This window comes from Tasmannia lanceolata, unplaced genomic scaffold (assembly GCF_043159265.1).
Source record: "Tasmannia lanceolata isolate RefF3 unplaced genomic scaffold, GAP_Taslan_0.1 ptg000037l, whole genome shotgun sequence".
In the NCBI taxonomy this organism is placed as follows: Eukaryota; Viridiplantae; Streptophyta; class Magnoliopsida; order Canellales; family Winteraceae; genus Tasmannia; species Tasmannia lanceolata.
This window is the reverse complement of record NW_027518714.1, coordinates 19,634,229-19,697,750: the sequence shown is the minus strand read 5'-3', so window position 1 is coordinate 19,697,750 and position 63,522 is coordinate 19,634,229. Positions and strand designations below refer to the sequence as shown.

At 42.5% G+C, this 63,522-nt stretch overlaps 1 protein-coding gene and 1 long non-coding RNA gene across 3 annotated transcripts; both read left to right on the top strand.

Annotated features, from left to right (window-relative positions):
- The first annotated feature begins 23,475 nt into the window (after positions 1-23,475).
- Positions 23,476-30,363, top strand: LOC143862695 (uncharacterized). Its single transcript, XR_013240435.1, has 2 exons — positions 23,476-23,978; positions 27,127-30,363. It is a non-coding gene; the product is annotated as an uncharacterized LOC143862695 (long non-coding RNA).
- A 1,807-nt stretch (positions 30,364-32,170) lies between these two features.
- Positions 32,171-42,167, top strand: LOC143862424 (uncharacterized). Of its 2 annotated transcripts, XM_077373468.1 has the most exons (3): positions 32,171-32,673; positions 40,360-41,398; positions 41,516-42,167. In XM_077373468.1, exons 2-3 carry the CDS (start codon positions 40,483-40,485, stop codon positions 41,836-41,838), a joined length of 1,239 nt encoding a protein of 412 aa, XP_077229583.1. In that variant the 5' UTR covers positions 32,171-32,673; positions 40,360-40,482; the 3' UTR covers positions 41,839-42,167. The 2 variants fall into 2 exon arrangements, with proteins under 2 accessions (XP_077229583.1, XP_077229582.1); XM_077373467.1 differs by having other exon boundaries at positions 40,360-42,167.
- The last annotated feature ends 21,355 nt before the right edge of the window (positions 42,168-63,522 follow it).

Here is a 63,522-nt window from a genome sequence, read left to right as displayed (position 1 = left end):
AATAAATATCTTATAAATATAGATATAATGGATGGCCTGTTTCGCATCGGAGCAGCCACATCATGAATAAAGACAAAATCTGCTGAAAAGTGAGCCAGTGTGGCTGCTCTCACGTGCGGCCATCTGTGAAATGCCTTCTGCGATGGACGCTAGCAAATCCCAAATATAAAATTCCTATGGATTTGATGTATTAGCCCACCTTTTCTTCCGTGGGCCAGCCCCTTCCGGTGTACCCATGTACCCTACAAGAGGGTGGTTCGAGGAAGAAAAAGGGGCGAATATATCATTTCCCATTTCTTAATAACTTATAAAAATGCTATTAAATATTGAGGAATGCTAAGCTGAATAGTGTCGGCCTCAAGGTGCTCCATTGGACCCACCTCATTCCATTTTCTAATGGCACTAAAAAATTGAAGTACTAATAAATTCAATGAGATGAAGTGGAACCAATTGTTGCGCAATTTTGCAGCTGACTTTTGAAAGAAAGCCCTTTAGTTTAGCAGTTCTTTCAAATATTTTAGCTCTATTCATGCTCATAGAAATTTAATTATAAATGCACAATTTTTACATGAATAATGATGGCTCAGTTTATTTAAAAGTACATAACTAGTAAATACCTGATAAATGTAGATTTCTTAATAGCTTATACATTTTAAATATAAAAAGCAGAATGGTGACATGCAGCCAATGGGGCACCATTTTAGCCCATTTTTGCAAGGGTGCCCTTGAGTTTAGCATAACTCCCTATTAAATACTTTAGTCTATTCTAACTCATAAAAACTTAAAGCACAATTTTGCATAAATAATGACTGCATGTCATTTTCTTACACAGACATCTACATATAACATAACCCAATTCACATCGTTTGACTATATATATTATTATGGATTTGCTAGGGACAGTCCCATAAAAGCATTTTGCAGAGGGCTGTTGCACATGAGAGAAGCCACCTCAGATGAACCAAATGAATAAGACAAAATCTGCTGAAAAGTGAGCCCATGTGGCTGCTCTCACATGCAACAGCCCTCCACATAATGCCTTCCTTAGATGGTCCCTAGCAAATCCCATATTATATAAATCTATAGTGGGTCCTGCATCGAGAGTTGTGTGTCTAATCTTGACCGTTGATCTAGTGGATCATCGTGCGATGGATACAAAAATCAACAACCTCGCCTTTCCGTAGGGAACCCTAAATGAGGCCTTAGTAGATCAAGGGTCTACGTGTTGATCTTCTCTTCTTTCAACATGGCTGTTCTTGATGCCCCTTCCCACTCCCACCGTTCCATCCCAACGGTCAATAATAACGGTTTATTCAGTTACACTACGATCATCCAATCAAGGTAATCCAAACAATAATGAATCCGGATTGTGTCCGCCTACCCAAATTAGCGGACCTGATCACATCCACTTGGCACATGGGGCCTACTAAAATGCCTAAGAGCCCCATCTTCTTAGCATATTTCCTTTTACAAAAAATAGAACGAAGGGTGCCCTTGCAAAAATCAGCTTCATGGGCTCCCCTATTGGCTGATTTTTGCAAAGTGTGGTGCCGGAAAAAGTGGATGGTGCATAAAAAATTGGAAACCGAGTTGACCTTTCAGAGCGCCCTTGAAGCTGATTTTTTGCAAGAGCGCTCTTCATTCTATCATTCCTCCCTTGTACATATATTTTCTTATTTTTTCATCACGTAGGACAAATTGATTTAGGGGGCATACAGATACTCCAACCTTTGTTTTCGGGCTGTAACATCTCAAATTGAAACGTGAAGGGTAATATAGTAAATTTATATGAAGCCCGACAAGCCGACAACCCGAGCTCTTTTTTTTTGGAATCTACGTAGCGGACAAATGACTTACACGTGGAAGGTACTTTTATGCGGGGCCCTCTATTTGGAACCTCTGCCGAGCATTAGATTCCAACTTTTGTAAATTGATTGGTACGGCTGGTGCCTGTGACAGGACGGCAGTTTCTTTTTTCCACTGTAACTGATCTTCTTCAATTCTTGTCCTCGCACACTTCCCTCACCAATTTTCAATGTTTTTAAGCCTGAAAATAAAGTGACACCTTGAACTCCTAAAATTCAGGAGATATACCCCAAAAATCCTTTACATAGGATAATTATAACCCTCAAATCTATAGAGGTTTCCATAATATTCAGTTCCTCTATAGATCGGAGGGTTGGGATCTTCCTATAGAAATCATGTTTTGTGTACAACCTATATACGTTATGGTTAGGACTGTCAATCGGGCCGAGCTTGGACGGGCTTGAGGTGCTCAAGCTCAGCCCATGTCTATACAACGGGCTTCGGGCCGAGTTCAGGGCTGACTAAATTAGAAAACTTCCTTGTCCAGACTCAGCCCAAAACCCACAACGGGCTTCAGGTCGAGTTCAGACTTGCCCATCACCTCTTATTTTCTGCACGAGAAAAGACTAAAGCAAGCACAGAAAAGCCAATTTCATAAAAAACATTAAACTTGTTGGCTTTGGCATGTGAGAAAAGCCACACCGATTATTTTTTGCCAGATTTTGTCTTATTCATTTAATAAATCTGAGGTCGAACTATAACCTATAGGATATGATGATCCAACCCGTTCATATAGAGTGGGCTGAAGAGGGGCCCAATTTGTATACTTCAACAGTTTGGATCATCATATTAAGTGGGCTAAAGAGGGGCAAAATAAAGAAAGAAAAAAACATATTTAATGTCGAACTATAGCCTATAGAATATTAATGTTTAAATAACCTATTTAATTAATATCTACTGATTTTTAAGGGCATAAAGAATCCTAAAAAATTATATAGTAAATATATTATCGGGCCTGGGCCTATAACGGGTTGGACGACCCTTGATCAAGCTCAATCAAAATTAGAGTTTGGGCTTCAACTTTTGACCAAGCTTGGTTTGGCTTGTTCTCATTTTAATTATGGGCGGGCCTCGAGCGGGCCGAACGGGCGGGCTTCGAGCTTGCCCATCCCGATTGACAGTCCTAGTTGTGGTCCATCACATGGTGTTAGAGTACGCAGCGGCCACAAGATTGATGACAAAAACAGAAAGTAGAAATGAAATAAAGCCACAGACAAGAACATAGAGATTTTACGTGGTTCGGCAATATGCCTACTCTACGGGGCAGCAACGGAGACTTTTTCTTCATTAATCAGAGAGAAAATTACAGAGTACTATGGACCCCGATCCCGAAGAAGATGGCAAGGACACGAGATCCACGTCGATCCTCTGAGGTCTCCACACGTGAAGAAGAGCTCTATCAAGGAACTCTCGAAAGAGAGCCTCGCACAGCATGAGTGGCGATGTAAAATGAGATACATCTTGATTCAGGGACTAGCCCGAAATCGAGATGTACCTAAAATAACTCAAAGTCGCCATCCATTGAAATAGGCCCTGGATCGCATACTACACTCGGTTGCAACGGATAACCAGAGATACAAAAGTCCGTGCCTGATGACGAATGGGGATGGTGTTAGGAGCCCCCAATTCGTTCGAGTGTAAAAACCCGGTCTCTTATGCCATTTATTTATTAACTTTAAAGAATTTTGGGCGAAAATCATATGAAATGGGAACAAATATCCCCAAGAAGATGTTTACCTAAGCATGCATGTCTCGGAGATAGGCAAAAGAATAATAAACATCCAGGTCCTAAGAAGAGTTGATATTTGTGTCATCTGTCATTAGAATGAACATTAGAATCCAACGTCTCTTAGAGCAGCATAGAAGACTAATGCTTATCCAATATAAGATAACCCGGCTACCTATATCCATACATCATGTCTAACATCCATGCCTAAAGAGAGTTAGTGGCAGTTTCATAAATGAAAACAAAACCCTTGTACAATAACCAGATTTTTCTTCCAGATTTAAGTCAGTAAAATAACAAAACGCGAATTACGAAACCCTATCTCGATATAGAAATCCCAAACCAATAACAAACTTTTTCTGCTAGGAATCTCGGCTGAAAGAAAACAAATACCTAGCAGGGAAACAAGACAGAAAGATTCAATACTTACTAAATAAGGTCAGAAGAGAACCTTAATCGCCCCTGATACGAGAGAGATTAAAATAAAGAGAGAAAAGAGGCCTCTGCAACATTGAAATTGGGATACAGTTACAAAACCCTAAACGACCAGTGAGAAGACCAGAGAGAAACAAATTGAGGTGTGGTATTACCAATGAACCCCTATGTATTCCAAAAGTATGGTAATAACCTCCTTTTACCTTAATTCTATAAAGCAATGATCTTAACCATCCGAAGGGGAGGACTTTCCATAACAATAGATGGACGGTTATGACAAAAATTGGGTACAAATTCACAATTAATAAGTCTTTTTAAGCAAATGATTGGGATGGTTGAGATTATTTAAAAACATATGAATGGAAAGTTTTCTTTAACTATTAAATATCTTATAAATATAAAGGGATTTGCCAGTGTCCATCACCTAAGGCATTTCACGGATGGCCTATTTTCACGTGAGAGCAACCACATCATGAGTGAAGACAAAATTTGCTGAAAAGTGAGCCAGTGTCTCACACGTGCAGCCATCTGTGAAATGCCTTCTGCGATGGATGCTAGCAAATCCCAAATATAAAATTCCTATGGACCCTCTGGTGTACCGTTGTACCCTACAAGAGGGTGGTTCGATATATTAATTAGAAGCTATTAGAAAGCTTTTTTTGAAGTGCCCTAAGCAAAAACCTTTTATCATTACCATATATGATGCACCGCATCTTTTAGCAACATGGAGTCAAAAATCAAGGTGAAGAGAAGTGTTAAGCAACATGATTTTTATGAGATTTGTTTCTTAATGTTTATCCTTTATCTTTAGCAAGATTTAGTTGTGAGGTATTTTTTGGACTATACGGGCTTGCTCCATATATTCGCCCTATTTTTATTAGAAGCTGTTAGAATTCGTTCAGAACCCATTTTGGATGTGAGTATTGGATATCAATTTTTTTTGAATTTATGGTTTACTTGGTTTTGAAGTATGTTGATTTTATTTATCATTGATGTAAAATGATTGTTCTTTCTGTCTTGCTCATTCCTTTAATCAGACCAAGATGTCGACAAAGAGTGCAATATTCAAGGGCAACATCAATGATTCTGTTTATAGGTTTGTGTTTGTCAGATCTCATGTTGAGTTTTGTTCTAATAAAATTTCGTTTGTTGGTGATATATGAACTAAGAGCTTCGGCACCTTTTGTTTTACATTTTGGCAGGCGTTCTTCTACAGGCTCATTGCACAACCGGTACCTACTTCAAATTAATTTGTTCTTGATTTTAGCTATCAGATTTTCCATCTTATGTTCTTTAGTTTCTTCTATATTCATCGCATATAGCTAAACAATCTTTTTATTATGAATTATTATTTTCAAGAAAGATGCCATATTATTACCTATGATATCATTGAATGGATTGGGTTACTAAGAATATGTTTGTTCTAATGTGAGGATTTTTGCTTGGACTTTTCTTTTTGGTCTTAATTCTTAAATGGGTTGTTACTGATTTCTTATATTGTGGTACTGAAATCTTGGGTTACTATTATGTTTCCTTTGTCTAATAAATACACGGTCTCTTTTTGTATGATTTTTGTTAGTTAAACTACATACACACTACTTTAAGAAAAGTTGAAACTAAATCTAAATACAGGGTAAAGACCCGAATTAACAAATTTCTATTAAGCAGTTTTTTTTTTTTTAAAATTTTCATGATTACCTTTATAAATCATATTGGCCGCTGATTTTCTTGATTTTTCACATTTTTATATTTTTTTTTACATATTTTTTCACAAAGCGCCCGTGCATCGCACGGGACTGCAACTAGGGAATAATGATGGCTCAGTTTATTTAAAAGTACGTAACTAATAAATACCTGATAAATGTAGAATTCTTAATAGCTTATACATTTTAAATATAAAATGCAGAATGGTGACGTGCAGCCAATGGAGCACCATTTTAGCCCATTTTGGCAAGGGTGCCCTTGAGTTAGGAATAACTCCCACAACTTTCTCTACAGCTATTAAATACTTTAGTCTATTTTTAACTCATAAAAACTTAAATCACATTTTTGCATAAATAATGACTGCATGTCATTTTCTTACACAGACATCTACATATAACATAACCCAATCAGGCCTGTCACATCGTTTGACTATATATATTTATTATGGATTTGCTAGGGACGGTCCCATAAAAGCATTTTGCGGAGGGCTCTTGCACATGAGAGTAGCCACCTCAGATGAACCAAATGAATAAGACAAAATCTGCTGAAAAGTGAGCCCATGTGGCTGCTCTCACATGCAACAGCCCTCCACATAATGCCTTTCTTCGATGGTCCCTAGCAAATCCCATATTATATAAATCTATAGTGGGTCCTGCATCTAGAGTTGCGTGTCTAATCTTGACCGTTGATCTAGTGGATCATCATGCGATGGTTACAAAAATCAACAATCTAGCCTTTCCGTAAGGAACCCCAAATGAGGCCTTAGTAGATCAAGGGTCTACGTGTTGATCTTCTCTTCTTTCAACGTGGCTGTTCTTGATGCCCCTTCCCACTCCCACCGTTCCATCCCAACGGTCAATTATAACGGTTTTTTCAGTTACACTGCGATCATCCAATCAAGGTAATCCAAACAGTAATGAATCCGGATTCTGTCCGCCTACCCAAATTAGCGGACTTGATCACATCCACTTGGCACATGGGGGCCTACTAAAATGCCTAACAGCCCCATCTTCTTAGCATATTTCCTTTATAAAGAAACAATTGAACGAATGGCACCCTTGCAAAAATCAGCTTCAAGGGCTCCCCTATTGGTTGATTTTTGCAAAGTGTGGTGCCGAAAAAGTGGATGGCGCATAAAAAATTGGAAACCATGTTGACTTTGCATAGCGGCCTTAAAGCTATTTTTTGCAAGGCGCTCTTCATTCTATCATCCCTCTCTTGTACATATATTTTCTTATTTTTTCCATCACGCAGGACAAATTGATTTGGGGGGCATACAAATACTCCAACCTTTGTTTTCGGGCTGTAACATCTTAGTAAATTTATAAGAAGCCCGACAAGCCGAGAACCCGAGCTCTTTTTTTTTTTTGGAATCTTAGTAGCGGACAAATAACTTACACGTGGCAATTTGAGGGTACTTTTATGCGGGGCCCTCTATTTGGAACCTCTGGCGAGCATTAGATCCCAACTTTTGTAAATTGATTGGTACGGCTAGTGCCTGACAGGACGGCACTTGCATTTGTCCACGTACTTGTTCTTCTTCAATTCTTGTCCTCGCACACTTCCCCAACCAATTTTCAACGTTGTTAAGTCTGAAAATAAGGTAACACCTTGGACTCCTAAAATTCAGGAGATATAGCCCAAAAATCATTTACAGGATAATGATATTTTGTACAACCTATATACGCTATGGTCCATCACACGGTGTTAGAGTACGCAGCGGCCACAGGTCCATCACACGGTGTTAGAGTACGCAGCGGCCACAAGATTGATAACAAAAACAGAAAGTAGAAATGAAATAAAGCCACAGACAAGAACACAGAGATTTTACGTGGTTCGGCAATTTGCCTACTCCACGGGGCAGCAACAGAGACTTTTTCTTTACTAATCAGAGAGAAAATTACATAGTACTGCGGACCCGCGATCTCGACGGCGGGGGACGGGTCCCCTCTCATCCTTCTATCTCCACATGAGAAGAAGAGCTCTACCAAGGACTTCTCGAAATGATGCCCTCATATAATGAGTTATGGCAGTATATGCGATACCTCTTTATTCGAAGTCAAAGCTCGGAACCAAAACATATCTAAATATAAGAAAGAGTCGTCATCCAGGGATTATGGCCCTGGAACCTATAAAATATACTCTGTTGCAACGGATAACCAGAGAAGAAATGGTCTGTGCCTGGTTATAAGTGAGGAAGATGTTAGACACCCCACTCGCCCGAGCGCACTCGGTCTCTTATGCCACTTTTATTATTTTCAAAGAATTTTGAGCGAAAATCATGTGATATGGGAATAAATATCAAAAGATAATAAAATAATAAGCAGATAAACAGTAAAAAGCTACAGTTAAGCTAATAATCAAGAAATAATAAGCAAATAAGCAATAAAGAGCTACAACTAAGCAGATAGCCAAGATATAATGAACAAGTAAACAGTAAAGAGCTACAGCTAATCAGATAATCAAAAGAGAAACTAAATAAGTAACGCTACATCTAAGCATGTGATTAGCGCATATGATCAAAACAATGAAGTAAATAGTACTACAGCTAAGTATGTGATCAATGCAATATGGAAGCATATAACACTATAATAAAACATGAGTAAGCATGTAATTAAGGAAAAAATTATGCTAAACATGTCAGCACAAGAGTAAAGAATCAAAGAATCAATAAAAATGGTTTTGCGGAAGAAAATGAGCTTATAGGCTCGGGAGGGCAATTGTCCTTACCTACAGCCCGTGTCCAATGAAATCAACTCTCAGAAGAGTGTTGACTTCAAAGTGTAGTCAACAACAGCCTTTTCTTCCTTATTATTGGTTGAAAACTATTTTTTCATAGGTTTCCGAAAAAACGTCTTATTAAGTTTGAAAACAAGCTGAAAAAGGTTTTGTTTAAATAATTTTTTGAAAGGTTTGCAAAGTTTTATTTGAAAGGTTTGACTGGACTTGGGATGTGGGTCCCAAGCTGCCTACGTACCCCATGAAAGAGGATCAAGCCAACGTAGTTCGTAAACAGTTTTTTCAAAATACATTTTTTATGTTTTTTTAAACTTTTTTGATGTTCTTTTGACTTTTCTGATGTTTTTCTGTGTTTTTAAGTTTCTCAATGTTTTTGTATTTTGAATGTTTTTACCCTTTTAGCTAAAGAGAACCTATAAGACCACACCCCGTGATCCACAGCCTGGCGGAGTGTCAACACTAAAGGACAGAATCCCTAACCAAGTGAACTAGTGTCCCACTATGAATAAAATGATCTCAGGAAAGGTAAACTCTAACTAGACTAAGCTAGTCTCTATGAAAGAAGGCTATGCTATAGGAAAAACTCCTAACTAGAGGGTATATTCCTAATCTATAGAGCTGACCTCTAAACTAATGACTCCGCAAAAGAGGTGATGGGACATAAATACGTCGCTACTCCCAAATCTCGCCACGTGTCATCCATACACCAATGGAGCCTAACCATCATGAAGAAAGGTGCTGGTAAATGGCAAGACCATACGATTACGACACGTGTCACCTTCTCGCCGTCCAAGCCTCATCATCACAAATTATGGAAGGGATTATTCAGCGAAACCACGCGCGCCGTCAAAACAGGAGAACGGCCCAATCCTGGAAAGGAAGGTTTTCTCTCCAAAATGATGAAAAGGTCCGCACGCCACCCCTTAAAAGGGGGAGAAGGGAAGAAGAAGACAGACTTATGATCTCCCTCAAGACAACCAGAAAAGAAAACAATAGGCAAGGCAACAACAGAGGAGGTTGGAAGCTTAATCCCACTCTCCCTGTTAGTCCCCTCCGACCCATCCACCCATACCCCAAGAAAAGAACCCGTGCCTTGGCCTTGGTAAACCTGACCAAACCCTCGCTTCTTCTCGCTGTTCTTTATATTGATTGGTCACGAATCTGACTTGGGTGTCGAAGTTGTCGTCCGGGACCCACCCCGGACCCCCCAGACCCCTTTGTTTGTGATTGCAGACTCGCGGAGGCTCTCTACCCACCGCGCGATCGCAGATCCGGATTCCAATGCCATCATATTGGCGCCATCCGTGGGACTCGTCGAGTGTTGAACGCCTTACAACGATGAGAAACCACACCCAACAACAAGAAACATGGGTAATGACCAGGAGCCAGGCCCAACATGCACAAACCCAAGCCTCAAGTTCCCGGGGGCCAAACTCGCCGCTCTCGGGCCGACACCAGCCCGCCTCCAGCACACCGCAAATGGTCCCCACCGTGGAAATGTTTAACGAACTCCGCCAAGAGCTACTCCAACGTTTGCCCCCGCCGGAACCTCCGGCCCTGGGGAGGCCCCCGACAGCACATGACCAGACGGAAGCCTATGACGAAGGTGACGAGGAACAGCCGGGAGAGTGTCATCCCCGGCGAAGGCGAGTACCGGCCCGCCGGAGGCCCTCCCCTTCTGCAAATAGCCCTTTGCCTCTCACAGCTAGGGGGCATCGACGAAACGACGGAAAGCAAGCTACACTAAGCCGCGCTCCCCCTGTCTGGACGGCTCGCTTCCAGGAACCACCCCCAGCTCGGATAGAGGAGGTAGTGACCTCAGTGCAACCCCCCGGACTGGACCTGCTAGCTGACCTGCAAAGGCAAATCCGACGGGAGATCCTCGCCGAGTGGGAGAGGGAAACGGCATCCGCGTTCACCTCGGAGGTCTTAAAAATTCCGGTGGAAGCAGGCGTAGACCTCTCCCGTTTCGGTTTGTACGATGGGAGCATAGACCCTCTTGAGTTCCTCCAAACTTTCAAAAGGGTAATGACGCTCCGGGGCTCGTCGGACGGATTTATGTGCAGAGCCTTTGCCTCCCTGTTAAGAAAGACCGCTAATGACTGGTACATGAGACTGGAGCCCGACTCCATCGCATCCTTCCACGAATTCGGAAGGAAGTTTAGTGCAAGATTCGCCAACAACTGCCTCCACCACGATCCGGCGGATGCCCTCTTAGCCCTCCGTCAAGAAAGAAACGAGACCCTAAGAGACTTCATGTTGAAATTCAACGCCGAGCTAGCCCAACTTTCCAACATCGACATCCAAATAGCGGTCACAACATTGAAGCATGCCACCACCGACCCGAATCTCAAACTGCACCTTACCCTTAAGCGACCACGGGACCTGCAGGAACTTGAATCCAAGGCTGACAAATTCGTACGAGCGGAAGAAGCCTGTGCACGAGAGCGGAGTCGACCCGGCCCCGAGGAAAGAAAAAGCGACGATGGCCGAAGGGTCATGAGGCCACGGGCCGAGGAAAGACAAGCAAGACGGAACCCCGTCCCCGTTTTCAAAAGGCTGGGAAGCGCCCCCCTGAAGGTTCCTCTCTCCCATGTCCTGCTCGCTATCAGAGATCAGGGTCTCTTGACCCCCCCCAAGAGAATGACCACGGACCCAAAGAAGCCGTCCGCAAGAAAGTTCTGTGATTTCCATGGGGATCACGACCACGAAACCGACCATTGTTTCCACCTCAGGCTCCAGTTAGAAAAAATGGCCGAGGAGGGGCACCTAAATCAATACCTCAGGAGCCCTGTCGAAAACCCGCACGAAGCCCATCACCCCGCCGACGAATCCAGAAGCAGGCGCCGGTCCAGTAGCCGACGCCGATCCAGTAGCCGACGCCGATCCCCCAGTAGGTATCGCTCCCGGAGCAGACACCGATCCTGCAGTAGGCATGACGTGCACTGCCACCAGCGCCCCAAGAAAGAAGAGCCCCCTGAACGGCCGCAGGCCCATGAACAACCACCTACCATTATCGGAAAAATCAACATCATCGCGGGTGGACCTGCGGTGGGAGGACCAACAACAGTTGGTCGACGAGCGTACGCGGAGCGGGTGTTCTCCCTGGAAATGCCTTCCAAAAAGGCCCGGACGGATCCTCCCCAAGAGGATCAGGTCATCACTTTCTCCTCCGAATACCTCAACGGACTACAAGTTCCACATGACGACGCACTGGTTGTCAGGCTAATTGTCGCCAACTTCGACATAGGAAAATTTTTGGTTGACACAGGGAGCTCCGTCAATGTGCTGCACCTCGGAACCTTTGAAGAGATGAAACTGGGCGAGGGGAGACTAGGACCCGCGGAGTACTCCATCTACGGGTTCTCCGGGGCGTCGGTACGGATCAATGGCAAAATCGACTTACCCGTAACCTTTGGAACGTACCCCATCCAAAAGACCATCTTGACCACCTTCATGGTCGTAGACATACCTTCAACCTACAGTGCCATCATAGGGCACCCTGCTCTGAGAGACTTGGGAGCGGTAGTCTCCACCCCCCACCTCAAGATGAAGTTCCCCACTCAAACCGGGATAGGAGAAGTTCGGGGGCAACAGATGATAGCATGCCAATGCTACTCGGCAAGCTTGAGAGGAAGCAACGCCCCGGCCAAAAACTTCACGATCGGGAGTGAAGACCCCCGAGAGCGGGCCCGCACGATCAGAGGGGAGCCCGCTGAGGAGCTAGACTCCATCCCAATAGCCGAAAATCAACCAGAGAAGCAAGTCCGGATTAGTTCCTTGCTGAAAGGCACCTTACGAGACCAAATGATCAGTTTCCTCAGAGCCAACAAAGACGTGTTCGCGTGGTCCGCTCAGAACGTGCTCGGTATACCCCCAGAAATGGCCATTCACAGGTTAAACGTGAATCCGACCCTCAAACCCGTCCGACAAAAAAAAGGAACTTCGCAGTAGAGCGCCAAACTCACATAAAAGCCGAAGTGGAGAAACTGCTACAAGCCGGATTTATCAGAGAAATCCAGTACCCCGAGTGGCTGTCCAATGTGGTCATGCTCAAGAAGACCAGTGGGGGCTGGCGGGCATGTATAGACTTTACAGACCTAAACCGAGCCTGCCCAAAAGACCCTTACCCCCTCCCGCGTATAGATCAGCTCATCGATGCCACATCCGGGCACGGACACCTCACCTTCCTAGATGCCTTCTCCAGTGACAATCAGGTAAAAATGCACGAACCAGACATCCCGAAAACTGTGTTCATCACCGATCAGGGCGTCTACTGCTATACCGTCATGCCCTTCGGGTTGAAAAACGCGGGGGCCACATACCAGCAGCTCGTAAACAAGCTATTCCGGGAGCAGATCGGAAGAAACGTGGAGGTGTATGTTGATGACATGCTGGTAAAAAGCTTGGAAGCCTCCAAACACATCTCCGACCTTCAAGAAACCTTTGACACCTTGCGGCAAGCCCGGATGAAGCTGAATCCTGCAAAATACGCCTTTGGGGTGACTTCCGGGAAGTTCTTAGGGTTCATGGTTAGTCAGAGAGGCATCGAGGCCAACCCCGAAAAAATCCAGGCCATCCTGGACATGGGCTCTGGACATGGAGCCCTCGGCAACAGCGGTAGAGGTGCAGCGGCTCGCGGGACGAATCACCGCCCTCGGCCGTTTCATGCCCAAGTCGGCGGAGAAATGTCAGCCCTTCTTTAAACAGCTAAAAAACATACGAGAATTCGAATGGACCCCGACCTGTCAAGAAGCTTTCGACGCCTTGAAACACTACCTCCAAACACCGCCCGTACTAGCCAAACATGAGCCTGGGGAGGAATTATTTTTGTATCTAGCCATCAGCCGTACGACGGTAAGTGCGGTATTGGCCAAACAGAGCGATAAGAAGGAACACATGGTGTACTACGTAAGCAAGACCCTCCACGGTACAGAAGTCCAGTACTTGAACATAGAGAAATTTGCCCTCGCAGTTGTCAGCGCTGCCCGGAAACTCCGCCCCCTACTTCCAGGCCCATCCCATAATACTTTTGACTGACCAACCCCTCAGGAGGATTCTCCAAAAACCGGAGACCTCAGGTAGGATGGTAAGCTGGGCCATCGAGTTAGGAGAGTTCGACATACAGGTCCGACCGAGGCCGGCCATTAAATCTCAGGCCCTTGCCGACTTTATAGTGGAATCCACAGCCCTTGCCACGGAACCGGCAATAATGGAGAAGACTAGGGGCCCCACCGGGCAAACGGCTTACGAAGACAGGGGCCCGACTCGACGGAACAGAGCGGCGAGATTCACTGGACCCTGCACGTGGATGGCTCAGCAAGTAAAACGGGGCGCGGGGCAGGAGTGGTCTTCCACGGCCCCGACGGATTCACAGCAGAGTACGCCCTCCGGCTAAATTTCACAGCTTCCAACAACGAGGCTGAATACGAGGCCTTATTGGCAGGGCTAAGCCTAGCCGCGGAGCTCGGCACAGGAAAGTTAAAGGTCTATAGTGATTCCCAGCTGGTCATCGAGCAAGTAAAAGGGGCATACGAGGCCAGGGGGCTCAGAATGAAGAGATACCTCCTGAAACTCCAAGGGTGGTCCCGAGTATGGCAACTAATGAGGAGGAAAAAATTAGGTTCCTAACAAGTTTTAATCTTTTGAAAAACTCAAATCCAATTTTGAAGATTAAGAGATCAAAGATGAAAATTAAACACGCAAGTTAAATCCTAAGCGCAAATAAAAGAAAGGCAAGAGATAAGAGAGATTTCACCCGAGATTTAAAGTGGTTCGGTCCTCTAACGCGAGGCCTACTCCACTCCACCAACCAAACCGTTGATGGCTTCACTAATTGATCTTCTTAACTTCGGCGAAGATCGGTGCCGATTACAATTCCAATTGCTTTAACCTTGGTGGCAATCCTCACCATGGAGAGTGGGCTCCGCTTCTCCGAACACTCGCCCGTATACAATGGTCTTGATGAAAGAAAGAAAGAATAAAAAAATCCCTCACAAGGGTTTACAAACTTTGTAGAAGATGTACAATTTGAGCCTAATGATCGAAATCCTAATCTTAGAGGATGAGAGGCATAAACAAGCTTGAATCACTCTTAGGATGTTCAAATAGAGTTTTTAAGTGTTAGGATTGATAATTGGGAAGTTGGGAATGCCCATATATATAGAAAAACCAAAATATGACCGTTTGGTGGCATAGTGGTAATTCTGGCAAAAACACCAACGACTCTTTTTTCTTCCCGTTATAGTGTTCTCGGAGTTCCGAGAAATTCCTCGGAGTTTCGAGAATTTCTCTTGGAGTTCCGGGAATACAAACAGAAGTTGGAAAAAAGCTACTGGACCAAATCTCGGAGCTCCGAGAAACCTATTTTCAGCAGATTTTCAATTCTGTTTCTTTATTCATTGGGGCTTCCAACTCTACATCAAGTTGGGATTGTTATGAGGGTTCCAACGTGTTGGAACACCACAAAGACAATCTCTTAAACATTTAGGGTGTGTGAGATTAACTTAATTTATGCCTCTTAAAATCTAATACTAGGATTGGATCGTATACATTTTAATATGACTTCGATCTTCAATAGATTCTTCAAGTCTTCATTCGTCTTGGATCTCCAATGTCTTTGGCCTTCATAAGCGGTCCAATGAGAGCTTCTTGGCCTCAATCCAAGCAATCTTGTCTTAGCACAATTAAGATCTACAACTTAAACAAGCAAACACATTAGTGATTTTAAATCACTTGTGTATTGGAATCATCAAAATAAGATGGGAATGCCAAGGTGGGAACCATTGGGCTTACACCTCCAAAAGGTAAAAGAGAAGCTGAAGAAAATGGGGGAAGTTGAGATTCTCCAGGTACCACGAACATGAACAATCGAGCGGATGCTCTGTCAAAAATGGCCTCTAAAGAAACCCATGACTTCGGTACCGTGCTCATCGAGATACTACTCCACCCCAGCATCGATGAGGTACAAGTCTTGGAAATTCCACTAGGACCGAACTGGATGGACCCCATCATGGGGTATCTAAAAGATGGGATATTGCCCGAAGATAAGCTGGAAGCCCGACGCCTAACCGCAAAGGCCGCCCACTACGTGCTCCACGGACCCAGGCTGTACAAACGGTCGTACACATGGCCATACCTCCGATGCCTGGTACCCTCCGAATCGGAATACACACTACGGGAGGTACACGAGGGAATCTGAGGAGACCACGCAAGCGGCAGGATCCTAGCCCAGAAGATCGTAAGGCACAGCTACTTTTGGCCTACAATCCTTAGAGACGCCCAGGAATTTGTCAAAAAATGCAGCCCGTGCCAGAGGTTCGCTACCACCCCCCGTCAACCGGCCACTCCATACACCGCGGTGGCAGGGCCCCTGCCTTTCGCCATGCGGGGCATGGACCTGCTCGGGCCGTTCCCAAAGGCCCCAGGGGCGCACACGATGTTGTACGTCGCCATCGATTACTTCATCAAGTGGGTCGAAGTTAAAGCCGTGACAAGGCCAAATTCAAAAGCAACAGAGAAGTTTTTTTTATCATGACGTGGTCTGCCGTTTCGGCATTCCGAGAATACTTGTAACAGACAACGGACCCCAGTTCGCAAGTGCTGAATTCAATTGGTTCTGTGATAATCTGAGCATCGAACACCGTTTTGCCTCCGTAGCACACCCGCAGGCCAACGGACAAGTGGAGGTAACTAAGAGGATCTTGCTCCAAAGCCTCAAGAAGCAGTTGGGAGAAGCCGGAAAGTGCTGGGTAGAAGCACTCCCTAGCGTCCTCTGGGCCTACCGGACAACGCCCCTGACCGCAACCAGGGAGTCCCCTTTTAGTTTGACTTTCGGGGTCGTAGCGGTCATTCCGTTGGAAATCTCCGTAGCACACCCGCAGGCCAACGGACAAGTGAAGGTAACTAACAGGATCTTGCTCCAAAGCCTCAAGAAGCAGTTGGGAGAAGCCGGAAAGTGCTGGGTAGAAGCACTCCCTAGCATCCTCTGGGCCTACCGGACAACGCCCCTGACCGCAACCAGGGAGTCCCCTTTTAGTTTGACTTTCGGGGTCGAAGCGGTCATTCCGTTGGAAATTGGCCTCTCCAGCTTCCTCACGGAGAACTACGATGAACAAGGAAATTCTGAGCTCCTCCGGAACGCTCTCGATCTCGTGCTCGAAAAAAGAGAGCAAGCCCTCCTCCGAACCACCTCCTACCAACAAAGGGTGGCACGATACTACAACGCTTGAGTAAAAAAATGCACGGTAAAGCCCGGAGACCTAGTACTACGGCAGGCGGAGGTATCTGACCTCCAAAACACTGGGAAACTCGCACCAAAGTGGGAAGGACCCTACAGGGTCGTTCGAGCGCTCCGCCCCGGGGCTTACCAGCTTGAGCACCTCGACGGGCCCCCAGTCCCTCGAAGTTGGAGCATGGATAACCTCTGAGAGTTTTACCAGTAAAGAGGAAGGGTAAGGTCCGTGTTTTCTTTCTAGTTATGACGGATGTTCTGTTTGTTTTCTTTTTGTTATTTCCAGAGCAAAGCCATGTTTTCCCCTTTACAAATTAATGGAATAGCGTTCCTACCTGAGCCATGCGCATCTCCACTTTCCGGCCTATGATGAATAAAGGGCCGGAAGAAGACAGGGAGTGGGACAGAGGTAGCATCTAGGCTGATCCCCCTGAAAATACCCTAAAACGCTCCCCATGAAAAAAAAGACCTCCCCTTTTTAAAGGGCAGGCGGGACCCATTAACTCCGAGCTGATCACTCGAGGGGAAGATGGCCCTTCCACGAACAAGACGCCTTAAGGCGACGTCCTACAGAGGCGCACTAGAAGTATTCTCGCTGACCAAATTAGAATTTAATAACCCGCTGTGAAGAAACATACCAAAAAGCTCAAATGGCCCACGACGCATTGTATATATCAAAAAAAAAAAAAAGGTTCAAATAGCTATTACAGACCCAGCACATCAATAGAACCATAAAAAGAAGCAAAAAATTCCAAGGCGTCCGAGCCTCACCGACCCCCCGCAGAGGTCTCAGTAACAATAGAAGCATCTGGGGCAACCGCTGGATCCTCGACCGGTCTCGTGGTATCCACTGTTCCGGCAAAAGATCCTCCAGAATGGCTTCCTCGGCCTCGTGCACCAACTTCTCAAAAGGGAAGGACGGATCAACCTCGCGAACGCGCCGCCGGCATTCAACGAAAGCATCTATCTCAATATCCATGCTGAACGAGGTTGCGGCCTTCAAAAACTCCTCAGAATCTCGCCATTCCTCCCGCGCTTTCACCAGCTCCTCAGCGTACGTTTGTCGGGTCACCACCAAGTTATTTTCCGCACGGTTCCTCCCGTCCTTGGACAGCTGGAGTTCCCCCTGGAGTTGAGAAACAGTGTCGTCAAGCGCCGCCTTTTCGGCTTGGGCCTTCTCCAGGTCCTCGCTCAGCTTGCGGACTCGGTCCTCGAAAGCACCGATCTCGGACTCGTCCTCAACCATGTATTACAGCATCTTCCTGGAGTAACTTTGAACCTACAAAAGCCCCCGCCACAAGCGAACCATTAGAGTATTGCCGCATGCAGTCTCAAAGGCAACAAAAAAGGGAAAACATAAGCGGAAAAGCCAGCCACTCAGTACTTACGCAGGACATAGAATGAAGGTACCGAGCCCCCAGGGCTCTGCGGGGGAAGTTTTCTAACTCAGCCTCATCGCTAGGAAGGGCGGTCATCAACCCAAGCTCCACCCCGACCCGGGGATTCCCAAGGACGCCATCCTCAACGCTGATCTTCCAGTCAGGCTTAAACAGTTCTCCTTGCGCCCGGTAGCACTGCGGGGAAAACTTCATTTGATCCAGAAGCAGCTTGGTCATAACCGACCCTTCCAGCCGGCTCGACATGTCCTCCGCAAAGGCGGCAGGAGAACGGGCCCCACGACCGGCTTTCCCCTGTTTAGCGCAAGAAGGGGCAACCCTCTTGGCGGGAGACTCCAACTCCCGGGGAGGAGACCTAGCTGTATCCTTCACTCCGACCGATCGACCAGAAGAGCTAGACGGCGCGGACGTGGGAAGCCTAGTTTGCGACCAGTCTTTCCTGGCAGCGGCCATAAAGCCGGAGGGAATCTTCTGACGACTAGCCGGACCCTTCGCCGCCGTCGCCAGAACCCCCTTTCCCCTACCAGCATCACCAGAAGAAGACATACTTGCTGCCAAAAACAGAAGAGCAACAACAACTCAGAACGAAGAAAACGACAGCTGAAACAAAAAAAAGGGAGGGGAGGGGGGGACAAACCCAGGAAAAAAAGGCTCACCACGATGACTGGCGGAAATCTCCCCCACCTCCTGGCCCGTGCAGTGGGCCCTCCTCTCCGTAGCACCCAGTATACCGAACCTCCTCAAACCCCTCTCCCATCTAAACTCAGAAACATCAATAGCCTCCCTGGAGGCGAGCTTCTCCAAGTCAAACTTACTACAGCCGGACTCGTCGGGGAGGGATTTCCTTCGCCACTCAACGGAGCGCCTCCAAGAACGGGGAAAGCCCCAACCAGCATCCGACGGAGGAATAATAAACACATACTCCTCTTTCCACTTCTTAATGGAAGAGGGCAAGATCGCCGCGATCTTCACCTGAGGACGCTGGGTCAGGTGCAACCAGCTATCCTCCCCCTTCACCAATGGGCTAAGGGCAACGCAACTCTGGAGCAGAGGGAGGGTAGGCTGAATCTTGTGAAGACCCGCCTTGGCCACAAAAGCCAAGAAAGTACGCCAACTATTGGGCGCCAGTTGGGAGGGGCCCACCCGGTAAAACTCGAGGGCCCCTACTATGATACCCAAGAGCGGAAACCTAATCCCTGCCCGAAAAGCCTCCACGTAGAAAGCTACCTCTTCCTCCGTAACGCCCTCACACACCCCATCCCTAAAAGAAGGAACCTTAATCCCGTAATCCTCGGGAATGTGAAACTCCCTCCTAATCCTCTCCGCCGCCCCTTCTTCCAAAGAACTCTTACAAGACGCCACCCGACCAGGGCGGATAACGACACCGGACTGAATGTTCCTAATCTCCGCCCACGAGCAGAAGAAACTCGAATGGGAGATTCAAAGGGAGCGGCCCCAAACGACGATCCAGAAGCCCAGGAGCTATCTTCCAACTCCCTGGGCAGCTGTTCATCTCGAGAACCGCCGCCCCCGCCTTTTACCAACCGCCTCCTTTTCCTTGGCGGAGCCCTCTCCACTACTTCTACTGACTCGGAAGATGGACTCTGAGAACCGGTTGCGACAGGCATCGTAAAATAATCAAATGTCAAACGAAATAAAAAGCACAGAACTCACTGAGGTAGATAAACGAAGAAGGGCAAAAACCAGAGAAAAGTTTGTGAAGAGCAGCACCCAGAGAAATCGCCGCAGAAGGAAGCCCACTTCACCCGAGAAAGACGAAGAAATAAGGCAAGAATGAAATCCCTAAAAAGGCCTTAAAAAGAGCTAAGGTTTCGACATGCGTCGATTAATCTCCCTCCCTGTCTAATCGGATGGGACGCGCACACGTGGCGCCGATTGGGAAATTCGAGGAAATCGTCAAAAATCGAAGCGCCATTTCCCCCCGACTGAAAAGACGTTGCTACCCCTACCACTAAATAACTTCCCCCAGCAAGCCATCCCTATAACATCCCCACCTAATGAAAGGAAGGGCTCGAATTCCAAACAACCCGCGCGTGCCCAGTTTCATATCCTCGCCACCTAATCAAAGGAAAGGCTCGGACTTCAAATCGCCCGCGCTGGCCCAGTTTCAACTCCTCCCCAGCTAATGAAAGGAAGGGTCCGGAGGTGGGAAACCAAACAAAGAGATCCGACATCAAAGCCACTAGAGGAAAAATACGAGCCTGGACCCAGAGGCACGACACGAGAGCTCGACATACGAACCCATCAAGCGGAGGAAACTAAATGCGCTAGGTAAAGGCTCGGAACCCCACGCAGGTTCGGGCAAAGCCGTCATAATTCCTCAGAACAAGGAAAATATATACCAAACACAATTGAAAGGGCCCGATCCTATGAAAGCACGGCCTCGTCACCACCACTCCCCCTCAAATAAAACTAACCACCACACAGATGGGAAAAGTAGCATAAGAAACACGGCACAAACTCATAAAGAAATCATCTATTCACATCCTTTTGGCCCACAGGCCTACAAAAAAAGGGGGGGGGATAAGAAACCAAACATAGGGCACGCAGGACCCAAAACCCCCGACAAGAAGGGGGGAGAAAGGAAAAAAGAAACAGGAAAACAAAGGAAGCCAGAAACTAATCGCTCGAACGAACAGAAGAAGACTCCTCTCCCGAACGGGGGGAAAGCCCGAGGGAGGGCCCGAGTCCCTCCTAGCCCTTTTCCGGCTGGCCGTAAGGTCCTCCTCTGAGTCGGAGGACAGGTTGGGGTCACTTGAGGATTTCTAGGAAAGAGGGGCTTTGCCCCTAACCCGCGAAGGGGAACCAGACATGTTACCGAAAAAAGGGAAAAAATGCGGAGAAATACCTATCTCAAAAAGAAAGCAGTGACGAAATGACAGGATGGTCTTCCTTTTATAAGCTCGAGGGAGAAACCCTTGTGTCTCAAAATAAGACGACCCACCTGACACGTGTCTCCTCCCTATCGGGTGACCGACCGGAAGCCACATAATGACGCTACCATTTCCCAGGAGATAACCGCCGGATAAAACAGCACGTCCCCTCGTACTCCGGGGCCCCCATAAATGCCCTCACCATGGCATCGTTTGACCAGAATTACTCCCTTGGTCCATTCAAGGAGTAAGGGGATATTATGATGGGACATAAATATGGCGCTACTCCCAAATCTCGCCACGTGTCATCCATGCACCAATGAATCCTAACCATCATGAAGAAAGATGCTGATAAACGGCAAGACCATATGATTACGACACGTGTCACCTTCTCGCCGTCCAAGCCTCATCATCACAAATTATGGAAGGGATTATCCAGCGAAACCACGCGCGTCGTCAAAACAGGAGAACGGCCCAATCCTGCAAAGGAAGGTTTTCTCTTCATAATGATGAAAAGGTCTGCACGCCACCCCTTAAAAGGGGAAGAAGGGAAGAAGAAGACAGACTTATGATCTCCCTCAAGACAACCGGAAAAGAAAGAAAGAGGCAAGGCAACAACAGAGGAGGTTGGGAGCTTAATCCCACTCTCCCTGTTAGTCCCCTTCGACCCATCCACCCATACCCCAAGAAAAGAACCCGTGCCTTGGCCTTGGTAAACCTGACCAAACCCTCACTTCTTCTCGCTGTTCTTTATATTGATTGGTCACGAATCTGACTTGGGTGTCGAAGTGGTCGTCCGGGACCCACCCCGGACCCCCCTGACCCCTTTGTTTGTGATTGCAGACCCGCAGAGGCTCTTTACCCACCGTGCGATCACAGACCCGGATTTCGACGCCATCAAGAGGTGCTAATAAGACAAAGCATGTTTCCTAGAAGGAAGGAAAAGAACTAAGGCAAATGAGACATAGCCTGTCTCCAATAGAAGGGAAAACAATTAAGGCTAATGAGACAAAGCTTGTCTCCTGAAGATGAAACAACTATCACTAATGAGACAAAGCATGTCTCCTATGGAGGGCTCTAAGTAACCTTATCATTGCCCCTCGCAATGATAAATAAAGGATAAACAGCTAGAAGATCAAATTGGTCTTTAACTTAGTATGGGGTGTTCTAATGAAGGGACTTGAGAAGTCTCCTAAAGGGGATACTTTGTCTAATGAGACAAAGCTTGTCTCTTAAGAGTGACTTGTTAATGAGACAAGGCATGTCTCCTAAAAGGGAAGAACTACTTAATGAGACAAAGCATGTCTCTTAAAAGGGGAGACTCCGGATAGCTCCATCATAGCCTTTGAAAGGATGGAGGGGATAGATATCTAAAATTATTTCTAGAAACTAAGAAAGTCTCCTAAAGAAAAGGTGAAGAGGGAAATTCTACTAGGACTGAACAAGTCCCCTTAAGGATGACTTTCTACTGAGACTTGAATAGTCTCCTAATAGATGGGCTCTAGATAACTCTTCCATTGCCCCTGCAATGATAGAATGATAGATAACTAAAATATTTCTACGGACTAAGTGGTCTCCTAAATGAATAGGAAAAGGGGGGAAATGCTACTAGGATTGAGCAAGTCCCCTAAAGGATGGTAAAGCCAAGGTTTTCATACTTAATTTTTTACATCAATGAAAACCATTCACATTCCCCAAAACATATTTGAAAACCTTGGACAAAAGCCCAAAGACCATGGCCCAAAGTCCCCTAGATTTTAACTTTAAAATGGAATTTCAAACAGGGCCGATCGACCGGGGTTCCCCGGGCGACCGCGGTAAGGTGGCTGGAAATCCAGTACCTACATATAAAATGTTAAGTATGAAAACCTTTGACAGTGTAAGTACATAAAACAAGAGGACTCCAAATACATTCTAAAAGCATAAACCTTGAGTCTTCTTGGAATGTCTTTGCTCCTTTGCACTCTCTTGGACATCTCTGGCTTGTGAGTGAACTCTTCAACTTTCTTTGGGCTCTTGTGTCATCCTCCATTCCTTGAGCATGTTGAATGGTCAATGAGGAGTCACCAATGCTTGTTCAACTCCAAGCTTCTACTGGCACTTGGCTAAGCAACTTGTGGGATCTTCAATTTGAGCTCTTTAACTTGAACATCTTCCAAGGATGATGTCTCCACTATATGTGCAAGCTCTTTGGTCCATTGTTCATTGATCCGCAAGCCATGTGTTGTGTTGAGTTGTGTAATGGTGATATGACATATGAAATTTCTGTATAAGCCACAACACTTCAAAGCAACACATTGTAGACACCCCATTTTGTTTTGTTTTAATCAACAAATAAATTAGTGTGTTAAATCCATGTGAGAACCCCCTCTATCATTGATTTATATGTTTTAGGTCATTAATATCTTGATCTGACTTTACGGATCATCAATCGGGACAAAATAAGCTAGGGTCACTTCATAGCCCGGACCCTGATTCCATTCCGAGACCCGATTTCCGTAAATCGTTAGATCAATGGCAGATCTTGACCTGGGTCTAACCATCCAAAACCACCTAACCTCTCCTCTCATCCTAACCATCCAAACCTCACCTAACCTCACCTAACCTCTCCTCTCATCCTAACCATCCAAACCTCACCTAACCTCACCTAACCTCACCTAACCTTACCTAACCCCACCTAACCTTACCTAACCTCATCCTCTCATCCTAACCATCCAAAACCACCTAACCTCACCTAACCTCCTATCCCATTCTCCTATAAATACCCTCTCATCCCACCATCCAAGAGAAGAAGAAAAAAGAACCCCTCTCTTAGAAAATTCATCCCTCTCCCTCATCTCTTCAAGGGTTCGGCCATCCTTGCCGGATCGGGTGATTTTATACGTTGGGTGATATATATCAAAAGCAGTCATTATCAAGCAAGGAATCATCTTCAAGGAATTAACATCAAAGAAAAATCAAACACAAAGTGGGTTTCCAAAGAGGTAGGCATTTATTTCAATTCTATGTAGGGTCTGTTTTCATGCATATCTTTTACTTTAAAAGAAAAACCATGTTAGGAAGCATGTAGGGTCCGTTTTCCCCCTGGTTAGCCTCTGGTTAGACCCTGGTTGCACCCAGGTTCGCTGCTGGTTGCACCCAGGTTCGATGCTGGTTGCACCCTGGTTCCCTACTGATTCGCACCCTGGTTCTCCTGCTGGTTGCACCCTGGTTCCCTACTGGTTGCACCCTGGTTCCCTGCTGGTTGCACCCTGGTTCCCTACTGGTTCGCACCCTGGTTCGATATTGGTTCGCACCCTGGTTCCCTGCTGGTTCGCACTCTGGTTAGACCCTGGTTGCACCCAGGTTCGCTGCTGGTTGCACCCAGGTTCCCTCCTGGTTGCACCCTGGTTCCCCTGCTGGTTCGCACCCTGGTTCCCTGCTGGTTCGCACCCAGGTTCGCTGCTGGTTGCACCCAGGTTCCCTGCTGGTTGCACCCTGGTTCCCCTGCTGGTTCGCACCCTGATTCCCTGCTGGTTCGCACCCTGGTGCACCCTGGTCCGCACCCTGGTTTGTACCCTGCTTCCTCCTAGTTAGACCATGGCTAGTCTCGGGTTTGCTCCTAACTTAGACCCGACTCACTTGACCCTAACCATTAACCCAATCCAACCAAGTAATATCCCAACACAATCCGAGTCGCATGTCTGAATCCATTTGGCCGAATCTCATAAGCCCGCCCACTTTGAATTCCGAAAATTCAAACCCTTGATGATTCCTATATGCTCAATTCTTTGATGCAAATTCCCAATTCCAAAATCCCATTGCTAGATCAATGTTTCTGAATCTCAAGTCCAATGCTCAAATGCAAACCCGATTCCAGATACAAATACCAATTCTGTCTTCCAAAATCCAAGCAACCTCGCCAGTGGAACTACGTGTGGCTTGATCCCCATCACGGGGTACGTAGGCAATTTGGCACTCCCAAGTTCAGTCGCACCTTTCTCTATCTTTCCCATTCCCTCACACTATTCATCATCTCGATTCATCTCGTGTCTCTCGGAACCATTGGATTATGGTTTCCGTCGTAAGGACCCTTAGAGCCCAATTTAGGAACACCGGTGTCGTGTCGTGTCCTAAGTTTTAGGGAGTCTTAGGTTTTAGGGAGTCCTAGAGTTAGGAGTCCAGCCTCATCACGGACGTTTGCTATGTATAGCAACCGTGCCATAGGTCTAGTTACACTAGTCACCCAATCTTTCCCTAGGACAAGCCTAGTAAACTAGGATGTAGGCAAACCTGCATTAGTCTAAGGGACCATTTGCATTTAGATGAGAATCATATAGCATCTTAGATGAAATCCTAAGATAATAAAATCCTCAACTTGAATTAAATAACTTCTCCTAAAACTGTTGAAACAGTCAATCCCGTCTAGGTCGGTGTCCTAGTTGAGTTAGGCATAAGTAGCTTAGCTTAGGTGCACCGAACTACGTCGACTCTGATCCCAGTAAGGCTTGGGTACGTAGGCAGCTTGGATGTCTGATGGCATACCACCCGCGAGTCGGCACCACAAACAAATTGTGGTGTTTTGTATATTAATTTTCTTGTAAATGCTTAATCAAATCACTTAGGATTTTCCATGAAATTAGAATTCTAGGAGAACTTTCACTTAGAATGAATCCAGACAAATTAATAAATCAAGATACACATCTAGGATTCACATTAAAATTAGATCATAGGATGCATGTCACTTAGTTCGCACATTAACATAGAGTTGAATGAGCCATTTAAAATAAATTTAAAAGAATTAGCTTTTGGAATCGAAGACCGATTATCGGGCAGGAATGGTGCATGTGGCGGATAACTCCCCATACCTTCCATTCTCGTAACCAGGTAGCGAGTCTAGATTTCTGGTTAATTACGGGTCCTAGATCCCACATCTAGGTGGCGACTCTGTCAGTCTCTTTCGTGTGGAATTCGGATTGCCTTAGTGATCCCAAGTTCACAGGAAAGATTAATTCAAATCAACATTAAAATGCACACGCCAATCGCGTGGGTACGAGAGACTAAGAGAGAGAGCGCGGCGGCTCGCGCCCCACCCCTCTCGCGGGATCAGGGTACCACAGTCTGGCGACTCTGCTGGGGATCACCTAACTTCATTAAAATTCCAAAAGATAATTCATTTGAATTTAATTTAACTGGCTCATAAGAACTCTATCTCTTGTATACTTGTCAGATTAGTTTGTCTTGTTTTATTTTCTCATCACATTTTACTCAAACTTAATCTAACAAAACCTGAAGGCATCATAGATCGCGCGAACTTATTGCACACACTTACATCACTTGCATCTAAACCCTTGCATCTCACGTGCACACACGTCCTATTTTAGGAACCCGGAGTGTTATCTAGCATGGTTGACTGGGATTTCATCACCTGGTGCCTCTGTGCTAGAGAAGCATTCCACCCTTAGCCTAGTACCTTTATGGTACGTAAACGGATCCCTTGTTCACGTACTGATACGCCGGACACTGGTACAGTATATCGAACATGGATTCGCGCTAAGGGAACTCTTGGCCTTACCCCTAGATTAACCCACACATGCATGTAATATACGAACACATGTGCATCACGTGTGTGAGCCTAGTTTAGGATATTCTACCTATTTGTGTCTAGATTAGGCCGTAGTCCATCTTCCAATGGCTACGATCGGTCCTTAGATACACGAACAAAGGCATGAGTCGAGATTCTCTCTCCACTCCGATAGATTAGGATTAGGGTTGATGCCTTCAGGTAACACTGATAAAATGTGAAAAAAAAAAAAAAAATTTCCCTTTGGGTTAGGATATAAATCCCATCATTTCCAAAAATCTCATAGGATTAGTCATTCATGATCTATCCGTTGAAAGCAATCTTATGCTATCTCATCTAATCTTTTGATCGTGCGTCTTTCGTTCTTCTGTCATACGATTCGATCGTATCTTCATGCCATCCCCTAACTGGCAGATGCAGAATCTCACAATCTTTCGATTATGCGTTCTCATGATCTGATCATGCCTGGTCCAGATAATCCAATCTTGCTTGTACCCCTGGTCTGTTCCTCCTCTAGGGGCTACCTTTTTCAAGATTATTTTGCTAAGTCCTTCAGAGTTCACTCTCAGAATCATTGAGCTAGGGGCATTTCCCTATGCGAATCAGTCATCATTGTCCAAAATTGAAAGTATCAGCCATGATGATGTTCAGAACGAACCAGCCTTCGCCGAGCCTTCAACGCCAAACAGTTGCAGCAGTTAAAGTTTTAGTCACTTACTATTTTATGTTGAGTCAGTCATCATGGTCAGTATAATTGTTGAGTCCGGTCTTACAGTTAAAGGTCAATGCCTAGTCCAGGCAAGTTATCTTCTGTTTCTCTTTCTTATTTAGAGTTGTGAATCGTGAGCATGTTCAGGATAGGTCGTCTGATGTAATAGCTTTTCTTTAAATAAAATTTCAGTCAGTTCCAAAAAGTTCACTTGTGTCTGTTCTTAAGTGTGCTTCTGATCTTAAAATAAGACTCCCTCCTCAAATGAGGACAAAATTGACGAAACTCCACTTGAGTCACAGCAATTACTTGAACGAGAGGAGGAGCGCCAATCCCAACCTTTCAAAGATGAAATTGAAATGATAAACACTGGCACTGAAACTTTGATTCAGTGAATGCCGATTGAAAATACATTACCCTCTAAAGAGTGTGAAGAATTGATAAAATTATTTCAAGAATAAGAAGATTGTCTAGAAAAACTACAACCGATACCAGGGGCAAGACATAGATGGAAAGCTCAAAGAAAATGAAGAAAGTGAGAAGATATATGCTATACAAGGGGCATAGAGTGGAAACAACTTTCATATTTCCAATCAATGACCTTGGTTCTCAAATTCATAAAGCCAACAAATTCAAGATGAAAAGTTCAAGAGCAAACAATGAAAAGTGATCATCAGATATCGAGAGTACGAATCCATAGATGGAGGATGTCAAAGAACAAGTTTCGCTCTATGAAAGTCAAAAGCACGTATTAGAATCTTGAAAGAAGAAGATCCATTATCTCTTACCTGGAAATGCCGTCAAACTCCGCGAAAAAAAAAAAACAAAAGAGAAAAAAAAAAAATAATCAGTACCAGAGGGACTCTAGTAACCTAGATCGATTCCCAATCTGAACATCGAAAGGCCTCCTTTGGCCGATTAAATCCCAAAATCAAAACCCAATGTCAAAAGAATACCGATTTGCAAACCCTTCGAGCCTAAATCAAATTTTCTTGAAAACCCATCAAACTTGGGGCATTCCCCCGAACTACGCGAGACCTGATCCCTACACTGGGGTACGTAGGCAGCTCGGTTAAACCGAGTTCGGTCGATTCAAAAAAAGAAAAAAGGAAAAGAAATTTAATCGTTCCAAAAAAAAAAAGAGGGACCAGTTCCAAAAGAAGAGAGGTCAATCATTCCAGAAAGAAAGAAAAAAAGGAAAAAATCAATTAACCTTCAAACAATTTATCTTCAAACTAGGGGCATTCGCCTTGACCTACACACGACCTGATTCCTACCTTGGGATATGTAGGCAACCTGTTCACAGGTTCGGTCGAAATCTTTGTTGAACCTTAAGCCATTCTTTGAAAAGCCCTATCCTACCTATAAAGTCCTTCTGGTGTTCAGAACTAATGAGCTAGATCCCGAGACACAATAAAAAAAAATGATGAATAAGAAAAAGAACGGAGTTTGAAGATCTGCTAGACTGAAAACCTGAAAGGGCGGTCTAGGCAAAATTTAAGATCATTTCCCTGCTAAGTTGAAAACCCGAAAGGGCGGCTTAGGCAAAAGCTAAGGGGATAGCCTGCTGGATCGAAAACCTAGAAAGGTGGTTCAGGCAAAAGTTAAGGCTAGAGCGGTCCGCCAAGTTAAAAACCCTGAAGAGGTAACTTGGTCACGGTAAGAGAATCATTATAAGAAGGCTACAACGAGTATCAAGACTGAAGATCAACTGAAGTTCAAGCAAATTTATAAGAAGGTTACAGCCGGTATCAGGACTGAAGATCAATTGAAGTTCAAACAAATTCAAGTGACATCCTCAAAACTGGGGGCATTGGAGCTAAGCAATCCTAGGAGTTGTAATTAAATCATTGAGGCATTACTGTTTTAAGGAAAAAGTCCAGTGTTTACCAATTGAAAAAAATATTCCTTGAAAGGATAGACTTACCAAATAAAACGTTAACTAAGTCAGAAGCATTACTGTGTCTGTCAGTGTAGTTAATCAATCGTTGTTATTCTATGTTCACTCCTTTAGAGCTCCTCAATCCTTTGAGTAGTGCCTTTTATCTAAGTTTTCTATTTAAAAAGAGTCAATCGTCATCCATATGTCCAAATGATGCAACTGTCTCGGTGAAGGAGGCCCGGCCTAGGCAGCTCCCTGCAATTATACCTGAAAGGGTTCGAGAATCTAGTCAAACAGCTACATTTCAAAGAAGATCAACTCAGAATAGTTCAGAAGTAGAAACATCAGAAAGCCCAGCTTCCGTAAAAAGATCATACCCCAGGAAGGCACCTTAAGCTTGGAAGAGCCCCAGATGCAATGGTGGTTGAGCCAATTTCTCAGAAAGACGAACCATTAAAATTCGGAATCTCCTTCCAGTTTGTTAAATACTATCCTGGTCAAGAAATGTTTATCTAAACACCTGTCAAGAGGCAAATCCCACTTTTCCATGATTATATCCGAGAGAGCCATTGTTCTAAATTACCAATCTCAAATGTCTTGTTCAAGGTTTCAGTTATCAAAATCCCCAGAAGACAAGACCAACAGTCTCATTGAGAAAAATCTTGTTGAAGTTTCATAAAAGTGTTCCTAATCCATCCTTGTTACTAATGGTTCTTCGTTCATAAGGTTGGTTCTCTCATCATTCGTCAAAGTCTTGGTTTCCAATATCTTTACTGGGCACGATCTATAATGTCCCCGATTTCATTGAGTTCAAAAAAAAATAATCTAAAATTCATCAAATCCAATTCTACGTCAAATTCAAATTCATGAAAACCTCTAAATTCTTCGAGCCCATTTGTGAACGGTGCCTCTTTTCTCGAGGCCATTTGTGAATGGTCTCGTCTTCTCCTTGAGCCCGTTTGCTGACGGTACCTCATTTCCCAAAAATCAAAAATTCATCAAATCCAATCCCCAATTCAAAAAATCCAATCCTACGTCAAATTCAAATTCATAAAAATCTCTAAATTTTTCATTGTTGAATTCATCAATCAAAGCTATCTTGTGTCGTCGAGCCCGTTTGTGAACGGTGCCTCATTTCTCGAGCCCATTTGTGAATGGTCTCGTCTTCTCCTTGAGCCCGTTTGCGGACGGTACCTCATTTCCCAAAAATAAAAATTCATCAAATCCAATCCCCGATTCAAACAAATCCAATCTTACGTCAAATTCAAGTTCATGAAAAATCTCATGTCCTCTTTGAGCCCTTCTGTGAAAGGTGCCTCATTTCTCGAGGCCGTTTGTGAATGGTCTCGTCTTCTCCTTGAGCCCGTTTGCGGACGGTGCCACATTTCCCAAAAATACAAAAAAAATAAATAAAAATAATAAAAATTCATCAAATCAAATCCCAATTCAAAAAAAAAAAAAAACAAATCCAATCTTACGTCAAATTCAAATCCTACGAAAAATCTCATGTCCTCTTTGAGCCCGTTTGTGAACGGTGCCTCTTTTCTCGAGGCCATTTGTGAATGGTCTCATCTTCTCCTTGAGCCCGTTTGCGGACGGTACCTCATTTTCCAAAAATAAAAAAAATTATCAAATCCAAATCCTTAATTAAATAAAAAATCCAATCCTACGTCAAATTCAAGTTCATAAAATATCTCTAAATTCTTCGAGCCCGTTTGTGAACGGGGGCCGCCTCATTTCTCGAGTCCATTTGTGAATGGTCTCGTCTTCTTCTTGAACCCGTTTGTGAACGGTGTCTCATTTTTTGAGTCCATTTGTGAATGGTCTCATGTCCTCCTTGAGCCCGTTTGTGAATGGTGCCTCATTTCTCTAGTCCATTGGTGAATGGTCTCGTCTTCTCCTTGAACCCGTTTGTGAACGGTGTCTCATTTTCTGAGTCCATTTGTGAATGGTCTCATGTCCTCTTTGAGCCCTCTTGTGAAAGGTGCCTCATTTCTCGAGTCCATTTGTGAATGGTCTCGTCTTCTCCTTGAACCCGTTTGTGAACGGTGCCTCATTTCTCGAATCCATTTGTGAATGGTCTCGTCTTCTCCTTGAGCCCGTTTGTGAACGGTGCCTCATTTCTCGAGTCCATTTGTGAATGGTCTCGTCTTCTCCTTGAGCCCGTTTGTGAATGGTGCCCCATTTCTCGAGTCCATTTGTGAATGGTCTTGTCTTATCCTTGAGTCCGTTTGTGAATGGTGCCTCTTTTCTCGAATCCATTTGTGAATGGTATCGTCCTCCTTGAGCCCGTTTGTGAACGGTGCCTCATTTCTCGAGTCCATTTGTGAATGGTCTTGTCTTCTCCTTGAGCCCGTTTGTGAACGGTGCCTCATTTCTCGAGTCCATTTGTGAATGGTCTTGTCTTCTCCTTGAGCCCGTTTGTGAACGGTGCCTCATTTCTCGAGTCCATCTGTGAATGGTTTTCTATCCTCCTTGAGGCCGTTTGTGAACGGTGCCTCATTATCCAAGTCCATTTGGGAATGCTTCTTATCCTCGTTGAACCCGCTTGTGAGCGGCGTCTCATCTCCTTCTAAAAACTGTTTGAGAGCGATCTTTGTCCTTTCCCTTCAGAATCCATTCGAAAATGATATCTCATTCTCTAATTGCCCGTTTGTGAACGGCGCCGCATCGAGTTTTTTTTATTATTCAAGTTCTAGGGTTTCATCTAAGGTTTTGCATTATGTTAAGGTGCGTTGTGTCTAGAGAGTCCTTTGTCGATTAAAGCTACGCAAAATGGTTCTGTCATTTTTAACTTTGGTATTCAATGACTACGTCATCTCTACCAAAGAGGGGCATCTGTAGACACCCCATTTTGTTTTGTTTTAATCAACAAATAAATTAGTGTGTTAAATCCATGTGAGAACCCCCTCTATCATTGATTTATATGTTTTAGGTCATTAATATCTTGATCTGACTTTACGGATCATCAATCGGGACAAAATAAGCTAGGGTCACTTCATAGCCCGGACCCTGATTCCATTCCGAGACCCGATTTCCGTAAATCGTTAGATCAATGGCAGATCTTGACCTGGGTCTAACCATCCAAAACCACCTAACCTCTCCTCTCATCCTAACCATCCAAACCTCACCTAACCTCACCTAACCTCTCCTCTCATCCTAACCATCCAAACCTCACCTAACCTCACCTAACCTCACCTAACCTTACCTAACCCCACCTAACCTTACCTAACCTCATCCTCTCATCCTAACCATCCAAAACCACCTAACCTCACCTAACCTCCTATCCCATTCTCCTATAAATACCCTCTCATCCCACCATCCAAGAGAAGAAGAAAAAAGAACCCCTCTCTTAGAAAATTCATCCCTCTCCCTCATCTCTTCAAGGGTTCGGCCATCCTTGCCGGATCGGGTGATTTTATACGTTGGGTGATATATATCAAAAGCAGTCATTATCAAGCAAGGAATCATCTTCAAGGAATTAACATCAAAGAAAAATCAAACACAAAGTGGGTTTCCAAAGAGGTAGGCATTTATTTCAATTCTATGTAGGGTCTGTTTTCATGCATATCTTTTACTTTAAAAGAAAAACCATGTTAGGAAGCATGTAGGGTCCGTTTTCCCCCTGGTTAGCCTCTGGTTAGACCCTGGTTGCACCCAGGTTCGCTGCTGGTTGCACCCAGGTTCGATGCTGGTTGCACCCTGGTTCCCTACTGATTCGCACCCTGGTTCTCCTGCTGGTTGCACCCTGGTTCCCTACTGGTTGCACCCTGGTTCCCTGCTGGTTGCACCCTGGTTCCCTACTGGTTCGCACCCTGGTTCGATATTGGTTCGCACCCTGGTTCCCTGCTGGTTCGCACTCTGGTTAGACCCTGGTTGCACCCAGGTTCGCTGCTGGTTGCACCCAGGTTCCCTCCTGGTTGCACCCTGGTTCCCCTGCTGGTTCGCACCCTGGTTCCCTGCTGGTTCGCACCCAGGTTCGCTGCTGGTTGCACCCAGGTTCCCTGCTGGTTGCACCCTGGTTCCCCTGCTGGTTCGCACCCTGATTCCCTGCTGGTTCGCACCCTGGTGCACCCTGGTCCGCACCCTGGTTTGTACCCTGCTTCCTCCTAGTTAGACCATGGCTAGTCTCGGGTTTGCTCCTAACTTAGACCCGACTCACTTGACCCTAACCATTAACCCAATCCAACCAAGTAATATCCCAACACAATCCGAGTCGCATGTCTGAATCCATTTGGCCGAATCTCATAAGCCCGCCCACTTTGAATTCCGAAAATTCAAACCCTTGATGATTCCTATATGCTCAATTCTTTGATGCAAATTCCCAATTCCAAAATCCCATTGCTAGATCAATGTTTCTGAATCTCAAGTCCAATGCTCAAATGCAAACCCGATTCCAGATACAAATACCAATTCTGTCTTCCAAAATCCAAGCAACCTCGCCAGTGGAACTACGTGTGGCTTGATCCCCATCACGGGGTACGTAGGCAATTTGGCACTCCCAAGTTCAGTCGCACCTTTCTCTATCTTTCCCATTCCCTCACACTATTCATCATCTCGATTCATCTCGTGTCTCTCGGAACCATTGGATTATGGTTTCCGTCGTAAGGACCCTTAGAGCCCAATTTAGGAACACCGGTGTCGTGTCGTGTCCTAAGTTTTAGGGAGTCTTAGGTTTTAGGGAGTCCTAGAGTTAGGAGTCCAGCCTCATCACGGACGTTTGCTATGTATAGCAACCGTGCCATAGGTCTAGTTACACTAGTCACCCAATCTTTCCCTAGGACAAGCCTAGTAAACTAGGATGTAGGCAAACCTGCATTAGTCTAAGGGACCATTTGCATTTAGATGAGAATCATATAGCATCTTAGATGAAATCCTAAGATAATAAAATCCTCAACTTGAATTAAATAACTTCTCCTAAAACTGTTGAAACAGTCAATCCCGTCTAGGTCGGTGTCCTAGTTGAGTTAGGCATAAGTAGCTTAGCTTAGGTGCACCGAACTACGTCGACTCTGATCCCAGTAAGGCTTGGGTACGTAGGCAGCTTGGATGTCTGATGGCATACCACCCGCGAGTCGGCACCACAAACAAATTGTGGTGTTTTGTATATTAATTTTCTTGTAAATGCTTAATCAAATCACTTAGGATTTTCCATGAAATTAGAATTCTAGGAGAACTTTCACTTAGAATGAATCCAGACAAATTAATAAATCAAGATACACATCTAGGATTCACATTAAAATTAGATCATAGGATGCATGTCACTTAGTTCGCACATTAACATAGAGTTGAATGAGCCATTTAAAATAAATTTAAAAGAATTAGCTTTTGGAATCGAAGACCGATTATCGGGCAGGAATGGTGCATGTGGCGGATAACTCCCCATACCTTCCATTCTCGTAACCAGGTAGCGAGTCTAGATTTCTGGTTAATTACGGGTCCTAGATCCCACATCTAGGTGGCGACTCTGTCAGTCTCTTTCGTGTGGAATTCGGATTGCCTTAGTGATCCCAAGTTCACAGGAAAGATTAATTCAAATCAACATTAAAATGCACACGCCAATCGCGTGGGTACGAGAGACTAAGAGAGAGAGCGCGGCGGCTCGCGCCCCACCCCTCTCGCGGGATCAGGGTACCACACACATTAGTCCATAAAACCTGATCAATTTAAGTTTGCTAGCATCAAAACAAGAAGGTAAGGTGAATGATTGAACTCATGGGAACCCTTGGGCTTACAATAATATTGTAGACACCCCCATTTCGCTCCGCTTTAATCAACAAAGAATTTAGTATTTTCCTATCGGTTTTTCTAGTGTTTTCCATTTTCGTAACCGTCTCTTATATTTTCTCAATCTTTTCGGTCTTTTTTGCCATGTTTTGCGCCAAGTGTTGAGAAGGTTTATTCGCAACAATCAAAACCAGAGAGAATTTGGACCCATTTTGTGGGTCCGAATTGAGTATTTTGGTCAGATTTGGACTGAGCAAGTTGGCCCATGTAAGGGACATTCGAATCATCTGTAGAGTTCACTATGGTTTTCAAAGATCAAATTTTACAAGAAAAATAAGTTCGCCCAATATGGAATGGGGCCCACATTATGATGATCTAAGTCACTCACTCGATAGGCCATAAGTTGGACGGTTTGGATCATCAGATGAAAAGGATTTAGGGAGATGGCTAGGGGCGCGACTAATTTTGCATCATGGCTCATCAAATGAACGGCTTATATCATTTTATGAAAATGGTTTTGGAGGACCACCTACTTACACTGTGCATCGTCAAATTGATGGTGGAAATCATTCTAGTGAGAATTAACTTTGAGGCATAACCTATTTGCATGTAGCCCATCGATTGGATGGATGAGATTTCCTCACAATGCCTTTTGATTTACATGAGGTACCCCCTTTTTGCTGTTGCAAAAACCCTTCATAGAAGAATGTCGGCAGCTTGTCTCCATCCCACGTGCAGCCTTCTTTCAATATTTAATTGTGTCAACTTTATCATTTAGGAAAGCATCTAACGTTGAACTTTCTCCCTCTAATATTTGGCAAGCTGTTTGGGATTCTTGCAGGAAAAATATCCACTTTGGAAAGATCTTTGTCACATACTTTATTTTAAAAAAATAGTTGACTCTTTTTTGGAATCATCCCACGTTTGGAATTGGTGGCTCTCTCTATATCTCCCCTCTAGGAACTCCTAATTTACTGACAAGAAAGATTGCTCACTTATCTCTTCCTCTATTTTAAGCAATTCAAAAGGAAGGAGATAGCAAGCAAGGAATCCAAAAAAGTTAGCTCTCCTTCTATTGGGAAAATAGGAAGCGGCCATGATATTTAGGGAGACTCAGCTTCTATAATTTGGGGAAGTTTCTTATTGTTTGGATCCTCTATAAAAAAAAAGAAGAAGAAGAAGAGAGGAGGGACGGCATTCTAGTTGGGGGATGAAAAAAAAACACTAGGCTCTCTCTCTCATGGATTCTCGTCAAATCGCCCCTCTCCTGTAATTTTATTCTGGCCGATAGTGTCATTTCCTTCATCTCCCTCAAGAAAGAAATTAATTCTTATTCTTTTATTGTTGGTCGAATCTCTTGCTCCACTTCTCTCTGTAAGTCGACTCCAACCAGCCCCTTAGGTAAGTGTTTTGCATGAATTTTGTCTATTAATTTGCTTTTGAATCATGTCCAGATAGTATTTTATTTTAGTTTCAGTCTTGTGTTTCAAATACTACTTCTATTCTTGATCCACTGTAATGGGCAATTTAAAATAAAATTTACAACGAAGGCCTAATTATTAGAGGAGGATTTTGAGTCCAGAGATTAGAGGGGTTTCAAACACTTATGGGCAAAACGAATTTTGAAGAAAACTTAATAATGAATGATACACCTTTGTAATCAACTCAGACAACACAATTTTGAAAACCCACTTTCACAGCCAAATCAGCTTTTGCAGATGAGCCCATCTTCAACCTCTGAAACTGAAAAATTTGATTTTGTAGCCCACTCCATTCCAAAGAATCCACTTTTGCAGCCAATCACCCACTTTTGCAGCCCTATTTTGCAGCCAATACAAAGTCCACTTTTGCAGCCAACCCCAAAACCCACTCTAACTTTATCTTCCAAATTAATTCCAGATATGAAATTCATGCCAATTCAGCCGCAAGATCTATGACGATTGAAACCCAGATTTCCAAAGCTCATCACCCACATAAACATACCCGCTACAACGGTCCAGAACCCATTCGAATACATGTCCAAACACCTTTCCAAATACACGCCCAAGCCATCCCGAGATACATGCGCGAACCATTTTCAAAAGAAAAATAACTGAAAAGAAGACATGTGAAATGAGTATAAAAAAAAGAAGAAGTGATATATTCGGCCCCTTTCTCTTCAGCCGGGCACCCCCTTTTAGTATATTTATGGCTATTCTTTTGCATCACAAAGGGAGATGTTCAGCTAGAAAAGAGGGCAAATAAGTCACTCTTCTAAAAAGACAATAGAAAGTAGATGCAAAAAGTGATTAACATGCACACTGTTGAATTTCGATAACGGCACCAGTCTCTTTGTTTGTCACTTTTCTAACAGTAGTTGGGAGCTAAACAAGATGAGTAGTGCTATTATCAAACAAGGGCACTATGTATATTTATCCAAGAAAAGAGGAAATAAAAGACTTAATAAAAAAACAATAAAGCAAAGACAATGATATTACCATTCTTATGTTTTGCACAAGACCAACTGGTCTATTTTTTTTTAATTGGAATGTGAATTTTTTAGAAAATATAATGGCTTAGAAGAGCTTTTGACAGTCATAATATCCTTTTGACGGCTCTTTAACCATTAAAAGAGAAGATGAGTTAGTGCCAATATCATTCCCGCCATAGTGCTGGCTGCTCATCTTGTGACCCAATTTCGAACTACTAAGCCACAAATTCACAGAACATGGTAAACTACAAAGTTGAAGCCCTTTGAAATATCTTCCAACGCATATTTGTACGTTAAATTTGGCTAAGTGGTTAAAGAGTTATGACAGTTTTAGTGGGCTGGATTTGCTAAATCTTTAAATGGTTAAGGTTTTGTCGAATTTGTGCAATTGTCAAAATATTTTTGTGTTAATATCATTCTCTAAACCAAAATTAAAAGACATTAATTTAAAATATACCGAACCTAAAAGTCATAAATCTAAAATTTACCCATGTAAAAAACCATCGCTCTAAATCCGTTAAAAGCCTTTAACCAAAAGACCACTAAAAATCTCAAGTGAAACTAAAACCTTCTAAATAAACAACTTTAAAAGCTACCAAACACACTAAATACCTTCAGATAATAAAAAGCTTCAAGAACACTCATAAAAGTCTCAACAAGCCCAGAAGAATTCAAAATTCCTAAGAGCTTTTGGATTCAAAATTCCTTTAGGAACCTTTAGGGCCCTTTAGGAACACTTACGTCATGTCGTGTCTTATGTTTTAGGGAGTCCTAGAGTTAGGAGTCCAGCCTCATCACGGCCGTTTGCTATGGATAGTAACCGTGCCATAGATCTAGTTACACGAGTTACCCCACTTTTCCCATAGAACTGGCTTAGTTACCTAGGATGTAGGTTAACCTGCATTAGTCTAAGGGATGTCTTGCACTTAGCTAGGACCATACAGTATCTTAGATGAAGTCCTAGGATAATAAAAGCTACTCAACTTGAACTAAATAATCTCTCTTAAACTGTTGAAACAGTCAATCCAGTCTAGATCGGTGTCCTAGATGAGTTAGGCATAAGTAGCTTAGTTTAAGTGCATCGAACTACGATCGACTCTGATTCCAGTGAGGCTGGGATACGTAGGCAACTTGGATACTTGAGTGGCATACCAAGCCCGAGTCAGCTCCACACATAAGTGGTGGGGTTTTGTACATTAATCCTTAAATTAAAAATAATTAAATCACTTAGGACTTTCCATGAAATTAGAATTTTAGGAGAACTTTTCACGTAGATTGAATTCAAAGAAATTAAGAAAATCAAGATACACATTTAGGAATTACACTGAAATTAGATCTTATGATGCATGTCATGTAGTTCACACATTAACATAGAGTTAAATGAGCCATTTAAAATAAATTCAAAAGAGTTAACTTTTGGAATTGAAGACCGATTATTGCGCAGGAATGGTGCATGTGGTGGTAACTCCCCATACCTTCCGTTCTCGTAACCAAGTAACGAGTCTAGATTTCTGGTCAATTATGAGTCTTAGATCCCTCATCTAGGTGGCGACTCTGTCACTCTCTTTTGCGTGGAATTCGGATTGCCTTAGTGATCCCAAGTTCACGAAAAAGATGAATTAAATCACACCTTGCTAGGCTCGGCGGCTTACCCCTGCCCTTATGGGTACTGGGTTGCACGTTTGTTCGCACCCTATGGCTTGGTTGCTGCCTGGTTGGTTGGGTAATTAAAATCAATAATAAAAAGCACACGCCATTCACATGGGTACGAGAGACCAAGAGAGAGCGTGGCGGCTCGCGCCCCACCCCTCTCGCGGGATCGGGTCCCACAGTTTGGCGAGTCTGCTGGGGACCACCTAACTTCATTAAAACTTCAAAGGATAACTCATTTGAATTTAATTTAACTGGTTCATAAAAACTCTATCTCTTATTTGCTTGGTAGATTAGTTTGTTTGTTTTACTTTCTCATCATATTTTACTCAAATTTAATCTAACGAAACCTGAAGGCATCATAGATTGCGCAAACTTATTGCACACACTTACGTCACTTGCATCTAAACCCTTGGATCTCACATGCACATACGTCCTATTTTAGGAACCCGGAGTGTTATCTAGCATGGTTGACTGGGATTTCATCACCCGGTGCCTCTGTGCTAGAGAAGCATTCCACTCTTAGCCTAGTACCTTTATGGTGCGTAAATGGATTTCTTGTTCACGTACTGATACGCCGGACACTGGTACAGTATATCGAACACGGATTTGCGCTAAGAGAACTCTTGGCCTTACCCCTAGATTAACCCACACATGCATATAGTATACGAATACACGTGCATCATCTGTATGAGCTTAGATTAGGATATCTTATCCAATGGTGTCTAGATTAGGCCGTAGTCCATGTTCCAATGGCTACGATCGGTTCTTAGGAACACTAACAAAGTCTTGAGTCGAGATCCTCTCTCCACTCCGCTAGATTAGGATTAGGGTTTGATGCCTTCAGGTAACACTGTTAAAATGTACGAAGATTAAAAAACTTTCCCTTTGGGATTAGGATATAAATCCCATCTTTCGTAAGATCTCTTAGGATTAGCCATTCCTGATCTACCCGTTGAAAGCAATTCTATGTAATCTCATCTTTTGATCATGTGTCTATCATTCAACTCTTGTGGGATTTGATTATGTCTTCATTCCCTTTCTCAATTGGTAGGAATTGTGTCTCAATCATTTGATTGTGCAATCTTGATGATCTGATCGTACTTGTAACCTTAGTCTCTTCTTACTCTAAGGGCAATATTTTTCAAGAATATTTTGCTAAGTCCTTCAGAGTTCACTCTCATGATCCTTGAACTAGGGGCATTTCCTTACACGATTTTATCATCATTGTGATGTTTTGGTCCTTTAGGATTCATCTTATTGTCCCAATTACTTGCTTACTCCACAATCTTTTTCAGTCATTGAGAAGAAACACTCCATGAATGTCAAGCTCATATACCTCGTGTTCATTGTTCCCATGACAGGAAGTTGGCACCATAGCTAAGTCTACCACTCCTTGGGTTTGGACTTCTTCATGGTTGGATAGGAAATCTGTCTCTCCACCACCCTCTGTGAGAACTCTGGCGTCCCATTCTTTCTCCTCACCCATGGCAGAAAACCAAGAGAATCCTCCGCTCGCTACTGTTGTTGAAACTCTTGACTTAGTTCTCCAGCAATTACAAGAGATCAAAGATGAAAATCAGGCCATCAAAGCCCAACTTGCTGAGAAAATCGGGCCATCGCCTTCCAGTTCTAAAGGTAAAGAGCCCATGCACCATACAACTACTTCTGCAGCACCAGCCCAGCCAACGTTCGTCCCTATCCCGGATAAAACTGAAGAAGAGTTGGAAAAAGAACAGTACAACGAGGATCACAGTAAGCCTTCTCAGTCCACGGTTGATAAGACGGTTATGGAGAAATTAGAAAGACTTACCAGGAAAGTTCAAGACATCCAGCTTCATGACCAAGGTGGTTTCAACCCAAGTGATCTTACATTGTTTCCCGAAATCCGTCTCCCTGCAAGCTTTCAGATGCCAGATTTTGACAAATATGACGGTGTGGGTTGTCCGATCACACACTTGCAAATGTTTACTATCATGTGCCAGCCTCAAGGTCTATCTGCTGAGCAAATGGCTCAATTGTTCCCGGTTTCTCTGACAAAGGTCGCTAGAAGGTGGTTCATGGTCTTAGACAAGACTCGTTATAGGACATGGAAGGATATTGGAGAGCAGTTCATCAAGCAATTCAAATATGATGATGGAACTGAGATAACTAGGAAGGATCTTGAGAGAACCAAGCAGGACTCAAAAGAGTCATTCTTAACTTTCGTCAAGAGATGGAGAAGGTTAGCGGCTCAAATGATGCAGTGTCCCTCAGAAGAGGAACAGATCCAGATGATTATGAAGAATATATCCTCTCAGCTCCAATATCACATGTCTCTTCAGTATTATCCAGATTTTAAATACTTCATCAATGCTGGTATGCAAATTGAAGAAGCAATGGCACAAGGAGTTTACAATAGAGGTAACCCCAATTCAAAAGAAGTTAAGATACAGACTCTAGCTAAGATCTCTGAGGTTGATAATGTATCAAGGACTAACCCGTCACAGATTCCTATGGTATTCAAATATAATCAATCAGGGATTGCAGCTCAGCAAAAGCCCAACAGGGAATTCACCCCTCTCCTGTTTCCACCATCTGTCATACTACAACAAGGATTGGAATCCGGCGATATTTATTTACCTCGCATTAAGGAACCTCATAATCCTCTCCTCAGGACATGGAGGGCGGAAGAGCACTGCGATTTTCATCGAGGATCGGGGCATAGTACTGATCAGTGTATAACTCTGAGGCATGTGATCCAGAAGTTGATCGATGAACGCAAGCTACCATTTCAGCAAGTGCTAAATATTGTTGATAATCCTATGCATAACCATGTTGTACCGCCGCTGGATGATGTTTAGACACTTGGGGTTTGAGAAGCTCAGTTTCAGTTGCAGTGAAAGAGAAGAACTAGAAGTTAAAAGGCACTTGTTATGATGATGATTCAGTTTTTGCCGAGCCTCCAAAGCCAGACAGTTGTAGCAGTCTTAGTCCTTTTGTTATTTTAATTAAGCCCAGTCATGTTGTCGAGTCCAGTTATCGAGTGCAATCTTCTAAAAGTTTGAATAAATTTTTAGCCCAGTTGAGTCTTTTCTTACTTTTATTTTTGAGTCAAGAATGTAAATCCTGAGTCTGTTCAGGATAAGTCTTATCAGATGTAGTCATTTTCAATTCAATAAAACTTGCTTTCTCTATACATTCCAACATGTGCTTCTGACTTTAATAAACAATGAGAATAATACTCCCTCCGCGAATGAGAAAAAGATGCTGACGAAACTCCTCTTGAGTTGCAGCATATGCTCAAACAAGAGGAGGAGCGCCGAGCTCAGTCTCTCAAAGAGAAAATTGAAATGATAAACATTGGCGCTGAAACTTTGATTCAGTGAACGCCTATTGGAAATACATTAGAGTGTGAGAAATTGATAAACCCATTTCGAGAATAAAGAGATGGTCCAGTAAGCGCTACCATTAATGCCAGGAGAAAGACCCAGATAGAAGGTTCAAGAAATAATGAAGTGAATATCACATGCTATACAAGGGGCATGGATTCGAAACAACTTCCATATCTCTAGTCAACGGCCCCGGTCACAGGTTTCACCAGTGACAATGTAAAGCCATCAAATTCAATATGAAAAGTGCAAGAGCAATCATCTCAGAGTGATCATCAAAATATCAAGGGCCACCGATTCAAGGATGAAATGATGTCCAAAAAACTAGTATGCACTGTCGAAGTCAAATTACTTATCAATATCCAGAAGGAAGAAGAATCCTTATCTCTTACCGGAAAATGCCGTCAAACTCCGTGAAAATAATAATAATAATAAATAAAAAATCCGTACCAGAGGGACTCTAGTAACCTAGATCGATTCCCAATCTGAACATCGGAAGGCCTCCTTTGGCCGAATAAATCCCAAAATCATAACCCAGCGTCAAAAGAATAACGGCTTGCAAACCCTTCGAGCCTGAGTGAAATTTCCTTGAAAATCCATCAAACTAGGGGCATCCGCTCGGAACTACGCTAAACCTGATCCCTACACTGGGGTACGTAGGCAGCTCGATTAAACCGAGTTCGGTCGATTCAAAAAAAGAAAAGAAATTCAATCGTTCCAAAAAAATAGAGGGACAAGTTCCAAAAGAAGAAAAGTCAATCATTCCAGAAAGAAAGAAAAAAAGAAAAATCAATTAACCTTCAAACAATTTATCTTCAAACTAGGGGCATTCGCCTTGAACTACGCACGATCTGATTCCTACCCTGGGATACGTAGGCAACCTGTACACAGGTTCGGTCGAAATCTTTGTCGAACCTTAAGCCATTCTTTGAAAGCCCTATCATACCTATAAAGTCCTTCCAGTGTTCAGAATTAATGATCTAGGTCCCGAAACACAAAAAAGTGAAAAAAAAGAACGGAGTTTGAAGATCTGCTAGACTGAAAACCTGAAAGGGTGGTCTAGGAAAATTTAAGATCATTCCCCTGCTAAGTTGAAAACCCGAAAGGGCGGCTTAGGCAAAAGTTAAGGGGATAGCCTGCTGAGTTGAGAATCCGAAAGGACGATTCAGGCAAAAGTTAAGGCTAACACGGTCCGCCAAGTTAAAAATCCTGAAGAGGTGACTTGGTTACAGTAAGAGAATCATTATAAGAATGCTACAACCGGTATTAAGACTGAAGATCGAAAATAAGTTCAAGCGAGTTCAAGTGTCATCCTAGAAATTGGAGGCATTGAAACCAAGCAATTGGATGAGTTGTAATCAACTCCTTGAGGCTTTGCCGTTTTAAAGAAGAAGTCCAGTGTTTATCGATTGAGAAACTACTCTTTGAAAGGCTAGACTTACCAAACAAAATGTTAATTAAGTCAGGAGCATCATTTTGTATCAGTCCAGTCAATCCATTCATGTTCATTTTAGCTCATTCTTTCAGAAACTTCCTGTTCCTCAAATAGTGTCTTTACCATTTTTCCCTTTTGGGTAGAGTCGATCATTGTCCAGTTAGTCAAATATTGCGACTGTCTTGGTGAAAGAGGCCCGGTGTAGCTAGCTCCCTATAACTACGCCGGAGTCATGCTAATCCTGAGGGAAGGACTTCAGGAATCAAGTGAAAATGATCCAATTTAAGCAAAAATCAATTCAGAAAGAGTCCAGAAGCATAAACATCAGTAAACCCAGTTCCTATAAGAAGATCGTACCGTAGAAAGGTACCATAAGCTTGGAAGAGCCTTGGATGCAATGGTGGTTGAGCCAGTGAGACTTTCTCTGTACTTGTCAAAAGAAGAATCCAATATCCAGTATTCTAATATTCCAGTTCCAATATCCAGTATTCTAGTATTCCAGTATTGTAACATCCAGTATTCCAGTATTCCAGTTTCAGTATCCAGTATTCCAATATTCCAGTTCCAGTATCCAGTATTCCAGTTCCAATATCCAGTATTCTAGTATTCCAGTTCCAGCATCCAGTATTCAGTTTCAATTCCAGTATTCCAGTTCCAGCATCCAGTATTCAGTTTCAATTTCAGTATTCCAGTTCCAGCATCCAGTATTCAGTTTCAATCCAGTATTCCAGTTCCAGCATCCAGTATCCAGTTTCAATTCCAGTATTTCACTATGCCAGTTCTAGTATCCAGTTCCAGTATCCAATATTCCAGTATCACAGTTCTAGTGTCCAGTATCCCTATCACCAGTATTTCAGTGTTCCATTTTCCATTACTCGTATTCCTGTTCCCAGTATTTCGACACTCCAATTCCAACACCCAGTTCCAGTGTCCGAAAATCCAGTGTTTCAGTACTCTAATTCTAGTATCTGGTATGTCTTCGTTCTAGATTCCCGGTTCCCGATGTTTAGATCAAGATTCCAATTTCCAATTTCCAGTCCTAACATCTAGTGATCAAATTCCAATCCCAATTGAATCGATCAAAATGTCAATCCAATCTAATCCCTAGTTCACCAATTATCAATTTTTTACTCTCTAGTTTTCTAGTAATCAAGTTCTACAATTCCCAGTGAACTAGCTCTTTAACTTCTCAGTTCTTTAATTCTCCAGTTATCCGACTATTGAGTCCCTTAATCATCTAGTTCTCCAATTTTCAGCTCTACAAATATCCAGTCCCTAAATTTTCTACTTCTCCAGTTTTCCAATTCTTCAGTTCATCAAATCTTCAATTCTCCAGTTTCAAGTTATCCAGTCTTCCAATTCTCCAGTCCACCCATTGTTTGATTATTCGGTTTCTCAGTTCTCCGGTTCTCAAGTCCTTAAGCCTCTAATTCTCCAGTAATCGAGTCCTCCAGTTTTTAAATTGTCATTTCCAATCTCATTTTCAATTGTCAAATCTGATCTTAAATCCATTAGCCCCTGTCTCACTCGCGAATAGGCTAATTCTCTGATTTCTCTGAGCCCGTTTAGAGAACGGTGCCTCCTTCCGTCGTTGCCCGTTTGAAAACGGCGCCACGTCATTAGGTTAGGTTGCATGCATTCGTATCTAGGTTGTATTTTGTCCAGAGAATCCTTTCTTGGCAAAACGCTGCGCAAAATGATGTTGTCATTTTTGCTTTAGTACTCAATGACTACGTCATCTCTACCAAAGAGGGGCATCTCTAGACACTCTCATTTCGCTCCGCTTTAATCAACGAAGAAGTTAGTATTTTCCTATCGGTTTTTCTAGTGTTTTTCATTTTCGTATCCGTCTCTTATATTTTCTCAATCTTTTCGGTCATTTTTGCCATGTTTCGCATTTTCCCACCAAGTGTTGAGAAGGGTTATTCGCAACAATTAAAACCAGAGAGAATTTGGACCCATTTTGTGGGTCCGAATTGAGTAGTTTGGTTAGATTTGGACTGAGCACTTGGCCCATGTAAGGGACATTCGAATCATCTGTAGAGTTCACTATGGTTTTCAAAGATCAAATTTTACAAGAAAAATAAGTTCGCCCAATATGGAATGGGGCCCACATTATGATGATCTAAGTCACTCACTCAATAGGCCATAAGTTGGACGGTTTGGATCATAAAAGGATTTAAGGAGATGGCTAAGGGCGGGACTAATTTTGCATCATGGCTCATCAAATGAACGGCTTAGATCATTTTATGAAAATGGTTTTGGAGGGCCACCTACTTACACTGTGCATCGTCAAATTGATGGCGGAAATCATTCTAGTGAGAATTAACTTTGAGGCATAACCTACTTGCATGGTACCCATCGATTGGATGGATGAGATTTCCTCACAATGCTTTTTGATTTACATGAGGAACCCCCTTTTTGCTGTTGCAAAAACCCTTCATAGAAGAATGTCGGCAGCTTGTCTCCATCCCACGTGCAGCCTTCTTTCAATATTTAATTGTGGCAACTTTATCATTTAGGAAAGCATCTAACGTTGAACTTTCTCCCTCTAATATTTGGCAAGCTGTTTGGGATTCTTGCAGGAAAAATATCCACTTTGGAAAGATCTTTGTCACATACTTTATTTTAAAAAAAAGTGGACTCTTTTTGGGAATCATCCCACGTTTGGAATTGGTGGCTCTCTCTTTATCTCCCCTCTAGGAACTCCTAATTTACTGACAAGAAAGATTGCTCACTTATCTCTTCCTCTATTTTTAGCAATTCAAAAGGAAGGAGATAGCAAGCAAGGAATCCAAAAAAGTTAACTCTCCTTCTATTGGAAAAATAGGAAGCGGCCATGATATTTAGGGCGACTCATCTTCTATAATTTGGGGAAGTTTCTTATTCCTTGGATCCTCTATAAAAGAAGAAGAAGAAGAAGAGAGGAGGGACGGCATTCTGGTTGGGGGACGGAAAAAAAAACACTAGGCTCTCTCTCTCTCTCTCTCTCTCTCTCTCTCTCTCTCTCCGATTCTCGTCAAATAGCCCCTCTCCTGTAATTTTATTCTGGCCGTTAATGTCACTTCCTTCATCTCCCTCAAGAAAGAAATTAATTCTTATTCTTTTATTGTTGGTCGAAGCTCTTGCTCCACTTCTCTCTGTAAGTCGACTCCAACTAGCCCCTTAGGTAAGTGTTCTTCATGAATTTTGTCTATTAATTTGCTTTTGAATCATGTCCAGATAGTATTTTATTTTAGTTTCAGTCTTGTGTTTCAAATACTACTTCTATTCTTGATCCACTGTAATGGGCAATTTAAAATAAAATTTACAACGAAGGCGTAATTATTAGAGGAGGATTTTGAGTCCAGAGATCAAAGGGGTTTCGAACACTTCTGGGCAAAACGAATTTTGAAGAAAACTTAATAATGAATGATACGCCTTTGCAATCAACTCAGACAACACAATTTTGAAAACCCACTTTCACAGCCAAATCAGCTTTTGCAGATGAGCCCATCTTCAACCTCTGAAACTGAAAATTTTGATTTTGTAGCCCACTCCATTCCAAAGAATCCACTTTTGCAGCCAATCACCCACTTTTGCAGCCCTGTTTTGCAGCCAATACAAAGTCCACTTTTGCAACCAACCCCAAAACCCACTCTGACTTTATCTTCCAAATTAATTCCAGATATGAAATTCATGCCAATTCAGCCGCAAGATCTATGACGATTGAAACCCAGATTTCCAAAGCTCATCACCCACATAAACCTACCCGCTACAACGGTCCAGAACCCATTCGAATACATGTCCAAACACCTTTCCAAATACACGCCCAAGCCATCCCGAGATACATGCCCGAACCATTTTCAAAAGAAAAATAATTGAAAAGAAGACATGTGAAATGAGTATTAAAAAAAAAAGAAGTGATATATTCGGCCCCTTTCTGCCCATCTTGTGACCCAATTTCAAACTACTAAGCCACAAATTCACAGAACATGGTAAACTACAAAGTTGAAGCCCTTTGAAATATCTTCCAACGCATATTTGTACGTTAAATTTGGCTAAGTGGTTAAAGAGTTATGACAGTTTTAGTGGGCTGGATTTGCTAAATCTTTAAATGGTTAAGGTTTTGTCGAATTTGTGCAATTGTCAAAACATTTTTGTGTTAATATCAATCTCTAAACCAAAATTAAAAGACATTAATTTAAAATATACCGAACCTAAAAGTCATAAATCTAAAATTTACCCATGTAAAAAACCATCGCTCTAAATCCGTTAAAAGCCATTAACCAAAAGACCACTAAAAATCTCAAGTGAAACTAAAACCTTCTAAATAAACAACTTTAAAAGCTACCAAACACACTAAATACCTTCAGATAATAAAAAGCTTCAAGAAAACTCATAAAAGTCTTAACAAGCCCAGAAGAATTCAAAATTCCTAAGAGCTTTTGGATTCAAAATTCCTTTAGGAATCTTTAGGGCCCCTTAGGAACACTTACGTCATGTCGTGTCTTATGTTTTAGGGAGTCCTAGAGTTAGGAGTCCAGCCTCATCACGGCCGTTTGCTATGGATAGCAACCGTGCCATAGATCTAGTTACACTAGTTACCCCACTTTTCCCATAGGACTGGCTCAGTTACCTAGGATGTAGGTTAACCTGCATTAGTCTAAGGGACGTCTTGCACTTAGCTAGGATCATATAACATCTTAGATGAAGTCCTAGGATAATAAAAGCTACTCAACTTGAACTAAACAATCTCTCTTAAACTGTTGAAACAATCAATCCAGTCTAGATCGGTGTCCTAGATGAGTTAGGCATAAGTAGCTTAGTTTAGGTGCACCAAACTACGATCGACTCTGATTCCAGTGAGGCTGGGATACTCAGGCAACTTGGATACTTGAGTGGCATACCAAGCCCGAGTCGGCTCCACACATAAGTGGTGGGGTTTTGTACATTAATCCTTAAATTAAAAATAATTAAATCACTTAGGACTTTCCATGAAATTAAAATTTTAGGAGAACTTTCACGTAGATTGAATTCGAAGAAATTAAGAAAATCAAGATACACATTTAGGAATTACACTGAAATTAGATCTTAGGATGCATGTCATGTAGTTCGCACATTAAGTTAGAGTTAAATGAGCCATTTAAAAGAAATTCAAAAGAGTTAACTTTTGGAATTGAAGACCGATTATCGGGCAGGAATGGTGAATGTGGTGGTAACTCCCCATACCTTCCATTCTCGTAACCAGGTAATGAGTCTAGATTTCTGGTCAATTATGGGTCCTAGATCCCTCATCTAGGTGGCGACTTTGTCACTCTCTTTTGCGTGGAATTCGGATTGCCTTAATGATCCCAAGTTCACGGAAAAGATGAATTAAATCACACCTTGCTAGGCTCGGCGGCTTACCCTGCCCTTATGGGTACCGGGTTGCACGTTTGTTTGCACCCTATGGCTTAGTTGCTGCCTGCTTGGTTGGGTAATTAAAATCAATAATAAAAAGCACACGCCATTCGCGTGGGTACGAGAGACCAAGAGAGAGCGTGGCGGCTCGCGCCCCACCCCTCTCGCGGGATCGGGTCCCACAAATATTTAGCCCAATAACTCTCAATGATCACAGATAATTAATGAGGTCAAGCCTTAAAAGGGTTCTAACCAATAGCTAACCAAATCAATACATATAATACTATATATCATCAATTTATCCTAAATTATCTATAGATGACCTATAGAACCATAGCTCAGCGATTCAATTAATCACTAACTATCATGTCATTTCCTTCAGTCTTGTTAAAAAAAATCATGTAAATAAGAAGTGCTATTGTTTTAACAGTATTGAACCATACCACCACATTCAGCATATATGAGTAAGATCAACTCAAAATAAACATCTAATCACATGACCAACCTAAACTAAGAAAATGCCTTAAGAAAATTGATAGCAACTACACCTTATTTGTATATATCATAAATATCTTACTTGATGCAAATACAAAGCAAAAACTTATAGAAACAATAAACACAATAAATACCCCTGGACCTATAAACAAATGCGGTATAAAGGCACTGTTAGCCCAAGGGTTCCCCATGGGTTCATTCAATCACCTTGTTTTGAAGATCAACAAACACAAATTGATTAGTCTTTTATGGACTAATTGTTTGCCTTGAGTGATGTGCTATGGAAAAGAAATTCACAGGTTAATCCATGATAGCACCAACACACACAGATGACCTATTGTAGACACCCCATTTTGACCTGACCCCCAATTTCCCCCAAATTCGATTAAATCCCCGAGGTCGAGTAAAATCCCAAAATCAAATGAGGTCCCGAAGCCAATTTCTAATGTCCAAAGCCTAACTCTCAGATTGGAAAACCTAAACTTGAACCCTGAACATCCCAAGATTGAGCCATAATTTCGAATCCCGGTCCCTCCAATCTTTGTTTTCCAAAATTTACAAAATATCCCAAAGTTTTGGCATTGACCCCCCTGGTTGAGTTCCCAAGTCCTGAGGCTTAATTGTACAACCTTATTTTGATATTTTCACTAACCCACCTTGTCTGCTTGAGCACAGAGTGTTACCCAAAATATTGTCATTGTTCTCTAAAATCCTCTCACAAAATTACACAAGAAATGGGCGAAAAATGGACAAAAAAGACAAGCCAAGTTTATGCCATTTTCAAAACTGGCTGTGCTCATATCATTTTCCTTGTTTGATACAAAAAGGGGGGTGCATTATAGAGGCTAGAGAGTGCCCATGTCAACCCATAGGTCAATCAATGTAGAGAAGACGAAACAAGTCAGTAGTGTTGATGATATCTTCCTTTATTCCAGAGAGGGGGTGAAATAGTCGAGTAAGAGTTCTCACTGATGAGTAGAAAGGGCAAGTAAGGGATGGTGGCAAGTGAGTAAAATCACCTTACTCTTGGGGGTATTCTTGTGAAATTGACATTGCTTTTTCTACAAGCAATGAATAGGGATCATTGGATCAAGGGAATAAGGTGGAAAGCTCTGATGAGTTGGAACATTCAGGCTTCTACTGCCTCTAGAATAATTTTAGGGATGAGAAGAAGAGAAGAAGGGCTGGAAATAACCCATACGAAAAAAAAAGTGACATAAGATGAATGGAGGGTGGAGATCAAAACAAAAGAAGAGAAAACCTAAAACCTAGCTATTTAGCTCAAGGGAGCTCGTGAAAAGAGGGGAGCCTCATTTTTCTTTTTGAGTAGACAGAGAGAGAGAGAGAGAGAGAGAGAGAGAGAGGGAGGGAGAGAGGGAGGAAGAGACAGCCGGACTTCTTCTTCTTCTCAGGCAAGAAATTAGCCGGAAACCCAAACCCCTTCTCAGCCATCGCATCCCCATTTTCCCCTTCACTAGAAGCTAACCATCTATTACCATTTCAAAACCAAACCCCTTCACAGCCACTCTCCGGCCACTCCGACACGAATCCGACCCTACCACTACCATTTCCTTTATCTTCTTCGGGCATCTGGCCAGAATCCGGCCAAAACCCCCCAAACTCCGACCCAAACTCACTTCATCTCATCTTCCATCTCCACCTCCAAACCATCCATCTCCACCTACCACCATCTTCTTATTCTTCTTCTTCTCCCAAAACAGGGAGCTGATTTTGCAGCCACAAAGGAAAGGGACTTCGGCCATTTTTCTCGTGAAAGAGGGGAGAAAAGGCAGCAAAAGGGGACTCGATCATTTTTACAGAGAGGGAGGGGAGCTTGGGGAGGCTTCTCATTCGGCTGAAGAGAGAAGAAGGGAAGGAACCACCAACTAAACCCATTCCTCATCCTATCAAGCCCATTTCCATTCCCATTTGTTTGCCCCATCTCTTGCAACCCCAACTCCAGCCGGAATCCGGCCATCCACTATGGAATCCGGCCAAAAACCCCAATATATCCGACCCCCCAACCATCTACTAACCCCTAAATCCTTCCCCTGTTTTGTTCCTCCACCAAAACCCGTCTCACCGAGCCCTCAAACCCAACCTTACCTCCTCAGCCACCATAGAAACCCACTTCATCTCTCTCTTTAACCACACTTAAAACCCTCCATCAAGAACCCCATTTTTTTACCTCCTCTGTCATCAAACCCATTCCATTCATTTCCCATCAAACCCACTTTGATTTTCTTCCATTTGCAGCCTCCACCAATTCAAGCCGAAATCCGGCAAAGCCTCCACCATTTCTGCCGGCCAGCGTCCAGCGTCCACCTCTTTCTTCCCCATTACCACCACTACATCTGTAATCCTTCGATCTCATAAGCTTCATTTGGATCTGGAGAGCGAGAATTAAAAGAAATCGAGGCATCTCTGTGGAGGTGTTAAAGTAGAAGAAAGGAAAAGGAGGAACAAGGTTTTGTCAGAATAATTGCTAATTTCAGGTAATGTCCAGCTCATTTCTCCTCTATAAGATGCATAAATTTAATACCATGCATGGGTTGTTTGAATCATATATTGTTCTTTGCAATTGTCTTGTGCTGCTCCTCAATGATTTTTATGTTGATTGATTTAAAAAAAAGGGGGGGGGGGTGTTTGATGCCTGCATTAACATATTCTGATGATGGCATTGCTCTGTCGTTATATACTCTAGCAATTAATTCTGGTGGTTATTTCAAATACTAGTGTGAACAAGTTAATAATGCCATTAGCAAGGTATTGTATTGCAGATATTGCTTGCCGAATACTAATCTTGGAATCACTTTATAAATGCCCCAGGGTTATTTCTTAATTAAGATACTACTATTTCACTCTCAGTGCTTTAATGATAGAATTCGGTACCTTAATTGTCACTTCAATCACAAATTCATCACCATTGCCAAGATAAAGGTCAGTTCCCTGCTCACTCAAAGGACTATTCAGTCTTAAGAACTTCAATGTTTACATTTGAGCTATACGAACTAAGAAGTTAGATCTTCATCAACTTTGGGATCTTCATTAGGATTTGCGATTGCAATTGGTGTTTGATCTCTTCATTGATTTTCAAAGCTTTCATCAATTTCGGTGATGACAAAAAGATTCTTGAGCCAACCCCTTGCCCTTCACATCCTTGTTCCCTCCTTAGAATTCTCATAGGGTGTAGGGGTTTCCCTTCTTTCTGAGGTCATCATTTCCTATAGGGTTCAGGGGCTCAACCTGGTCTTCTTCTGGGACTGCTCTTTCAACACGTTCCTTGGGATATTCTTTGCATTTCAGGATCCTATCGATCTTAGGGACACTTCGTCATTCTCCTCGGGTTTAGGCGACGACGGACGGAAACCTCCTGAGCCAACACCCCTTTCAATCAAAGGGATAAACAAAAATAACAAAAAAATATCAAAAACATCAAAAAACATTTTTCGAAAAATTGTTCCAAACTACGGATGGCTTGATCCCTAGCTGAGGGGTACGTAGGTAGCTCAGGGTTGCAGCTGGCATCCTGAGTTCAATCATAACTTCAAAAACTTCCATAAGCTTCAAAACCTTTCAAACCTTCCAAAAATGCAAAAATTCTTCAAAAATAACCTTACAAACCATTTTTAAAAAGATCTTCCCATAGAGTTAGGAGTCTGTCCTAGACGTTTGGGGTGTCTTAGAGTTAGGAGTTTCTCCTGTTTGTGTTGATATGATGTGTCTTGTCGTGTAAGTGTCCCTCGAGTTAGGAGGCCTCAAGTTGTGGTCGGTTAGACACTTAGTCGAGCCGATGGCTAGACTAGAATGCGCTTAGATAACCCGTGATTTTCCTTAGGACACCCAGCCTAGGCACACATAGGATGTAAAGCCCACCTGCATTGGTTAGGGCATATAGGGAGTCCTGAAAATTACAATTCACTTGAACTTAAGCAATCGCACAATAAGCCTAGTCGAGTCTAGTTGATCGAGTCTAGGATAACAGTCCTAGATGGTTAGGCATCGTAGTTTAGAATAGGCCGCCGAACTACGTTGACTCTAATTCTTCCCGAGGCAGGGATATGTAGAGCAGCCAGGATGAATGGCCATCATGGTCTGAGTCAAATATTGCATTAGAGTCTAGGGTTTGTCATGTTGTATGTTTTACTGTATTTTCTTACTTTCCTGTACAAACCTTATACCTTTAGTTGTAGTGTGCTTGTGTTTGTCCATCGGAACTTAGATACCAATTAGGCATGACACTCATAACCTAGCTATTCTTAGGTGGCATGTCTTTCATTTCTTTTTGTGCGTGCTTATTATTCATCTCCGAGAGATGCATGATTAGATAGACGTTATCTCGGAGAGATTCGTTCCCATTTCACATGATTTTTGCCCAAAACTCTTCAAAATCAATAAATAAATGGCATAAGAGACCAGGTGCTTGCACTTGGGCGAATTGGGGGCACTTAACCCCTTCCCCATTCATCATCAGGCATGGACCTTTTGTATCACTGGTTATATGTTGCAACAGAGCATAGTATGGGATCCAGGGCCTACTTCGTTGGATGACGACTCTTTCTTTGCTTAAGGTACGCCTCGAATCCGGGCTAGTTCCCTAATCGAGAGGTATCTCACTTTACATCACCACTCATGCTGTGAGGGGCACTCTTTCGAGAGTTCCTTGGTGGAGCTCTCCTTCACATGGATGATCTAGAGACTTTTTGGGGGCTCGTCCCCCCGCCTCTCTCGGATCGGGGTCCACACCTATGCTTGAAGATGAACCAAACAAAGGACAAAGGATCTAGAGCATACTTGGATGGACCATACCTTGGAGGATCAACCAAGGAAAAGCTCATCACAATCATCTCAAAGCATTGAACGCATAAAGGAAGATCATGAAGGCCAAAGCCTGTGGATCAACAACTTGCAAAGGAGCTTGAACCAAATTGTGGCATCATCCTTGGAAGGTTTCAAAGAAAGAAGCTCAACTTTGAAGATCCCAAAGCAAGCCAAGCACCACATTGAAGATCAAATGAAGATTGGCTCAAGAGAAGTTCAAGAGGGTACTTAGAATGGTAGTATGTATCTCCTTTCTCTCTTGCATTTTCTCTTGATCAAGGCATATCTTAAAACCCCTTTAAAATATATTTTTCAAAACGACTAGCACACCATTTAAGGACTTAAATGGATAAGTGAATGGCCATGGTGGTGTACCAACATGTTGAGACCCATATGGCATTCACACAACATTGAATAAAACAGAGTTCCGAAGAAACAACCTGGACTTGCAACTAAATCCGACCAAAACTTGTTTAAAATATTTTCAAATATTTTTAAAAATATTTTTAACATATAGCTCTCATTTTTTGCATATCCGTAGAGTATAAGAACGTCGAAATCCGACAAGAAACGAAGGAGATATGAATTTTTCAAGTCAGACACAGATTGCTGGAAAACCAGGCTCGGAATTCCGAGAATTATTCTCGAAACTCCGAGACATTTCTCGCAGCTCCGAGAAACAACTTGGAACAAAAAAAATATAGCCGTTGTGGCCCAACGGCTAGTTGACTGTTTGACCCGAAAATGACTATTTTGCCCCTAAATCGGTCATATTGAGTTGGGACTTCATATATACCCATTCAAAGGGTCCAAAATACTTGATGAACACACACCAACTCAAGTAAACCCTTGAAAATCATTTCGCTATTACTTTTGGGTAAAATCTCTCTCCATCTCACTTGTGCTTTGATTAGGAAAAATTCTTTTGAGATTAGATTAGGCATTACTTGTAATCATCGTTGAGAGTGTATTATGAGCTTTACATTGTATTCGCCTATCTAGAGGCAAGTGAACAACATCCTTCTTCTCTTCATTGTATTTGGCAACAAAGGGCGCCGTATTTAAGACCCTTGGAGCTTGGACGCTCGGATTGCACAAGGCGAAAGGAACGCCGTATTTAAGTTTCTTGGAAGATAGTGGATACCTCAAGGAGAGCAAACTTGAGAAGAGTAGAGTAGGTCTTGGGTTTAAGACCAAACCACTATAAAAGCCCTTGTGTTAAAGCCTCTTGTCTCTTCCTCTCTACTCTTGTGGTAAGTGCTTAACTCTTGTGGTTGAATATTATTCTTAATTTTGTTTTACTTGTATGAACCATCCACAAAGTGTTTGTCAAAGGAACTAAAAAGAGAGTAGATGAACTAAGGTTCCACCAAGTGTTTGATAAAAGGCCTAAAAGAAACCATTCATCTTATTCCTTCATCTTGTTGTGGAATTTACATTATATTTGTAATCTTTAATCACCCACCAAGTATTTTGACAAAAAAGACTAAAAAGGAAATAATCAACTAAGGTTTTCAAAAGTCACATAACAAGTGCTTGTTAATAGGTCTAAGAGAGAATATTCATTTAAGCTTTTGAAACTAATCTAACAAAGTTTTTAAAGAGGATAAATTTTTAAAGACACCCAATTCACCCCCTCTTGGGTTGCCTATTGAGATTTCACTTGGTATCAAAGCTAAAGACTCTTATATAGATTTTTGAACTTTCAAATTTCTTGAAGAGAAAAGATCTATATTGGCAACCTAATGGCTTCTAAACTTTCTTGTTTTGATGAAACCGACTATGGATCTTGGTCGATCCGTATGAGGTCTTATCTCAAGAGTCTAGATAGTGAATTATTGAAATTGATTGAAAATGGTTTTGTCTTAAACTCCAAATCTAAGAGAATTAGTGAATTTGATAAAAGATTATATTGCTTGAACTCAAAAGTTATGAATGCCATATGTTGTGCCTTATCTCCTCGTATGTTTGATAAAATATCTAATTGTAAAAATGCTAAACAAATGTGGACCTCACTTGAAAATGTGTTTAATGTTAAATGTTTTAAGGCATTGGAAAACAACAATGAAGAAGATAATGATTTAGATAAGTATAAACCTCTTACAATGGATGAACTTCTTGATGGATGTGAGAAACTAAATGATGCCTTAAATCTTGGAGTCTCCAGAATAAGAAACTTAAATACTCTCTCAACTCAATTTCTAAGGAGTTTGAAAACCTTGAAAACGACTATCAAAATTTACTTAAGGAAGAAAGGAAGTTAATTGAAAACAACAAAAAATTAGAAAAAAATAGAGGAATTAAAAATAAAAGAAGAGAAACTAAGGGTAAACACATCTCATGAACTAAATATTCTAAAAGAAGAAATTAAAGAGATAAAATTAGAAAAAGAAAAAGTAGATTTGAAAAATAAATCCCTACAAAAAATGAATGGTAAACATGTTTGTGTACCTATGTATTCTTGTAGTTGTTCATCTAGATCCTTATCTACCTATTCTTATGATTCATGTGATTATTGTGGTAGATTAGGTCATCACAAATCTATGTGTAGACTTAGGTTTGTAAAATCTTGCAAGTATATATGGATTAGGAAAGATGATTTATGTCATAGAACAAACTTGCATGGACCCAAGATGGTTTGGATTCCATCTATTTATGACTTAGTAGATGTAGGGATGTGCTTCAATATTTTAATCATATGAAAATGGTTGTTTGGATACAAAAATGTCTATCTTGCTTAAATGCCAAGTATCCATGTTTTGTGCTTAAATATTTATCTTTTTGAAAATCCAAAGTCTATGCTTAAAACTTGATTTGTATTAGACTTTGACACATTGCACTAAATTGTTATATCTATTGGAAAAGGTTCTCTAGGTATGGAATGTATGCTTCTAATTGTCAAATCATATGGAATGTAACATCTCACTTGATATCTAGTTTATGTTTGAGCTAAAATTGTCAAATCATATGGAATGTATGCTTCTAGGTACGATATGCTTGATTCCCATGTTTCTAGTTAGTCTTGAGCTTAAATGCCATATCCTTTGTGTTTATTTGGGTACTAGATGTAACATTCTTATTTCCTTGCATCTAGCCTCATATGTGTTTTAAAGATCACAACTTTTTTGAAAGAAACAACTTATAGATACAATAGACTTATATTGTTTGATTCTTGTGTATCTATATGTACTACTCTAAGTGCACACACTAAGACTTAGATCCTTTTGCACTTAGTAGCCATCCACATGACATGCCACTCTAGAACTTAATGTAAAAATCATAGTTGGTCCTTCATGATTTTCAACCCCTCTTTGCCCATGAGTTCATGATAAACTCACAAGTCATATCCTTCATATTTGAACTCTAGTTTTGAACAAAATTAGCATGTGCAAATTATTTGGTATTTAATGTATTTATGATCTTACTTCTAACAAATCTATGGATCTATATGCCATTTCTAGGAAAATCAATGAATATCCTTCCTTAGACATCTTTCTTGCCCTAGGTGAGCAAATATGGTTCCAAGTCCCTATGCACCTAGTTGTCCTTCACCCACTTACAAGAATTTTCTATTATGTGCTAAAGTGTCATCCCTATATATAATATGAAGTCTTTGATGAGTCGTATGTATTTGTATTCCTAAAAGTTTATAATGAATATCCTCTCATGACTATATGGAATTAGAAACTTAGATGATATGTATTTAGTCATGGTCGTTCTTTTTTGGAATACATATGTCCAAGGTGTTCACTTGATATTTATCCTTAGAGTCTTTGGATCCATCCCTAGATTCTTATAGAATATAATTTGTAGGAAAAATTAAAAATGGTCTAGATTCAATGTGTTTAAGTAAAATTGAAAACATCTTGTGAATCTAATATCTTATTTGGGCATATTTCACCTTGGTGGTTGATACCATATACCTTGTGATGGGAACAAGTGTCTCCCATACATTTTGATTTTCCTATGGGCTTATGCACTTTGTGCCTAATGCCTTGTCTTTATATTGGTGGTTTGTGGATGTAAATGCAAATGTTTGGACCATGCACCTTATATGTCATGTTCTTTATGTCCAAACATGTAGACTATGCATGGATGTTTTGATATAAATTATATATTTCTCATGATTACCCATAGTGGTATACTCTCACTCATGAGCCATGGATGTCTCTTTTAGACATGGTACTTTATTGTCCATTCTTCTATGTCTAAGTCCTATAGAATTAAGCCAAATTGGTAAATTTAAATAATCTATAGTTATCATCTCTGGTTGGTAGTATCTACATAATTGAGATGTCAAACCTTAACCTTAAAAGCTACTCAATTGGTGCCCATAGCCCACTTTGACCAAATGGGGAGTCAATACCTTCACAATAATTAAAATACTTAATCAATTGGCCTTGTGCCACCATCTCAATCATGAATATGTATATGTATTTGTGTGATCTCCCTAGCTTGTTTGTATGCTATATGCTTAGGGAAGAAAATTTAAAATTGTAGAAAATGATATCACACTTAGGGGGGCATGAGCCAAAAATTGTACATCTTTTGTGCTATGCTTGTTTATCATGATGAGCTAGACTATGACTATCATTTTGATCATGATAAACTGACACTTAGAGAGAATGTGTCATTGTAGCCCAATGGTTGAGTCTAACTTGGTATCTTTTGAAAAATATATCCAAAAATCCTTATAGCCTATGTGAGGACAACCCTTTGGATTCATGCATTGCATGATTATTTTTCAAAGGGAGCTTTAAAGTTAATCTTGTCCTTTATGTCCTATCATATGATTCTAAATGTGTATATCATTCCTCATATGATAAGTACACTCATTTGGAGCATGGTTGCTCCATATGGATTGTTTTGGCATTGTCTTGTGCTTGTATGTGTATTTTGAGTTTAAGACAAGTATGCCCATAGCCTAGATTTTAAGGTCATATCCTATTAGGCTTCATACTTACCTTAGAACATATATTTGATTTCATTTAGTATCATTTTGGTATAAATATGTGGTAATTGTCATTCCAATGATAAGTTTCCATTCTATTGTCTACCTTGCGTATTATCTAGAATCTCTTTCATATGATCTTTCTTAGAGGTGTTTATCTTATTGTGGATCCCTCCCGGAGGGGGTGGCCCACGAGGGTGTGTTTTTTTATGATGATGGCGCCTTTGTCCATTGGATTTGAATATGATTGCTTTTCTCGTAAATTTGGGATAAAAATCCTAATTTACGAGAGAAGTCAGGACCAGAGTCGCCACCTAGATTAGGGATCTAGGACCCATGATTAACTCTATATATTTGGTCTACGATTTAAATTCTGGGTAAGTTACCTGATTACAAGATCGGAAGGTGTACCACACAAAGTGTACATCATCGATCTTGGCTGACGAAAGTCAGTCTTTACCTTTTAAATGCTTTAGTTGTTTAAGTTTTAACTAAAGGGGGTAATTGTGAGTTTTATTTGGGAAATCTAAATATTACTAATGATTTGGCCGTTCACAGTTTAGACTCATGCGGGCCAGGAGTGCATCCTACATGCAACTACATGCCTACTTTTTGACGTTTTATTGAGATTGACGAGATTTAGTTTGAGTTGGATTAGATTGTGCGAACTACGTTACATGCACCTAAGACTAATGCAATGGATTTAGGTTACATTTTTAATATATTTGTGAACTTTGGATTCCATGAATTCTATTTTAGGAAACCTAGAGTGTAATTTCTAAGTTTATAATCTTAAGACTTTATGTTTTGGAGATCGAGATGTTCCAATTTAAGTGATTATGAGTTCTTAGATTCTTTAAGATTTTCAAATTCTTTTGAGTTCCAAATTTAAACAAATCAAGTAAGCATGCAAAACAACTAATATGCAAAGTAACAAAGCAAAACAACTAACAAGCATATGATAATTAACGAATGAAAAAAATCTAAACGTGCAATTAATCATGCAACTAGACAAAAAAAAACATCTATCATGCAAAAAAGGTTTAAGGAAAAGAAAAGAGTGGAAAATGGAATAGAAGGGATGAAGAAGGGTGTGACTGAACTTGGGAGTGCCAAATTGCCTACGTACCCCGTGGTGGGGATCAAGCCACACATAGTTCCTTTGGGTGGTTGAGATTAAGAATTGGGATTGGGATTTGGATTAGCTTTGGAAGCTAGGATTGTGAAGTAGAGACTTGGATGGGGAATTTTGAATTGGAAACTTGGAATTAGCTCCGAAGGATTGAATGACAAGGTCATCAAAAGAGATGGACTTATAGATTCGGGCATAGGAATGCAACTCGGTTGGGGTCTAGGGGTGCAACTCGGTTGGGGCTAATGGTAGTTGGATCAAAGAAGTATGATTCGGTGAGGTTAAAGGGGTGCGACTCGGTCGGACAGCGGTAGGTGTGGCTGAATTAGGTACATGACTCGAGTGAGGCAAGGGGCGCAACTCGGGTTAGGATCGGGATAACTCGGGTTGACTTGGGTTAGCTTAGGTTGAGCAGGGTTGGGGTCCGGTTGGTTTTTGAGTGAAGTATATGGGTTGTTTGGGTGGCAAAACAAGAGCATTATGCGATTGTGCAATGGGCTGTGTTTGGAGGTGTAGCTGGAGCGAACATAGAAGATTCGGTCATGGGATGGTGGGTCGGTATGTGGGGTTGTGAGGGTATGTTATGGCGGCTCATGGGATGATGATGGATGGGTATGTGGCCCGATGTGATTAAATTGGTATGGGAGAGGGCGCTGTTTTAAACATTTGGGATGTGATTTGGGGTTTGACCGGACAGATTGGCTTCACATGGTTTGTGGCAGATGGATAGGGCATTGGAATTTCATATAGTTTGAATCTCTTGCTTTCATATAGAATGAAGTGTAGTGACACATGCACAGCACATGGGTTCAAGGGATGGGCATGCTTGACATGGCCATGGAGTTGCGTGGGCTCGGACATGGGTGAAGGTCCACTCGGGTTGGGTAGAGTTAGGTTGGATTGGGTTGACTCGGGTTAACTTGGGGTGCCTCGTTAGATTCTCTTGAGTGGGCCTAGTTTGTAACCGAATGGTGGTGGGGCCCAAGTTTGTGACCGAATGGTGGTGGGGCCCAAAGAGATGACCGAATAGTGGTGGGATAATTGTGAGGTCAAATGATCTAGATAAGATCTGTTAGATCACTTTAGGAGCATTCTATGGGCTATGGGTATGTATGATGGATGTATGGGCTATAGGCATGAAAAAGGTTTGATGGGATGAATGGAAATAGGTGAGGTTGGATGAGATGAGGGAAATAGGATACGGGATGGGGAATTGGTTAGTGACTATGAGTGGGGTGTGTGGAATATAGATGTAGAAGGGAATGTGAGGTCTGATGTGAGCATATGGCAAATATGGATGGTCATAGCTATAGCTAAAGGTTTGTTCAACTAAGGCTCGGCTAATGGGATTTGGGCATGGGTTGAGGGGGGCCAGCCGGATGAACCATTAGGCGTTAGGGTCGGGTTAACCTTGGGCCGAGTGGGCCCCGTTGGGTTGTATGGTGTTAGCTTTAGCCGAATGAACCATTGGATTAGTTTGAATCTCCTAGGCCGAGTGGGCTCTAGGATCGGGTTTGGGTTCGGATTGAATTGGGTTAGACCGGGTTAGACCCGTGTTGGCTCGGGTTGAACCCGAACTGAACCGGATTGGGTTGGATTGAACCGGATGGATTAGGACTGAACCAGATTGGGTTGGGTTGAGACTGAACCGGGTTCGGGTTGGGTAGGGGTTGCAGGTCCGAGTTGTGGGCTGACGTGGGGTCGGGGTTGGGGTTTGCTTGGGCTGACTCGGGGTCGGGGCTGGGGCCGGGTTCCGGGTTATGGGTTAAGGTAGATAGGCCGAGTGGGCCATGGGCAAGGGTGAGGTTAAGTTGTAAAGCCAAGTGGATCCTAATGCTAAGAGGATGAGGGTATGGGCTTTGATGGTATGAACTACCAGGTGTAACCGGATAGACACATATGTGTGGGTACCAGATATTTATAAATTAATGGAGATGGGTCTGGAGGTGAAGTCTATGGGTGCTATTGAGTTTGGGGTGGGGGTGATGCTAACATTACCCACTAATGCTTACACTACCTTGTTTTCATACCGACACCATATACCTTGCTTAACAAATATCATTTTGAAGCATTAGATATATCAAGTGGAATGTTCATCAAAACTGACTATCATAATAGTGTCGTTACCAACATAGAGTGGTATGATAACATCAGTGGGCTGACGTTATGGATGGTTGGGATTTAGGGATTTGGACCAAGGGTTGGGTTTGGGTAAGTCTATGTGTTGGGTAAGGCTCGGATTGAGATTTAGGGTGCTGTTGGGGGGAGGTTAGAGTAGGTAGGGTGTGGCTTAGGCTAGTGTGGAGTCGGGTTACGAGCTCGGATTACGAGCTGCGGGTTCGGGCTTAGGTGGCGTTAATGGTTAGGGTCAAGGTGGATAGGCACAGAGGGGGGCTGGATTACAGGTATTGGGTTTCATTGAAACGGCTTGCCACACCAGCTTGCATCTCATGCCTGTACAGTGCATATCATTCACTCGGTTTTTTTTTTTTTTTTCTAATTTGCATGTATGCACCATCATAGGCATATATATGACCATTTATAGTCTGTATTCATGTATTCAATGCAAACTACTCACTTGGGCACAGGTATTCGATGCATGTAGTTTAGGCTTTTGGTTCCACATGGCATGTAAAGGTCATCATGGGTATGAGACTATGGCAAAAGGATATCATGGCCTGGTATATATCATTCTCCAAGATAACACCACTGCTATTGTAACAAACAGCACTACCGAATGTGGCAACTCAACAAATAGCCTTATCACACAGTAGCATGAACAGGGTTGTTGGGTTCCAATATCAATGGTGCTCTCGATTCCTATAGCAGTACCCCTTTAAAATTTTAAAAGAATTTACATTACTCCTCAATAGTTTTGGCCTACCTCTACGTTGTTTGGTGTCGATCCTCGCTCCAGGCGAAGAAGATGATTCCTTGAAG

What these genes read in the sequence shown, in the direction of transcription:
- LOC143862424 (XM_077373467.1), top strand. Translation starts at nt 40,483, where the DNA reads ATGGCAGAAAACCAAGAGAATCCTCCGCTCGCTACTGTTGTTGAAACT.